Source organism: Rhinolophus sinicus, linkage group LG12 (genome assembly GCF_036562045.2).
Source record: "Rhinolophus sinicus isolate RSC01 linkage group LG12, ASM3656204v1, whole genome shotgun sequence".
Taxonomy (NCBI): domain Eukaryota; kingdom Metazoa; phylum Chordata; class Mammalia; order Chiroptera; family Rhinolophidae; genus Rhinolophus; species Rhinolophus sinicus.
In genome coordinates, this window is record NC_133761.1 from 63,293,133 (window position 1) to 63,365,221 (window position 72,089).

The 72,089-nt window shown below is 37.0% G+C and overlaps 1 protein-coding gene across 1 annotated transcript; it reads left to right on the forward strand.

Moving 5' to 3' along the window:
* Positions 1–13,286: 13,286 nt before the first annotated feature.
* Positions 13,287–32,762, forward strand: RGS21 (regulator of G protein signaling 21). The gene is made up of 4 exons (XM_019740169.1): positions 13,287–13,297; positions 17,625–17,701; positions 21,315–21,481; positions 32,559–32,762. The coding sequence occupies exons 1-4, from the start codon at positions 13,287–13,289 to the stop codon at positions 32,760–32,762; spliced, it is 459 nt and encodes a 152-aa protein (XP_019595728.1).
* Positions 32,763–72,089: the final 39,327 nt, after the last annotated feature.

The following is a 72,089-nucleotide window of genomic DNA, read 5'->3' on the forward strand; positions in this document are numbered from 1 at the left end:
GCACAAGTTAGTTGTAGACAGATTAATAGCCTTATGCTAAGGAATTCATACCAAACAAGTAGCTTTCAGGGAAAAAATTGAGTTTTACAAACTAATTTCGCCTCATGTAAATGTTTATATTATGTTTTATTAGTCATGCCTAAGAAATACGATTGATAAAGGAAAGCAAATATATAGCTGAAAACAGATAGAAATGACATATGTAAGAGATATTAACTATTTTCACAGACGTATGTGTATTTCTCTACAGTCATAATGCCAGGAAATCAGCATAAAGAATTTTCTTGAATATTAAAAGATCAATGAGTCTTCTAACCAACGATATCTATAGTTAACATTTTTATTAAAATGAAGTTGGTAAAGCCTTATGATGATGACTGATTCTACCAGAATAATTCTACAATTATTCTACTTACCTAATTTTCCCACCAGGAAAGCTTTCACTTGAGTTTGGTTATTGATCTACGTTGGTATAATGTTTCCCGTGTTTAGGTTTCTCTCTGAAAGAGATCTATTTCACAGAAGGATAAGGCATTAGTAGTTGTATTAACAGGGATTTCATGTTGCCCTGGTTGCAAAATTGAACTAAAAGTCAAAAACGTGATTTGCTGTTCCCTTTGGAATCGTATTTCTCCTCAATGTGAATTTCACATTTGGAAAGTAGAAATAATGATTATGTTGCACTTGGAAATCTGCACATTGAAAAAAAACAACAAAAGTATTATCGGAGAGATGGAGAGAGAGAGAGAGAGAGAGATAAAGATGGATGGATGGACAGACAGACGGGTGGAAAGGTAGGTAGATAGGTAGGTAGGTAGGTAGATAGATAGATAGATAGATAGATGGATGGATGGATGGATGGATGGATGGATGGATGGATGGATAGATAGATGATAGATAGATAAACATGGATGGATGGATGGATGGATGGATGGATGGATGGATGGATGGATGGATGGATGGATGGATGGATGGATGGATGGACGGGTGGATAGGTAGACAGATAGACAGACAGACAGACAGACAGATTTAACATTTAAAAATCTGCACACACTGAATAAAATTATATCAGCTTTATCGATGTTTATTAAACACCATGTATCTTTTCTAACGTTTATGTTGAAAACTAAGTTGTATTGAATGCCATCAAAGGTAAGTAAGCCCACAAGTCTATCCCATACCAACAAATGTCTTAGGCACAAGGAAATCATTCAGAAGCTGAATGGAAATAATAGGAAACTGATGTTTCTAAGAGTAGACTGGGAAAGTAAGACTACTTCAGCTATGAAAAACTATTTCCCAAGAGAATGAGAAGACAGGTTACAAACTGGGAGAAAATATTTGCCAAAGACACATCTGATAAAGGACTGCTATGCAAAATACAAAAAGAACTCTTAAAATGCAATAATAAGAAAACAAAGCACCTGACAAATAAATGGTACAAAGATCTTAACAGACTCCTCACCAAAAAAGATGTGTAGATGGCAAATAAGCACGGGAAAAGATGCCCCACATCATATGACATCAAAAAATGCAAATTAACATGAGATACCGCTTCTTAGAATGGTCAGAATCCAAAACATTGATAACCCCAACAGCTGGTGAGAATGTGAAGTAACAGGAACTCCCATTCATTTCTGGGGGGAATGCAAAATGGTGCAGTCACTGCGGAAGACAGTTGGGTGGCTTCTTACAACACTGAACATACTCTTACCACACAATCCAGCAATTTGGCTCCTTAGATTTACCAAAAGCAAGTTAAAAACTTATATCCATGTAAAAACCTTCACATAGACATCAGCTTTCTCCATAATTGCCAAACCTTGGAAGTAACCAGTGCCCTCCAGGAGGTGAATGAATGGATAAACAGTGGCACAACCAAACAATAGAACATTAGTCAGCACTAAAAAGAAGTGAGTTACTAAGCCATGAAAAGACATGACTGAATAATAGTCCAAATATCACATTTTCTTATTTTATATATTTATTGACAGACACTTAGGTCATTTCCATGTCTTGGTTATTATGAATAATGTTGCGATTAACATGGGAGTGCAGATATCACTTTTACATCAGTATTTCATGCCCTTTGAATATATATCCAGATCATATGATACTTATATTTTTAATTTTTTGAGGCAACTCCATGCTGTTTTCCATAATGGCTGCACCAATTTACATCTCCACAAAGAGTGTACAAGGCTCCCTTTTCTTCACATCTTCACCAACACCTGTTATCATTTTTTATAACAGCCATCCTAAGAAGTGTGCAGCGATAGCTCACTGCGGTTCTGACTTACATTTCCCTGATGATTACTGATTTTAAGCACCTTATCATGTATCTGTTGGCCATTTATATCTTTTCTTTTAATAAATGTCTATTCAGGTCATTTGCTCATATTTTTAATCATATTATTTATTTTTGCTATTGAGTTTTATGAGTTCTTTATATATTTTGGATATTAACCCCTTATAAGATAAATAAATCTTCAAGTATTTTCTCCCATTCTGTAAGCTGCTTTTTTTATTCTGTTAATTATTGTCTTTGATTGCAGGAGCTTTTAAGTTTGATGCAATCCCATTTGTCTATTTTTCATTTTGTTGCCTGTGGCTTTGGTGACAAATTAAAAAAAAAAAAGTAGGCATTGCCAAGATCAATTGTCAACAAGCTTTTCTCTGTTTTTTCTAGTTTTGTAGTTTAGTTTCAGGTTTTACGTTTAATTCTTTAATCCATTTTGAGTTGATTTTTTTACATGGTATGAAATAATGGTCCAATTTCATTCTACCACATGTTAATATACACTGCTCAGAAAATTAGACATATGTAAATACCTAGTAAGTGGCATAAACAAGAGTAAGTATTAATAATGAAGGTACAAGTATTTGATACATACGTGACATCAATAATTTGGAGGTTAATTATTAAATTCCCTGAAATAATCCAATTCATGGGATAAAAAAATTATAATGGTAGGAACAAAAATGAAAATAATAATTTAAGATATTCGCTATTTTAGAGAATTTTTTAAATTACATACAAAAGTGTCTCTTTTTTGTATAAAAATAATAGATTAAAACACACTTATTTCCCATCCCTCGAGATCATTCCGAAATAATATTAAAGGAATAAATATTGCATATATACACAATAACAAAGATATATGGAGAAGGGTCTTGAATAAAATGCAATTTTTTCTCATTTGAAAAACTTATCACCCCAATGCATTTTTTTAAAGAGAAAAGCTTATATGATGCAAAAAAGGTATCATGCAGCAAGGCAGATGAAGCAGATTCTTAGACTAAAGGCACACAATGGAGAAAAAAAGACCAAAAATGGAAGTAAATCTCAAGAGGTTCATAATCTAATTGATAAATTGAAGGTGCAGAAAAACAGAATTGAAAAGATTATTGAAAAAAACAATGAAAGATAACTTCCCATATCTGAGGAAGGTAAAGCTCCATATTAAAAGGATCAACCCAGTACGTCCAGTTTAGAGAATGAAAGGCACAGAGCCAACTATTTCATAATGGCAGCAATGAAAATATTAAAAATGAGAATTATCTAGATCAGTCATAAGCAATACTGGACGGAAGCAGACAATGGAGCAATATTATCAAAATTATAGGGGGAAATGGTTTTCAGCCTAAAATTATATTCCAGCCAACCTATCAATTGTATGTCTACAGGGAAAAAAAAAGAAAAAAGAACCTAGATCTAAACTTTCATCTTATGTAAAAATGAACTCTAAATGGAATGTAGGTTTAAATGTAAAATATAAGATTCTAAATTTATTTTTAATATAACAAGAGGAAATTTTGAGATCTAGGACTTGGGAAAGTGTTCTTAAAAATAATACAAAAAAAATATCCATAAAAGAAAACAATCACAACATTATATTGGACTTCACAAAAATTAAAAACTGTCACTCTGTGAAAGACCCTGGTACGAGAATGAAACATTATTAAGACATAATGTTTGTAAGCCGCATATATAACAAAGGACTCCTATCTGCTATATATTAAGAATTCTAAAAACTCAACAGTTTTAAAAAAATAACTAGTGGACCAATTAGAAAATAATGGGCAAAGCATGTGAAGAGATACGACACCAGAAGAAATGGATAGCAAATAAATACATGAAAAGATGTTCAACATCAGTAGCCATTAGGGAATTAAAATTAAGACCACAGAATGGCTTATCTTTACATACCTATTAGAACAGAGACAGTGAGAGAAAAAAAAAGAAAAAGAAAACTCAATGCTGGCTAGAATGTAGAAATACTAAATCTCTCATACATTTCAAATGAGAATGTAAAATGGTAGCCTCTGTGGAAATATTTGGCAGTTTCTTAAATATGCTGGGGGTGCCAAAAAATGTATACAAGTGGACACTTTGGTTAAAGTTATTTGAGCAGTAGTTCACTGTCATCAGAAGTGTCTGGACGCTGATGGGAACCACTTTGACACCTCTTGTCATGGCAGAAGTCAAACGTGACTTGTATTTATCTTTTGTTATTGGTATATATCGAGTATTACATATTTAATAAACTTTTCCTTTCTTATAATGTATATGCATTTTTGGCACCCTCTGTATACGTGTGTAAATGTACATACACATATATATGTATGTAATACACATATACACAGATGCACATGCATTTACCATATGAACCAGCAAATGCAATCCACAGCATTTATTCTACATAAAGTGTGTGTCCACACAGAAATCTACCAACACTTGTTCATAAAAGCTCTATTTATAACAAACAAAACAACCAAACGTCCCTCAATAGGTGCATGGTTAGACACAGAGTGGTACAGCCATACTACAGAATAGTCTCAGCAATTAAAAAGGAATGGACTGTTCACAAACAACTAGGATGGATCTTCAGGACTTCCCGCTGGGTGGAAACAGCCAATCTCAAAAGGGCACACACTGTATGATTTTATTTATATTATATTATCAAAACGACAAGAAAAGTGAAGAGACGAGTGATTTCCAGGCATTAGAAATAATGCAGAGGAAGTGACGATAAAGGAAAAGAATGAGGAAGATCACTGAAGTGATGGAGCAGTTCTGTACTTTGATTATATGAATCTCCACCTGTGATGAAATGACAGAACTAAACACACACATACCAATGTCAATTGGCTGCTTTGGTATTTTGATACAATTATGTAAGACGCAACCGCAAGGAAGACGGAGAGAAGTGTATATGGGACCGCTCTATCTTGTTTTCATACTTCCCTGTGGATTAATAATTATGTCAAAAGAAAAGTTTTAAAAAGTAAAGTACAATATACTGTATGGCCTAAAAAAAGGAGAACGCAAAATCACATCAGTAATCCTGTGGGAGAAGTGAAGCACTTTGATATATGGTTCCCTAAACATACTGTGCTCATAAGAAGATGGACATCTGCAGCCATACTGTTGTCTCTGGCTCTGCATGTCCTGTACTAATCTAGGCTGTATTTTTACGAAGTAACTTACTAAGAAAACCCCTGTAATAAAGTAGGTAAAATCGCAGAGTCAAATTAGTGCAAGAATATGTGTTATAGATCCACACCCACACACACCACCACCACCATCCCCTTCTCTTCCGTTTCTTTTCTTTCTCCCACCAAGGTTACGTTGACACTAAGGTAACACTTCTTTTAAAATAAATTGATCTGTTTTCCACTTATATCATTACAGGGATTGAAAGCCTGCCTAATGAGTTTGCACAAATCCTATTTTTAAGTTGGATTTCACAGACTCTTCCAATTCCATGCTTATTACCATGTCTGGACCCACAAATAACAGTATTAAGATGTGATCCTGAACAAACCTCTGCATTATATTATTCTCACAGACGTAAGTCTTCTATTAAAAAAAAATTCATAATGCCCAATACTTTTGTTCTTTCAAACTTATGACAAATACCTTCACATCAAAGGATGAACATAATTTGAAATTTTAAATTATTTGCAAGGAAAGAACATAGGTTTTGGAATTGGTTGAACTGTGTTTAAATTTTTGCTTCACTTGAAGTGACTGTTAGGCAGAGGGAACTGACATTGTTAGCTTCTTTCCACACATATATAATGAGAATCTCAGAATGTGTGTAAGAATGAAATTAAACCCTATGCCCAGATATACACAGTGTTTGGCATAAAAGAGGGGCTTCCTCATGACAATCACTATCATGGATGGTTTTATTTATTAACATCCTCTTTAACGTTGTTTTGTCAATATTTCCAGTATTCCCTTAGTTCTTCATATTGCTTTCCGACCGTATTCATCTCCTTTCATTTTTTTTTTTTTTGGTACATATTCACTGGGCATTCTTAGAATGTAAGGTACTGTGCCCTGTGCTACTAGCGTGAGATGTACAAGCCTCTGCCTGCCTCGGACAAGAAGATCACGCCGGACAGAGTGCTGTAGTAGGAAAGACCAAGGGGATTGGCAGATGAGGGTAAACGGGGTCAAATCCATGGTGATGGAAGGAGAACTGACTCTGGGTGGTGAACATACACTGTGATAGATAGATGGTGGATTACAGAATTGTACACCAGAAATCTATATAACTTTACTAACAATTGTCACCCCAATAAACTTTAATTAAAAAAGAAAAAGCTGGTGAGTAGCAGCTTCACAGTGCTACCAACTAAAGGGGACTGGCAGGGGTTCTTTGGACAACATCGATGCTTCTAAAGAAGAGGCAACTTTTAAGCTATGCTTTGGAGGTGTTTAGAAGTAGAAAAAATTCCACGAACTAGGGTGGTTACAGGACAGAGGTACCTACCTTCAAGGAATACCATGCAACCAATTCATCTGAGGTGGAAAAAACATAACCTGTGTTTTAGAGAAATAGTTCACATACTGTCATGCTAAGCATTCAGGCCTTACTAGGTAAGCAACAGGAAACCGGGGAAGATTTCTGTTGCTGTTTAGACAAGTATACTCATTATAAGTGTATCTACACTGAACAACTTTGTATAATATCCTTCTGGGTAAAATATATTGTCTAAAATCGATTGATAGCAAATTAATGCATGTATGACATTCCTAAATTTCCTGTAGCCAGTCTATTAGTCAACCCTAAGCACCCCTGATCAGATGATTAAAAGTCTCAAGTAGTCACGGAATGATCAATTCCACGGAAGACATTGCCACTCGGATTCCGGGCAGCGCACATATTTGATGACTTCCTGCCTTCTTTATAATGTTGAAAAGAGAGTTCTTCCAGCAATGATCTACCAATTAAGAGAAGCTCATTGAGCCTGTCAAAAAGTTAAAGGATTGACTAGCCTGTGAATCCAGCCAGATATTTTACTAACACTTGCTAAAAAAGAGTGAATAGCTTTTCACTGCCTAGTTCCCCTCCATATTCAGGAAAAATAAATTTCACAAGTTTAAAAGTTAAATATGTACATATATATTAATATAGTATGGTTTATATTTCTCACACATATATGACAGCAAAATTATTATCATACCTTGTTATGAAGAAAAGACATGAAAATCATCTTGCCATGTTTTGAGAAAGAAAGGTGATTGGCTTGGTGAGAATTTGATGTGCCTTTCACCCTTCCCATTCTGGATAACTAATAAGTAGAAAGGGCCAAGTTATCTCTAGTTAGAATTTGGATCTGGCTGAAATAACAGAATAAAATAAACTTTATATCATAGCTTAGACAACTGATTCTAGTAATACATAATAAAATAAAGGAAGCCATCGCCTTAGAAAACAGTGAAGAATATTGCATGCTATGTTTGAAATGTATTTGGATGTAAAAGAGAATTTTAATGTACCTGGATTTGTGTTCCATATATATATATATATATATATATATATATATATATATATATATATATATATATATATATATATATATTTAGGGATTAGCTCTCCCAAATATAAGGAGGACCTTAGCATCTTTGCTCTATTGTATATTTTTAAAAGCTACAATGTACAGAGAATAATTCTTCTCAATATGTCAAAATCCCACTACCCAGACTGTGGTTATTTATTTTTTACTAAAAGATCTTGAATATTCTGTTGGGCAACAAAAAATGTACAGAATATTTTTAGTCAAAGACGTACAGAGATTCCAGTTGAAATATCCTTTTAAAAATGATTTTACTTAGTTATATAAATATCTCCCATGACTGCTACCCTTCCTTACATATTTTTGCATTGACTAATGAGCTCTTTACCAGATATAAAGAAAGGAAAGCTTAGCTCAGGAGAAAATCAAATAGAGCCTGTGTGTACAGGATGGTAAGAGACAAATTTGAAACATGGGGGAGAAAAGTCAATTAAATGGTTATTTGTCTCTAGGTTGTTAAAATACTCATCTACATTAAAGAAAAACTATGAGGAATCAGTTAACAACAGATCGTGAAGACTATGAGATTATAATGTGGAGTTAAATATTCTTTACCAAAGAAAGAGAGAATCTGAACTTTTTATTTGATAAATACTTTTAGCTTCACTCATTTCTATCATGCTAGTCTAATCTAATTCTAATTAATAGGTATATGAATCTATGAAAATGTAAAATGGTATTTAACTTTTAGAACATAAGGAAAGGTTTTCACTTGCATCAGAAAGCTTGTTAAAGTTCTAAATAGTACACTCCACTGAGGCAGATGTCTCTTTTACTGTCAGTGATTTAGTGTTCTGAGATAATGCAGAGAAAGTAATACAGTCAGCCATGAGGTGTGCCCAGCAAGTAATGTGACTGATTTGTCAATAAGCATGCGAAGAAGTAAACATCGAAATGAGCATTCTATTTCTAAGCAGCCACTTTGGGGGATTAGACACATGTCACTGATGTTGCATTGCTCAAAACATTTCAAACTTCTTTCTTAGAATGTTCTCAGAAATAATTCGTGAACCACACAACACTCGGGCTCACCGCTTTATAAATGGCACCTCCTATGGCAGTCACCTGAGGCAAAGCCGATCTGAAAAACACAATTTTCTCTTCTCCTTTGTTTATTAAAAAAAAACCTTAAGTGTTAAGTTACTTGGTCCCTAAGTAACTACTTCTATAAGCCTGCTATACAGATCGAGAAAGACAAAGGTAAAAATGAAAAAGGATAACGGTTCTTCCTTCTCCCTTATAATTTGAGTAGGGACAAAATAGGGACTAATAATCAGTGCAACTTTGGGGTGAACTGTCTCTCCACCTCATCTCATTCTTGCTGGCCCTGTTTGTTTTTCCAGTGACCACCTCGGCCAACTCTGCAGTATGTCATCTGTCCTCATTCTCTTTAACCCCTTCGCCATCTGACATTCTCTGTCATCGTTTCTTTTCCCCAAAAAGCTATGAATAGTTAGTTATCTTAAGGGCGACTCCACACCACTCGATATCATAAGTCTTCTTAGGCCTTGTTATGCTATCTTCTTCCCAAGGTCATACAAGTGGCGCTCTACCGACTGAAGTTACTCAAGTATTTAAATACTTCTGAAGTAAAGAGTTTGCGCCCGTGGTTCTCTGCTCCTTTTTTCTGGGCTGTTTCCCTTGTTAAACACAATTTCACAGGTTTCACTCTCTCCACGAGTCAGTTTCCAAATCTCGCTCCATCCCTACCCCTTTCTAGCTCTGCAGCCTGTAAGCAAGTTACTTAACCTCGCTGAGTCTTAGTTTCCTCACACGTAAAAATGGGGATAAAATGATTGTCTCTCTCATAGACTCACGACCAGGGAGATAATGCTAAGTTTCTGATACATTTTAAGCATTGATTATTTTAACTATTATATTTTTTCCAACAAATCCTCACTTGGGTGCCATACAATCAATTCAACATGTTTTCTTTTAATTATGAACATTATCTAGAACTTGCACCGAGATCAAATGTTATACTGTCACTTAGATTAAATTCTGCAAGTCCAGAATTTAATTCTCATTTAATTATTCCTCGCCCATCTTAAGTAGTAAAGTGTAGTCAGCGATGGTTGTCTTAGGATCATAGAGAAGCATTATATAGATTGAAAAGCAATGTATTGTTTTTAAGTAAGCTGTCAAAATGCTGTGACCTCTGCGACAGGAAAGTAATCAAACTGTCTAGTCCACGTTTCTGTGCATCTCAACTTTCTTTTACCTATTGCTTCCCCAAAGCTGCTTTTCTGTTCTTCCTACCATGCTCACCAGTGGGGACACCATTCTTCAAGTCATCCGCTTTGAGATCTGCTCCTGGGACCTCTCTAGGCTATCCCTTCTTCACAAGCACCACACTGCAGTGTGTCCTTTCCATCCCTCTGCCATTGCGAACCCTGTGCAGCTCATGCGTAGGCCACTACACTGTGCTTTTAACTCTTCTACCTGCCTGTATTCTCACATTCTCCCACTTCATGCTCACGTAGCCTCGTCATGTTGATTTTCCAGAATTACCAATTTCATACTGTCTGATTCAAGTTTGATATTCCTGTACCACCTACCACGAGTCCTGACACAATGTAAACACCAAAAAAAAAAAAAAAACTATAGGATAAATCTTTACCAGAAACCCTCACTGATTCTATGAGGGTGGTATGGTCCATTAGAGTCCAACATTTCATCTTAAATATGGTTCTGTGAATGTCAAATTAGGGGAAAAGAAGTAAAAACCAAGCACATATAAATAGCACTACGTAAGGTGCTTTGGCTTAGGTATTTCCATGTAGCCTCACACGATACCCTGGGAGAGAGGTACTGTCTCCATTTCAGTAGCAAATAGGCCCAGAGAGGTCAAGGTTACTGTTGAGCAAAAAGGGTCCACACTTACACATGAACCCACAGCTCTGCTCTCAAAATGTATGCCTATTGCCTTCCATCCCTACTTTCTTTTAAACAGGGTTTTAGAGACTGGAGTTCCTTGGATGTCTTTGTTTTCTAATGCTGCTGTAACAAACCACCACACGTTTAGTGATTTAGAACAATACAAATTCCTACCTTAGAGTCCAGGAGGTCAGAATCCAAAATCAGTCTTGCTGGGCTAAAATTAAGGTGTTGGCAAAGCTGGTTGCTTCTGGAGGCTGTGAGGGGAGAATCTGTTTCTCTGCTTTAGCAGCATCTAGAGGCCACCTGCATTACTTGCCTTTCTCCCCTTCCTCATTTCAACCTCTTGCTTTTGTCCTCGCATATTCTATTACAGGCTTTGACCCTCCTGCCCTCCTCTTGTAAGGACACTTGTAACTACACTGGGCCCATGTGGATAATCAAAACAGCGTTGCCATGTTGGGTAACATATCCACAAGTTCCAGGTAGTAAGACCCAGACAGTTTTGTGGGCTATGATTTAGCCCATCACACTAGACATGAGCTCTGAGAACGGAACCTGAATCCCCTGGGACTAAGAGCTGGCGATATGTAGATGTCTCAACAATACATATACATGTTTGATAGGTATTGTCAAGATATACTGAACACAGTAATCATTCAGCCTAAAAAGGCAGTTTATTTACTCACCTGCTCGTTTATTATGAACCTTCATTTTCATAAATAAAATCTACTTCTTAGTTTTTCCCTGAAAAATTAAACGAAGCATGTAAGGAATGGGAAGGGTACATTAAACAAATAATAATTGTGTGTCTTGTGGAAGGATGTGTGAGAAAGAGCATGCTGGCCACTGCACTGAACTCAGAAAAGAAATTTCCATTTTTGTTTCAAATTTTTCATGTAAAATAAGCCCACTCCTGGCTTACGTTTCTTACAGACGTAGTATGGTTTTTATCAAGAGGGTCTTTCAATTCTGACAGTTTATTTTTCCAAGAAGTTCAAGCATGTATTATAAAGTCAGTACTTCAGTATTCCCCCTTCAGCAAAACAAAGTCTACCATGTTTCCCCAAAAATAAGACCTAGCCGAACCATCAGCTCTAACGCGTCTTTGTGAGCAAAAATTAATTTAAGACCCGGTATTATATCATATCATATCATATCATATCATATCATATCATATCATATCATATTATATTATAAGACCGGTCTTATATAAAACCAGGTCTTATAGAATAAAATAGAATGGAAGAGAATAGAAGACTGGATATAATATAATATAATACCAGGTCTTTAATATAATACCAGGTCTTATATTAATTTTTGCTCCAAAAGACACATTAGAGCTGATTATCCAGCTCGGTCTTATTTTCGGGGAAACACGGTAAATATATTTAATGATTCAGTTGTTGCATATCATAAGAACATTACTTATTGGTGCTTGAATTAACACAATGAATTGAGCTAATTGATGATATCCCTTCTTAATGATACACTGACTTTTTAGGTCATCTCTCCTACTTCCATCAGGCCCATTAGCCCAGGGCCACTCGCATATGAGGGACCCTCTCACATTTCTATACATCAACAAAACAGGATGCTTCAATCCTAAATCAGGGAGAAGCAGATTTTCTGCTGTCTTCTGACTCCTTTGTTTCTTCCACCTGGGAAAATCATCAATCTTTCAGGAGTGATTGATTTACACTGAGGGCCATAAATATCTCCAAGTAGGATTTTACTCCCAAAGAACTCTGTTATAGTGAGATAAAAGCTTGATGAAGCATGGGGTTATATGTATAAAACTTGGACTACAAATAAAAAATACCAATAGATGGCCTATATTTCGATGACTATATTCAAGCATTATTACCTTAAATATCAGCATTTCATAAGGAAATATTGGCATAAAATTCCATGACATTCATGCATAAAAGAAAGAGAGAAATATTTACTACTAAGTTGTAAAAAAAAGTACATAAATTTCAAAAAAAATATAATGCCTTGTACTAGAACATTTTGGTCCATGCATAAAACCATAAAAATACTTCAACATATATATTTGTTTAAGATGAGTGTATTAAAAATAGAGTCTCCCTCACACTTTCTGAAAATCAAAGAAAAACAAAATGATTGGCAGATTAAAGACCTAAAGGTGAATATTACGTTTTATATGTATTTTTTCCGGAGTTGATTTGACCTCATGTGAGCAATAGCTGTCTTGTAAATGGATGTATATGAACTTTAGAAAGCAAACCTTCCAATGAAATTTATTTCATTTATGCCACAGACTCTGAGAAATGTCGCATTTATTCAGAGAGTTATTTGTTACTTCGAAGTTTAAGTGTTTTGATCAGTGAAAATTAACAACAAAAAGCAAAAGGCTGAGAATGGAGTGATTTAAAGAATGCTGATTTGTGGCCCTGGGGATGGTATTTGCATACTAATGGGAATGTTCCTGCTGTCACATTACCTTCAGCTTGAAGATCAGTCAGAAAGAGAAATTCTGCATCATCTGTGACAGTCAGACAGTGGAACGAAAAATGCCAGTGAAGTGAGTTGCTGTTTAAAGCTATTTTTATCTCAGAAGAGGTACAAATGAAACACTTGAGTCTCCATTACTCTCCATGTTTTGTTTCCTTCCTTTGTGATAAATATGCTAATTGTTGTCTTTCTTCCTGATCTATTTCTTTCTCCTTTCTCCATTGGTTTCTTCATTTCTAACATACGTGGACAACTCGTTGCTTGCATTTACAGTTAATGCTATCTACGTGCTAAGATAAAGAAAGGTTATAAAGTAGAGAAAAACCAGGGAGCTCTCTTTATGTGAAGCTCTTGAAAATTATTAAATGTGAGACATAAGATATATATATATGATCCCTGCAAAAATGATTCATTATCGCGATGTCTATTTAGAAATTTAAACATGGAAATTAAATGCTGGGTAAAGAAGCAGCTGTCGCTTCTCAGGGCACATGGACTCCATGCTTGAACACCCCATTCTCCAGCACGCTGCTAATTGAGTGTGAACACATAAGTTGTTGGATACCACATTTCTAATGCAATACAACTGGTTCTAGCTGGCACAATTAGCAAGATAACTGGTAGCTTTCACGCAGTTCCCATCTGGCCTGGCTCTTCTCCGGACACAAAATATGGGGACTGCTAGCCTTGATGGCTCTGGCTTAATGAAGGAAACAGAAAGGAAATCAGCCAAAACCCCATGAACTACTAAGTGCGATTTTGGCTCCAGATACGTCGTGAATTTTCATGGCAAATCATAGACACACGAAAAGTTTCTCGGATTAAACATACAAATTATATAGGAAATACATACACAATGAGATGAGCTAGACACAAGCTCTGTCAAAGTCACAACTAAACTCCAAATAAAAGGACGAAAGAGAGATAAAAATGACAGAGTGGCACAATGTCCACTTATTCAAAGTAATACATGTCCAGTAAAATTCAACCAAATCAGTACATTTTTAAACCATCATTTTCCCCAATTTTAATTCAACAGATTTCTTTCTTAACATTTATATAGTTGCATCTTCTTACACATAAAACATACTTCTCACTCACCTCTAACATAAGAGATGTTCCATTTTCATTTGATAATATACAACATTTAAGAACCTGTGTCTTCTGAAAACTTTTTATTGAGTAGTCAATTTCCATAATTTAATTATAATAGAGGAAATATGTGTGTGAAGTGCAATTAAATTTTATTTTAGAAGAAGCACTCTCAAAGTATTTATAATAAATGTTCTAAACCATAAACAAAGTACAAGAATAGATGTATTGATTAAACCATTCTAGGAAGAATTATAAAAAGTATTCAGGTTGCAAACAGATACACCTATGTTTGAATTCTAACTGCCCATTAATATATGTGAGATATTATACCAGTTATTAGCATCTCTGAGTGTCTTGACGGGTAACATGGGATTAAAACAGACTCTGTTATGTTCAAGATTAAGTAAGGTAAACTATATGACATGCTTAGCACAATGTGGTATAAATTGCAAACAATCCATATATGGTTGTTCATTGAAATATTATTATAAATACTATCTTTTAGTTTACTTATATACAGCAAGAATTTATTCTTCCACAGAATTGTAAATATACAATCAATCCAAAATTCAAACATCAAATTAACATTTTGCTTTAAAATAGTTGCATTTGTCTACCTTCTAAAAAGTAAGTACTGCACTACCACCAACCCAATCATGTTGGGTAATCAAAATCAAACCTTTCCGGTCAAACTTGAAATCCGTTAGAAAATGATGATCTGAAGGCATTTCAGGCATTGGCACACACCAGCAGGGGTATCACTTCAGCGGTGAAGGGCAACTTTTTCCTGTATAATGTGAGCATTACGGGGACCTTAAATAATACTAAAATATCCTAGTATCTCTAATTCCATTATCGATAATGTTCTACATGTATAGACTCTCTGTGAAATGTTAGTATATCTTCCAATTCAAAACATTAGGATTTTTCTTTTGTCCTTGGTTTTACATCATCTCCCAGACGTTGCTTCTTTCTGTTTTTTGTGTTTTTTGTGTGTGTGTTTTTTTGGTTTGCTTGTTTGTTTTCCTACATTGGTGAACATACCACGTAAGAATAGCTACCATTTACTTGAACACTTCCATTCCAAAAAGACTCCCTTACATCCAATAAGCTCTTCACTGAATATTTATTTTGCTTCTGGCTTAGCAGAGCCTGGCTCTCCCAAAAGGACAGGACCTGCCTCGATGCCTTCCACAATGGAGGTTGTCCGTTGCCTCCAATTTCACACACCTCAGAGCTGACAGGGAGGTCTGTGGTCTGTCGCTCCTCAAGGATGCATTCACACAATTTCTCCTCTTTCCTCACCAAGAACATGTTTTGAAGCTAATACAAGTCAACTAACACCTTGCAATAGCCTTATCACTGTCATCTACCAACATCTTGAAAGCCACTGCATGGCTTTCAGTGAAGGCTTTAATACCGGCCACTATTGGGGGATCGGTCATTCATTCATCATTCGGTTATATGTTCCACAAATATTTCTTGGACCAGACACACTGGTCTTGGAGCTGGAAAATAACATTTATTCCTGTAATGAGAGAACTTACATACCAAATGCTGAATATATGTTCATGCTTGAACGATGCCCAGATTCTTTTCTCAGGGTTTTTCCTTGATGGTTGTTCCTCAGAATTGGTGTACGGTGTGGCCAGGCTTGGGCTGCAAACATCTCTCTACCCTATTCATGACCATACATTCCACAGTAGCTTTTAACTCAAATGCCCCTCTAACCACCAAATTTCAATCTACAAATATGACATTTTTCTACAGATGCTTTATAAGTGACTATGTGATCATTTTAGTACTATCTATAGAATTTCTACAAGTCATAGGACTTATACCATAAGCTTATTAAGAGTAACAGTTTTTACAGTGCACAAAAGCCCTTCGATGTAAAATTAAATCTAGACTTGGGTCCCATCCTCCATTTATGAATGATGGACATAGAACAACCCAATTCGTTTAAAATACCCATTTGAATATATAAAACTACAGGTTCAAATGGCGTCATGGGAAATCTTGTGTCCCCAAGATTTAGTCAATCAAGGGAGAAAGGAAAATCGGTCCACCATCAGGGAAGAAAATTTGAGGCGGGAAATGTAATGAACGGAAGATAGCGATATGAATACCTGTCACACAGCCCCTTCTATGCATCCTCTACGACAGACACTATTATCTGAAAATACAACTGAAACAGCCACAGGAGAAGGGAGCACAATTAACATTAACACAAACAATAAAAAACAAATTACAAGAAGTAGTAGACCATACAAGCTTTGAGATGCTTCACACTAACACATTTAAGATTGGTCACCTTGATATGCAAATGTAAGATTTTGTTGGAATGACTAGATATGAGACTATTTTATTATCAATCATTTTAAAGGAAACTTTTAATAAGATCATGCCTTTGCATAATGAAGTCATTTGCATATCATGGCTACATATCCAAGGTTTTTTGTTTGTGTTGATTTCCTTTTCCCCCTGAGCAGCAGATACTTTCTATGGATGGGGCTTATTTCATCACAATCTTTATTAAGAGGAATAATGCATGATATATTTGTATCTCAAAAGTTTATATTTTAAATCTGATTTATTATTTGTACATCATATCCCCCCAAAGAATACTTCCTTCAGATAACTTATGTCTATAAATTTTTTGACTGCTTTGGAAAAGATATTGCTCTATCCTGACAGATTCCTAAATTTAAATAAATCAGCCCAGAACTAGAAGCATACCAGTCTAAGGAGAAATAAAAAAAAACTGTCTCAGAGTGGGATAAAGATTTCTCACAATACACTAACATTTTCAAGATCATTACATGTTAGAAATTTTTAATAAAAACTTTTTAAAAACTTTTTTGATATACATAATTATGAAATGAATAATTTCATATGTTGTGAAAACCTGGCAAATAGTTCATTCCTCACTACTGTTATCATGACAACTTTTCAGGAATAGACTAGTAATGCTACATGAATTAACTAACAGAGTCATAGTTGAGAAGACATTCACTACACTCCATCTCTCTCTCTTTCATGCCTTTATTAGAATTCAAGAATTTTCAAATACTATTAACACTGTCAGCTGGATTAATAATTTGCTGATGTCAAATTACATTCAAATTTGGTGTTGCATGGCTGTCCACTGTGGGGAAAAAATATATAATACTTATGGATCTTTTGCAGTTTGATTAATGGTGCAAAGCTCATTTAAATGAAGCAATGCAACAAATACATGTAACTTGAATATTACTATAGGGTATAAAAGAAAAAGATCACAATGCTATCGTCAAGGGTAGATGTTGTTTCCACAGGTCATCAGCGACAGATACAGTGGCGTGGTCTGAAAATATGGACACTCTTTTAACCAACCAAGGTAAGAACCAAGTAAGAATAGGTTTAAAAATACAATACTTAACAGTAAATTGTTAACTCCTGCAAGTTAGAGACACAGTATAGAGTATGACTTGGATCGATTTTTGAAGTAGAAGATTCTCCACAGTCATACGAATTTATACCGGCCCAAAGTCTAAATGGAATTAGGTTGAGTCTAAAATAAAACAAGATTATAGAAACTGCAAATATTAAAATAGAAGGAAAATTCCAAACAGCAAGTGGGAAATTTATCATTTCCTTAGACCCACTATCATTTGATGTGTATAATAACTATCTTTGTCACAAGTTGAAAGAAACATACAAACTTGAAAAGATAAAAATTTAAATGAATCAAGAATGTCCTGTAGGCTAAAATAAAAAGTTTTAAGTATTTATTTTAACTGAACCATTCTCATGTTTAGTAAATGCAAAACCATGTTTATATGTATGTGCCTATATTAATATATACATATGTTAATACATCTTTATATCTGATATGATGGCTCAATAAGGTAATTTGGCCAATTATACATAAAAGATACCAGAGTTTGATATAAAATAGTCATTTACAAAAAGGTATCTAGAACTTTGGTTCTTATGAAAAACAATCCTTTTTTTGCTGCAGCTCTATCTCATATGGGAAATGTGACACCACACAGATATATGTAGACCAAATTTTAAATGTCATATGTTTGTACTAATACAGCCATATTTCCATTTTAAATCCATAAAGTAAATATCAGAATATTAGAAAAGTTAAAAACATGAAGCTGATTCTATTCTCCATGGTTGTTCATTCATATATAACGTTAGCTTGAACTAGATGAAATTATACTCCGATTTTATGATTCTTAAATAAGTAAATGCTAACGCATAGGGTCAAATAATTCACATTACTCCTAGAAGTCAACTAAGGAAAGACATGAAAGACACCAGGATATGGAACTACATTTTGTAAAGTTTGAATGGCATTTTCATTTTCCTTAAATACAGAAGCAGTGGAAGAGGTCAGGTTAGCTAAGGAGAGTATCTCTGCCTTATTCACTGGCTCCAGAGCGGGGCACGTCTACATGACCGCCCCACAGAACGGAGACATGGAAGGCTTGGAGATGAAGCCTGGGGTTTCTATTTCATGCCCATGGAGTGTGGGAAAGCTGTACATTCCTCTGCTCAGCGGCTTACTTCTTGCATTTGATAACACCAGAGAAAGAGCGTCTATGCTTTGCAATGCTCTTGACAATTCAGGGACTCACCACAGTATCTAATTGTTTTGTTGACTTGAGGATATGCCTTGCGTGTACTGGGCACAGGTATTAGAACAGATTTCACCCACTACTGCTGACTCCTTCCTTTGTCAGCCCAAGCGTGATCTACCCAACAGCTATTCCATCCCGCAAAGAGGGACCTCGGATAATAGGATTTTAATTGTAGGTAGCATATTATTCCAAAGTCTCTTGACGTCTTTCAAACATTCAGACTGTATGTATAGAATAGTAGCTCCGGAAATAGTGTGTCCAAGACAGAGATAACTACCTCCAGTGTTAGTTGTTCCCTCTGTTCCATTGTGTTCTACAATAACTGGTAGTTCAGGTAAGTCACTGAAATTGCAGGATGGGAGAAAACAGTAATTGTTTCTTCATCTCTTCTTCCCATCTCTCTAAGATGTATTTAGTAATCCTCATGGGAGTAAGTTTCATATGCCTTAATGAATCCATAATATTTTCAGTATTATTAAAGTATTGTTTTATCTTCTATATAAAATATATTTTATCATAGATCCTGTTTAGAACCCTCAAATTCATCATTGTTTGGGCCAAAGTCATAGAAGAATTTAACTGTTACTAAGAAGACTTTTACTACCTAAATTTGTGTCACAGAAGCTTCATGGGTGTATTTGTAAATTCCAGAAGCATGCAGTTAATTAAATTTTATAGTGCTCACATAGTAACTACATCCATAGTCTCCAATATTTCTACTGAGAATTTTAATTGGTACCCAATAACCTTTTGCCTTGATTTGTTATTTCCATTCGTTTTCAAAAAAAATGTTAAATCTATTTTAATCCAGTATTTTTAGCGCTTTGATCTTCCTCCGTGGCCCTTGTCTAGTTTCTCTTACTAATCTTCTCTGTACTTCCTACCTACCCGAACCGACAAACACCTGACTTAAGCCCTTTTCCGTCAATGTTTCTCTCGCATTTTTTTCCTCTAGTCAGTTTTTCTTTCCCCTAGTTCTCCATAAACTTACATCTCCCGCTTTTGAAATGTGAAGAATCTATGCTCCACGCCTGGAGTCAGGGAAGAGCTGCTTTGAGCACATACAAGGGGGCCGTCCTGGCAAGTGGAGTTGGAAACCACCCACGTTCTAGAAGGGAGGGCCCTCTGAGAGGCACAGAGCTGATGTGTTGTCATCCTCAGAGAGCCAAAGGGGCTCACTTATGAACAGATACATTGCTGTTGACAGGGGACCAAAGGGACCAATGCCATGAACTGAGAGCGCTGGCTGAGTTCAGTCAACAATGCGAATCTAACCGTCATCTTTCTAACCAATCTACCTAGAGGCACACTCTTAACATGCTCTGCCCTCAAAGATTTAGCAAATATTCCCTTCTCAAACGAGCTCTAGGTATACCAAAGATGAGTATTTCGGGGCACATTTTACTGAGGAAAGTAGAGAAAAGAAGGCTCTAAACAGGTTATCACCCATTCAAACATGTAGGAGAGAAAGGAACCGTAAATGTATAAATTTGGCTGAAAGTAAGATAATGGGGAGAAGTGGGACCGATGGGAATCTCACTACAACAAGCATTGCCTGTTGCTATTAAGTCTAACAGAAATGCATACACTCATACTAGGCGAGGAAACATCATTGAGCCTAGAAGTAAATGAGCCCATTTGCAGTTCCTGGTCTGAAGTTTCTGGAGAAATGCATGCTCAGGGGGATACTAAAAGCAGGAAGAAAACACTGTACACCAGCTAACCTAGAGCAGCTCCCACGAGGGCAAAGGGCGGGGGACATTTGCCTTAGTGAATTAAAGTTGACCATCACCACAAAAAGAGAAGAAGCGTTCACACCAAATGCTTTGCCAGTTACTTTCTTTGCTTAGAGTTGGCCAATATATTTACCCAATACTGATATAGGCCAGCCCTTCCTCAACTGTTTTAAACTCAAGCAAATACAATCTAACTCCTTCCCATCAAATTGTGTTTTCTCACCTAGTCATGGCAACAAGAATATTTTTTCCCTACATTAGTAACATCATTAACTTCGTGCATTAGGTTCTAAAAAGCAAAGTCCATCGGGTTTTTTACAAAGTAACTGCCATTAAGACTTTCCCCTAAACATAACTCCTAGACTTTGCAGATCTAGAAAGAAAAAGTACAGGTCTTCTTGGTTAATGGAGTTAATTATAGAAATATAGATAAGCTATGTGAGGTTTATGATAGCCAAGCCAAACAGTTTCTAAAGTTAACAACTAAAATGCATAAGTGTTCTATTTAGAGGGACAATAAATATTTGCTACGGCTGAGGAAATGCTCACACCATACAATGTACTTACTTTGATCATATTACTGAGCTATGCGATGTAAAATTTTGTCTTATATATTTTATAGCTGGTCTAGATGCCTTTCGAACATTTCTAAAATCAGAGTATAGTGAAGAAAACGTTGAGTTCTGGCTGGCCTGTGAAGACTTCAAGAAAACAGAAAGTGCAGAAAAAATTGTTTCCAAAGCCAGGAAGATTTATTCTGAATTCATTGAAGCTGATGCCCCTAAAGAGGTGAGTAAAATATTCCAGGATAACGAATACTCATCTGCTAGCAAATCTGCCCCCGGTAAAAAGACACTAAATCCACCTAACGAGAAATCAAATTGTTGTTGTGTATTCAAATAGAAAATGCTCGTAAACTTCAGTAGAGGTTCTTGGGCTCTTGGATTTCAAGTTCACTTCTGTTTTTCCTTTTGTAAGCCATGGAACTCAATATGGAACAGAATACTTGAACAAATTTTTAATTTTTTAAAACAGTGTGTGTGTGGGGGGGGGGGGGACTCCTAACCAACAGGAGGCAGTCTTTATTTTTAATATTTTGGAGGTCCACAGTATGACATGTAATGTCTTACTTTCCAAAAGCAGGGTTTGCTTACCTTTATTTCTTTGACAGTGAAAATGACCCAAAGCTGTGAGGCTTTGTCTCAAGGGATCAGGACCCACCTGTACTGCTTTAAGATCAGAAAAATAGAAAAAAAAAAGACCTTAGAGAGAAACCTGGGATAACAGCCCCCAAAACGTGTTGTATATGTGTAATATCTTATTTGCATTTAACTTTCAGAACCAAACCCATGATCCTGTCCATGTAGCGCTTTAATGTTTGACAGTAAAATGTACATTTTAAAACCACCTTGATTACTCAGTGAATATATCATATAAGCAAAGGGTTTTAGTGCAGAAGTAGCAAACAGGAAGTTACATTCAACTACTAGTACGGAACATAAACTACTAGCACAAGTCCTCTTTCCTTCAGAGGTGCCGTACTGATATCCTCAGTCACCATACTTGCTAATCAAAAGTTAGGATTCTTGGCACAAGAAGGGCTGGTGTCCTTATGGGGACAAAGGACAGGATGGAGGAAATACAAACACTTTCAGCATATCTAGGGCATAAATTTGCCCCATCAGTAGTTCAAGTTTCAATGGACATAAATTACTGCTGCATATATTGGCCTAGTATGTCATTCCAGAAATATGAACCACTGAAGCATTGCCTGGAATTTCTAGGGGGAAAACGAAAAGAACTTTAACTCCTATGGAACTATTTGAACATTCATTTCCAAGTCACCATCTAAGAATCAATAAATAATTCTAAAAAATTAAAAATAGCATATAAGATTTATCAAGTTGATTAATGTGTCATTCTATAAAAAGTCTTTGAAACCAACTCCAAAAATGTTTTATTTATTGTGATATTGATTTCAAAGCCAGATTTTTTTTACTTCTTTATGAATCCATCTAATCAACAGTGATTGCGCTAACATTTGTAAACATTATGTATGAAAAATCTTCTAAACAGAAATGTAATCTTTTAATTATAGCTGAATTCAAACTTACATAAAAAATTATCAATTTTGACAAAATAGTTTTATTTTCTTAATCTTTCTTTACAAAATAAATTTATACAGTAATAATTTAAATAAATATTATTTTAGGATATGAACTTTTACAGCTTTTTTATAATTTGTCCATCTAAAAATTTGGATAAAATAAAATATCATTAAATTTATGGCTGCTTTTCAAGTAATAGATTATATGGTCACCTTGAGTATCTAAACATGTTAGCATTGGTTTTGACAAACTTCACTGAAAGTAAAGAAGTTTATGTACATTTGAAATGGTCATTATCCTTCCTATTATTTGTTATTGTTTCCAATTCAAATAATTAAAGGATATTTGCCTCGTTTATTATATACCAATTGCACTCTTCAAGGTATTTCTCTATAGACCACCAGTTATAAGTTAAATATAATACAACTGTTATTATGTTGATTCATTAAACCAATTTTTAATGGTGTGGCTGTCCACACAATGAAGTCACAGAGTAAAAGGAGAGACTGAACTGTAATAAAGGCCATTAAATATACACTAGGCAACATATAATAAAACCACATTTAAAGTTTGTTATTAGCACAGTGGAACAGTGATTAAATCTCTCTGGAGAGTTAAGGGATGAATTTGCAGAGTGGTTCATACTCGAAAAGGTATTTAATGAAACATAAGTAATATTTATAAAAAGAACAAATGAAAAATATTTCAGAATGTGACTATAGATAGCATGGACTGACAAAGCCCCCTAGTGTTTTCCAGAAATTATAAGCGTTTTGGTATTGCTAATGAGGAATGGGAGGATGAGGTTGGATAGGCAGCAGTAACGATAAGAAAGTGTGACAAGTATTCTAGATTTATCTAGTAGGCAGACTTAGCAAGAAAAGGTGATACATTTGATATGGAGGTTGGAAAATAGGATTTTCATAAGTAGAAAACTAATTGGAGAATGAGATCCATAGAGATATTCTCCATTTTCCATATTCAATTATTGCTGCATAACTGACTCTTATAAAGAATCAAAATATAACCAATTTCCTTAGGAGAAAATCCTAAAGAACCATCACAAGACCATGTTATCCAGATGTCTATTAAGTCCTATTTCCTTTCTTCTCAACTTCTCGTGTCTTTATTTCCTCATCTATAAAATGTCTAGCGTGACTTAGTTTTCATTGATGCAATTAGACAATTTACAACTGGACTGTACTGAACTTACTAAATGATCCCTGTCTATAAATTGACATTACCAATGGTTCTGTTTCCTGTTCTAGCAGCCAACGACTGCACATAAAAATTGAACTTTCAGCTCTGAGAGGATAATAATTGCAACTGGACTTTTAGCCCTTTCCTTTACAATGTTGTCTTCCCTCTGGTTTCTACACTAATAGAAAGTTAGCGTGATGTAGGAAACCTAAAGTTGGGAGCTACCTAGACGTAAATTCCAATCTTGAAATCTTGTGGTAAGCTTTTTACTCTCTCTGAGCCTCAGTTTTCTCACCTAGAAATGAATCTCTAACAGGACCAACCACAAAGGACAGGTGAGAAGGGTGAATGATGCCACGTATCTGGGGTTTACATCCAGCAGAACAGCTTTTAAGAAGTTTTAATCCCTTTCTTTCTTTCAGGAGCACTTAGTCCTTCTAAGTGCCACTGAATCCACTGAAAACAACCATTAAGTAGCTTCTAAGTACATCTGAAGACATGATAAGTGTATATACATAAACATATAAAAACATGTCAGTGCATCTCTAGTTTCAGATACAAAGAGCTACTCATTGAATGAACTGTATCTAGAAAGATTCAGAAGAAAATACTGCAGGGAAAATAATAGGTGTGAGTCAGGTATTTTGACTAAGTGATTTTCTGAAAAGGAGAAAATTATTAGACAAGCAATATATAATATTTGTTAATGCCTCTACTCCGCACACAGTAAGAACCTGTGGGTAGCAAAGAAAAAAATTACTAAGCTTGTATTTATTATTCCTTCAATTTGGACCACTCATTTCATAACATGTGAAAATTTCCAAGAAAATAATATTACTTCATTTCAAGAATATGTGCATCTTCAAACAATTTAAAGCACTATGTTTATATTCGACTTAGACACTGACATGCTTCAAATAACATTATATTTATATAATTTATATATCATATTTATTTCATTTTTCCCTTATATTGAAAAGAAAATGTGACCAAAGAGAAAATTATTTATGTTGATTGTCATTCTGCGGGATTATAAAGTTTTCCAAATCTTACCACCGTTTAAGGTTTGAAAATTATATAAATTGAACTTCATGTTATCACCAATCAAGGAACAAAGACACTGGCAGTCAAAAATCTTTGTACAAAATATTAAATTCTTAAATGTATTTATTAAATGTGAGGACTCCTTAACTCATAAAACAAAGAAGAAACTACAGTCATAAAGGAGAAGACATTTTAATGGGTCTGTTCAGGACACTATTTGAATCTCAGAGGCAGTGGGGGTAACAGTACTTCCGTAACCCCAATGATTTCTGCACCCTTATTTATTTCATCCTAAAATACAGGTATCTCTTAAATGGGGTGATGAGGAGAGAGAGAGAGAGAGAGAGAGAGAGAGAGAGAGAGAAGAAAAGGAAGAAAGAGGAGGGAGGGAGGAGGAAAAGGAAAGCGGAGCTGATGAAACTATAAGCAACGTCTGCATAGTGTTTTCACAGGGACCATCTCATTCGATCGTCTTGGTAGCTGTCTCAGGAAGGTATGACAACCATCGTCATTGCACAGGTGAAAAATGAACTGAGCCTTAGAGATAAAATAGCATGCCCTGCAGTCCTTAAGATGCAAAGATCATGGGGAGGGAGGTCTACAGCCATGCTGTTGGGTTTCAAATTCCTTTCGCTGAATTTACTACTCATTTAAATGTTCATGATCCAGACTGGGCCCCTTGATGTTTATACTAAACATGAAATTTTTATTTAAGCAAAAGCATGAAATTATCTCGTCCCCGAGAGTCTACCTTCCTTTCAAAAGCTTTCTCTTCATATACTCTCTCTGATTGGTATAACTTCATAAACTTTGAAGCCCTGATTCGAAAATGGCACGTGGCGGGGGTAAAAAGTGGCAGGAGTATTTCTTCGAATAATTTGCAGTATCATTTTGGCCCTGTGAAAACATGGTTGCTACATTTTAGCTCAAAACCAAAGCACTCAGGTGTTTCTAAAACGTCCACACATCCCTGGGCCACGTAAATGAATGGTTGGATGCGCGTGTTGGGTTGGGGAAGGAACCCAGTCAATCCCACTTCCTTTCATCGTTTGCTTATGTACACGTATTTTTAGCAGTCCTTACGGTTGTATACGTTATGATTGTACACGTATTTATCTTGCCCAATTTAATGTGCTGCCTCCCAACTCGTGTCATTTATTTCTGTCTCCAAAACCAATGACAACAAACGGATGCAGTCCTGTGCATGGGTGGATTCCTTCCAGATGTTACAAACTTTGCCGTTCTCAGCTTTCATGGATACCCTTGGGAATATGTTTCAGGAATCCATTCCCCTTAAATGAGGTCAAAAATGAAGTAAGCCTAGAGGTGCTGGTGGTGACGAAATAAAATTATGTCACCAAGAATGTGACTGTAGGTGGCTTTCATTTGAAGGGTCATCTTTAAATTGTGGTGACTGAGGGCTGAGGTGCTGCCCACCCAATTTCAGTGGGGCGTTTGACACACGCTTACACCCTTTGCATAATAGCAGTCTCCTGCTATACTGTGTATTCTAAGTGAGGAAAGTCTATCTAATTTGAATGTGGGAGCACAGTGGAAATCTTTTCATTCAAATTATGTAAAAATATATAAAGCACAGTTTCGGGTCACAAAAAAAGTCCAAAGGGACACTTTAAAATGCATTCTTCCTGCTAAAACAATGTGTGGAAAGCCAGAAGAATTTAAAACCACTGATGGAGAAAAGAGGAATTTGGCATGCGTAACCAGTAGTTAACAAAATCACATAAGTATTCAAATATCCTGGATCTTTATAATAAAATTGTTTTTAAACAACTACCACAAACACCATTCTGAAGGCAGTCATTTTAATGCAATGGACTGTTGTCAGTGTCAGTTATGTCATAGCCTTTTCAAAGCTGACAGGATTTAAAAGCCTCTAAGCAGTCGTGGTGACATTTCAGCTGCCATTCTGTAAGAATCACAGTCCTGCATCTTGTTTTCTGAGGTTGGCAGCTCAGTGGTCTGATACCTACGACAACTTGTGACCTTTTGAAAAAATAAGCAATTAAAATACTGTATTTCTTTAGTCTTTGAAACTAAAGAGTATCCATGTAAACAAAATGCTGAATCAGTAAATGAAATAAATTGGTAAACTGTTTATTTCATCAACTGATGAACTTTTCAGTGCAAGCACTGGACCTACTAGTTTGAGAGGCTAAGCAGAGTCTAAGCTCAGTAGTTCCCCAAGATTACACAGGAGGGACATCTGTCTCTCTAGGTCCCCTCCTAATAGGGCCCCGCCTTCAGTGTACTTCAAGCTCAGCACCGCCTCTGCCTTACTTTTTGAGATGGAAATGTATCCATGTATCTTCTCATAGAACCCAACCAAAATCAAATTTGGAATGAGTGCAAAGTCATGGGTGCAGTCTGCCGACATACCCCGAGAAGTGATTCTATTGAAGGAATTCATGTGTCAAAATACCAATCAGGCCTAATGTTTTCACTTTTTTCCTGATACTGATTTCAGAGGAGTCAAGAAGGAAAGACAGGCATTTTTGGTAGCCTAGTCTCACACCTCACTCAGATTGACTTCTCAGGAGCATTTAACAAAACCGATCACTCTCTCTTAGCTGAATACTGTCCGCAGTAGGTTTTAATACTTGATTTCCTCATCTCTTACTGACAGCTCTGTAGCAGTTTCTTTTATTATTCTGACTCATAATCCAAGACACACTATAATGAGGGAGGCGGTCCTCGTTTATTTTCTGCTTGGGCCTAACTCTCCCGGTGATGTCTTCCAGTCCCAAGGCTTTGAAATGGCATATCAAAGGTAACAAATTCAAATCTGGGTCCTGATTTCCTACTCACGACTTTCTTTTACCTGAGTCTCTCCATCTCAGTGAAGGGCAACTTCGCTTTTCTATTTGCTCTGGAGAAATCATTGGTAGTCATCCCTGATTCTCCCCTTCTGCTTACAGCCCACATCCAATCCATCAGCACTTCCCGCCATCGCATGCTTTAGAATCTTCCTAAAATTCAGTCATTCTTAAAGATTTTGTTCCTCGTCCCAGCTTATCACTGTTCAATAGTTCCATCCAGTCCGCTCACTCAATATCCTTGAAATTGATGGACTCCCCTTTACCACCCATCTGAACTTGTGGCACATGCTCCTAATTCTCTTCCTTTTCTCCACACTTAGCTCCCACTCCACTGGTCATCCAGCGATATGTCCTTTTAGACATGTGTTTGCATCAGTCCCTTACTTAAAATCCTCCTGACCGCTTTCAGGCTAAGTGAAAATTCCTTAACAAGACCTACCAGGTCCTACATGATTTGCATCTTTACACCTCTCCAGGCTCTGGTCTTTCTTCCCCCTCCAAACCCACTGGGTTTCTTCCAGTTTCCCCTCCCACGCACAAGTCCCTTCCTTAATCTTCCTTATTTGTAAGAATGCTTCGAAGATCAGCGTCAAATCTCCTTTCCTTCAGAAAGAATTTTTCCTTTGGATCACTTTTTCCAAATCTGTCGTTTCAGTTGACTTTTCATCTTAATCACCCTTATCTCTTCAGGTGCATACAAAATTCCTAAACTCCCACTCAAGAATATTTTAAATGAATAAATTCTAGGAATAACTTCAAGCGAAATAGCTACCTTTTCATATATATGTATTTTTTCCAGAAAAACGGGGGGTAATAATACTGTTCATTTTAGAGTTCTACATATGATGTAAAGTAACCATCTAAAGACTTGGCACATCAGGACTAATATTTAATAAATATTAACTATACTTTTTTACAGTTAAAATAATCATCTTTAAATACCCTTATGATTATTTTAGAGATAATACCATTGCTCAGATATGTGTCATAGAAAGAGTCACCAGGAAAAAAATCTAGGGAGAAGAGAGGGGACAGAACTTGGAGAATACATACCTTCTCTGCTCACAATTTGAGGGATATGTAGAGATAAAAGGAATTGGTGAAAGAAATAGGAAAAAAGGGCAGATAATTCCAGGCCATAACCTATTGAATTCCCTTTGCAGTGACAAAATTTTTTCTCTGATAATCAGATTGAATACTTAACTTTAAAAGAAGCCTTTGTATTCAAATGTGTGTAAGCAACAAATCAAAGCTCTTAAAATTTTTAAATGAAAATAGTGTCTAATAATAAGGAAATTATCCTCTGGGATCAAGGAAGGGTTCTGGGAGGATTTCAACTTAAGCTGAATCATAGGAGATGAGGGAAATCTGTGCAGAATAAAACTGTGGGCGTAAGAGGGATTTCAGATGGTGAAACAGCACAAACGAGGGCCTTAGGTGCAAGATTCACTCTGGGAAATGAGGGCGGATGGGCTGTGTGGTCACCACGCTGGGCCAGTAGGAGATGGTTTTCACACAACACACTGAAGTCCAGGTGTGAGGAAGCTCAAAGGCCAGAGTAAGTAGTTTCAATGTTGTTATAGAAAATAATGGGTTTTCAGCTGGATACTTGTACGATGAATGTGGTATTTTGGTGAAACTGATAAAGCAATGCTGTCTATGGTGTTCGGAGGGAAACGCATCCTGAGAAGTCTGATAAGAGGTAAATTACGTGGTTTAGGCAAGAGATGAGGGTATAAAAGACTAAACTGGAGAGAGAAAAGTGAGAATGAAAATGCTCATTGTGAAATTACAAAATAAAAGACGAATGAGGAAAAATATATATACAGTGGGTGCCAAAAATACATATATATATATACATATTTTAAGAAAAGAGAAGTACAAACTTACTATATTTCAGTAAATGATAGTAACTAGCACTATTACTATGTTGAAATGGTTCTCTTTAAAATTTAAACAGGATTTTTAACAATTATACAAATATTTTTAAATTTTATTTGTACATGTATTTATTGAGTCTATACTGTGCAAAGCATAGTGAGGGCAGAGCAAACTGCACATATTGTCTAAGTAACACAAAATCCTTGGAGAGGTCAAAAAAGGAGGGGAAAAAATCCACAGGTAAACTTCACACGGCAGATGTCATTTAAATGTAGCCTTAAAGCCATAAAAGATTGTGAAAGACTTGGAAAAAGGAATGACGTTCAGCTCGACTGGGATGGTACAGAAACATGGTCAGAGGTGGGAAAAGAGAAGGACTTGGAGGGGAATTGTCTAGCTTGGTGGAGATACAGGGCACACAGAAGAGAAAAAAAATTGGGGACCATAATGTAAAGACCATGACTTCCAAGATAAGGGCTTTGGGCTAAGACAGGGAATGAGGACTTATTGCAGGTGTTCAGTTCTGCTTAAAATAACAACCAGGTAACACTGCATCTTGGGAAAACACTGGCCCCGCTGTCAGTGAAAGTCACTCAATGAATGAATGCTTCAACGGGCTAAGTTGCTATAGTTACCATTACGGGGGATATAAAGTTAAACAAATTGCAGATCATGTTGTTAAATAAATAACAGCATAAAGGAGGAAAACAGGAAATATATATTCATTCTCATGTGCCCTCAACACAAACAGATTCTCCTAGATGTTTAAAAACCTCTACAAGATCTTGGTAACAGCCACCATTCACTGATATCCACTATGAGGCCAGCACGATATTAAGTTAATAACATGTTCTCATGCCATTTTCCTGCTGGAAACCCTCAATGTCTTCCTATTGCTTCTGGTAGAAAAATACGACCTCCTTACCTAGCACATAAGTGCTACAAAACTTGGCCTGCATCTCCTCTCCCAAATTCATCACAGGAACTTATTTTCTCACACCCTGTATCCCATCCATCCAGACATAGTGGCTTTTCAGAACATAACACGTTATTTCTTGCATCAGGGACTCTGCATGGGTTGTTTTACTGCCAGAAACGATTTTCCCCAAGTTCTTAGAGGACTGGCTTGACTTCTTTCCATCCTTCAAGTTCAAATCTAAAAGAATACTATTTATTTAGCTGTTGGTTGTCTTTCCCCAAATACAGAAATCTTCAGGCACATAACAGACACTCATAAATATTTGTAGAATCAGCGAGTATATGGATCATCTCACTTTAATTCTTATAAAAACTCAGTCAAAAATTACCCACCTTAAAGACGAGAAAGCAGAGCTCAGAAATATTAACATCACTCGCCTTTGGTCACCAAGATCATAGGTGTCAGAGCACAGATTTGAAAATTCTCTCTAAGTCTTTCCAGTATCCTGCACCATCTTCCTGTGTGAAGATTTAGACATTGATTCCAGACTTTGAGGCCTTCCCGAGAACTGGAGCGTTTGATCTGGAACTTTGATGGAGGACTTAAGAAAGAAAAACTCTGTGAGCAAATAGTGGCCTTTTGATGATTTTTCTTAAGTTAAATTTTTTCTCCTCTTCTCTTCTTCCTAGAATAATAATGTTGAAATAGTTTGATATTCCTTATTTCATTTAGTCCTTAAAACTCTTTAAGATAGATGCCATGAAAATGGCATTTTACACCCTGAAAATTGAAGATAAAAGGAAATCACAGAACTTGCATCGCTCATACGAACAGCAAGTAAGTAGCTGAGGATGGATTTGACTGCAGGTCTGTCTGTCTATCTTGTAACTTCAATTCACTAAACATAAATTGTCCTTTATAGTCTTTCTTTTACCAGACTCCAAAACTCTGGCATTTTTACAATCGCCCTCATTTTTCCAAGAGACATTTTAATTCGATTCAACAAACAACTATTCATTGCCGATTATATGTTAGATATTCTGCTAAGTGCCGAGAAATAGAATGGTGAATAAGATATACAGCACCTGCCTTTAATGAGCTCTCAATTTTAAGATTCTAATCTCTTTTGCACTTCATGAATATTTTCATTTTAAATGAAACAACTTGAACATATCCTGGGTTATGTGTACAGTTGGACAAGTCTCCCCACAAGAAGGTTTGGGGCATTTTACATATTGGCAGGTGAATGGTGTGTTTCCATATGATGGTGATGTGTGATGTGTGGTGATGGTAATGGGACAGGTTACACACACACACACACACACACACACACACACACATATTCTGTGGGAGGCATGGGGTCAGTGTAGAGGGGGTGATATTTGGTCCATTTTGGCAAACAAAAAAAGTACAAATGAGAATGAAAAGCAACATTGTGGCAAACGCACAGGAAGTATAGAGAATGGGAATGGGTTAGTGGAGGCCAGCCTGGTTATTGTTCTAGCCATTGTTCTGCCTCTGGAAAGTACATTTTAGGTATGAAGGCCAAAGCACTAGACAAAAATAAAGGATGGGTGGGAAAATAAATTTAAAATCATACAATATTTGGTTTGCCTTTTCACTTTTCCAGTTTTTATCATCTCACAGGAAGGCTTCACCTGTGTTCCCTGTCCAATCCAACCCTCTCGACCTGACATAAACACACCAAACATGTGTTGTGCCTCTGACAATGAATGCTTCACCTTTCTGCTGCTTTGCATCTGATTATCGTTGTGTTTAGGGGAAAGAAAATCAAATAACATGCGAATCTACCACCTGCATAAACCGTGTATTCTTTGATTAAACTAATCTAATGATATGCAAACTTACTTCCACAGATTAACATTGATTTCAGCACGAGGGATCTCATCTCAAAGAATATTGCAGAACCAACTCTCAAATGCTTCGACGAGGCTCAGAAGCTGATCTACAGTCTCATGGCCAAGGATTCGTTTCCTCGATTTCTCAAGTCAGAGATTTATAAGACACTGGTAAATAGCAAACAGGTTGGAAATCATAAAAAATGGCTCCCTTTCTTGTAAAGAGGGTAAATGAGAAACTAATAATCAGCTTCTGACTTGGGGGGAAACAAGCAATAGGACAGATCAACCCTTACTTCAAGGCAAAAAAATATTTTAATGTTTTACATCTACAAACACAATCTTACGTCTTTTAGGGTTTAGAAAACATTGTTTTACTCCAACAGAAAAATAATAGTTTATATACGAAGCCTGAATTTCTAAGTCATTTGTTTAAAATTTATTCATTTTACCAGGTCCTTAAAAAATCATCTACTGGGAAAATACAAAGGGAATTTAGAGAGAGATGATATACTCTGAAACCATAAGTGGATATTTTTATGATATTATAAATCCAAGGAACTTTATATTTTCATGTTGCTGAGTGGGAGACTGTTTAGCATCATAGACATGATTCTAAATACCATCTGCATTATTCAAAATCTCACTTCTGTAAAAAGAGAAATTCGGAACCAAACACAACCCCTCGTTTAGTGTATTTAACTATTTCTTTCCAATCAGGGTCTGCTGCATAGTGATGGGACGGTTATCTCAACTGTTGTGGCCGCCCTCAGATTAATTAGAAAAATAGCAAGAATGTATGAGACATTTGTAATCTGTCTAATAATACCACTGACCGAACTTTGTCAAAATATATCACTTGGTTTAATCCAGTGGCATCACATGGCCATGTATGGAAAGGACCTTGGGGGTAGAGAAGATCGATTTTCTTAGATTAATAAGAAGATAAAGAGAAGAGAATGAATAAGGAGTATGGATAAGCTGTTATATGATGAACGGCATAGCAGCAATTGTCCCATAAAGTAAAAATTATTGCAACATTATCTACTCAAATAAATATAGAGCTAAGTATCTGTTACTCATTTAGCACAGGAACTTGTTTATAAAACTCAAAGAAAATTTTTGAATGCATTTATTTTGAGATGTTCCTAAAACCATTTCTATCTGTATACAAATGCCTTGTGATAAGTGTGAATAATTTCATGTCAATAAGAAAATCTATGAAGATTCAACACACCTTCTATCTTTCCATTTTGCTCACACAGATTTATTTATCTTTGTTGACATCTCTATTTTGCAGATTATATGAACATTAAAAAATTTAAAGAAAAAAACAGCATGGCATTTTATATTTCCATAAAGTATTCATTTGATAGACAAAATTTTATCTGCCCTTTGTCACCAAAAATAAACATTTAAACACATGCAAATGGAATATTCCCTGTACACTTGCAAATTTTTTTTAAAGGAAGACATAATACAAACTGATTGTGAAGTGTTCACTGCACCTTAAAATACACTTGGTGGAAAATAGATACATACTTTTGAACATTTATTCTTAAGTCTCCACCCTTAATTTTGTCTCTATTGAAATAGGAAACTTAAAAATCATTTCCATAGATGAAAAAGACTTTGGAAGATAGGACACTTAGAAATTAAAATCATATCCCATCTTTTAGACGTGAACAAAATGGGAACTCAGGTATTCCCGGAGGTCACACAGCTGGCAAGATGCAGAGCTGGTAAGAACAGTGCTTTCTTTCCCAAGGTGCCACCCGAGTAACTGACTCCCGAGCAGCACTGGATTCTCTTTCCCAGTGAGAACTGTGCTGCAGCCTGGAATCTAGTTCCTACCAATCCTCAAATATCCAGGCACTGCTCCTTTTACCGAATATTCCAAATGTCCTTTTACAGCTAGTTTGTAACGCTGCATTTTTAATGACTGCCTCTCAGGTTTGCCCTAATGGTGCCCTGGGAACCTCGGAGCAGGAGATGGTTCATAGTGGGTAGAAACGCAGCAGGTGTCACAATGGTTTGCTAAACAAGCAGCTGCTGAATGACGTTTTATAGACGCCAACCAAAGACCCTCAATAGCAATACTTTCCCCATCCCAATTCATTCCCATTTCAAGCTGTAATTACAGGCTTTCTGACTTAACAGGACACGAAAGGAAACAATTTCAGGTTTAGGGAATTAAATTTTTTTTCCAGGTTTTTGGGATAAAAACAAATTTCAAGGTTTTGGAATACTTGGAAATGAGAATGTGTACCTTTCTCATGTGGTTCTATTTATGTCACTTTCACTCCATATGTTACTTTATTTCATCACTGATCATTGATGAGTGAGTCTATGGATGGGATTTTGAAATAAAAAGGGCTACTTTGCAAAAAATGAATAACAATATTAACATTCCTGGTAAAATACTTAAATATTTCATGATCCCATAATGTTGTTTTCTAAAAATATTTGCATCGGCTTTAAGAAATGAAGTGCGTACATTAAAAAGTAAGCTGTGCAGTAAAACAGTAATAAAGTTATAAGATATTGACATATATATGTCAAATTATGAGTTTGCCCAAACACAGTGTTTTCCACTTTCTGACAGTTCCTACAGAATATATTTTAAAGCAATTTCTGTTTGCCCTCCATTGGACAGACCTAAAAAAATCAAATGGCATATTCCTAAAAGAATCTTAGCTTCCTTAACAATCCAAAGTAGAGCTATGACATGAATTTACCTAAAATTATTTTGAATTTATTTGCATATCAAATAGCAGTAATTCATCAATAATGAATACTGATTCCTGTGAGTTTACGCAAATAGAGTTTCTTTTATTTGCCCAGCAAGGATCTATTTCAGTCTCAAACTGCAATCAACAGATTTTTTAAAATATAATATTGCAAAAATCTGAAAGCTTTAGGGCATTACAAACATGAGCTAGTGTCAAACTTTACTTTCCCAAACTTTCTTTCAGTCTGTCTATATATAGGATTCATTTTACTCAGCTTCATTGTTTTACTTTTCTCTAGAGTTTTCTAATAGTTTCATGTGGCATAGTAACCATGTGCATCCATTGTATTCTTCCTGATGAGAGCACATGTTGATATAATAAAAGCACAGAAAAACGTTTTCCGTTTCCTTTCCAATATCCTTTGTCATAAGCTTAACATCATCTTGGCTTTTATACAATCGTAGCATTCTAGCCTATAACTTTGGAGAACAGTCTAGATTTCTTTCCTGGAATTTCAAGAAAAGTTTAATTCTATTAATCCTGATTGGAAATTTAGATTGAATAGATCTTCCCTTTGTTTAAATGGAAGCTGATAAGCTAATCTTCCCAATCATATAGGCTATGTTGTAATATAAGCAATCAATAGCAATCATTGTTGGAAAACTAAAAAAATCCATTATAAACAAAGAAAATCTCTTTACAAACAAAACAGACAATTGGTCTCAGTATCGCTAGCCTTCACACTTTTATTTCCTGTGAACAAATTCTGTCACTAGGCTTCACCCACACAGCCCTAACAGTTTTATCCCAATGATATTTAATGCGGGCCTAATTGGCTTTCCAACCACATACTCATGTAATTTATTTCATGGTGACGCCAATTAATGTAAAGTGAACTTTGTTCACAACTGTGTGAAAAAGGTGGGATGATGTTAAAGCAGTAATCAATTATTATACGGATAGAGTCACTTGCTCAATGTACCTCTTATGTTTTGTCACATTTGCCATTGCATTTTAATGGCAAAGCATCAGGAGTGAATATTAATTGACAACTATTTACTTCAGCTATGCCATTCCAGAGGAATTTTTTTGTTTTATACAATTACTATTTATAGTGTGTGTTTCACTATAAAATATGTATGCCTAATTAATTCAAATAATAAGTGAACAGATATTGGTGTGTTTCCCAGGATACAGAAGATGGAAAAACAATATTTTCAAAAGTACCCATTTCTTTAAGAAGCCAAATCATTTTTTTTTTCTCCTTATTTTGTTTAAAATGCAAAAACAGGATTGGATGTCTAGCAGAGAAAAAAAAATGAAGTTTAATCACGTTATTATTTAGCCACTGAATATTTATGCCTTGTGCCATATGTAAAGTCAGCTATGCATATTTCTGAGAAAAGAAAACTGTCTTGTTCGATTCGCATTTTTTTCTTGGATGGCAATTGTTTAATTAACTATTCCTGGATATCTCACATAAAACATTATTTTATTGACATATTTTTACAACTAAGAATTTTGAAGCAGTTAATTCCTTACATATATGATATGGTGTCCTTATTCTGATACTTTTTTTCCTTTTGTGCATTTAGAAAAATAAGTTGTAATATTTGAACCATTAAGTTTGTGAATGATGATGGATGCCTTAGATGTAAAATTTAATAAGTGATGGCACTTTTTAAAAATTGATAAGAAAAAAATTGAATGTTTTATAATGTAGGTGCATTAAATATTCTTGCATTTATTTTACATAGATTTTAATTGAAATGTCTTATTTTAAAAGCATTTGTTCAGGCCTTTAAAAAAGTAAATATTTTTCTGAATGATGACTGTGAATTATTGTTTTTGTCCTACTTGCCAAATATGTCATGTTTACCACAAAGACACATAATGATGAATTCAAAATAATAAGACTGGTTTTCCTGACTTACTATAAACAGAAAAGGTATGGGAAATTCCTATCATTTAGTAGGAAATAATAGATTTTAAAATTAATCATTCAAGGTGATGTTTGTTTAATATATGAACATGAATCTTTTATGAGATCATTCCAAAATCTATTATTAAAAATGAGAACACTTCTAGAGAGATTTAAATGTTGAATTGATAATTGATCTACTCAAAGTTTGCTTTTAAAGTATTGTCTATTGTCCAACAATTCCACAGACTCTTTTAGAGGATTCCCTTTTTCCTAGAAGCAGTTTTCTAAAATAGCAAATAAACCCTAACTCCGGATGTCCCCATTTTACAGAAGGGCTTTCCACACAGGACTGGTGTCGTCAGAAGGAAGGGCTTCCAAGCAAAGGCTTGGTCATGGCCAAGTGCACCAACCTCCTGTGGAAGCTTCACTCACACTTAATTGCACGGCGATTATTTATTTAGCAAAAGATGTTAAAAAAAAAAAAAAGAAAACTACAAAATATACATAAGTCACTAACTTCAAACACATTTATCATTATTAACATCATAATTATTAGACAATATTCTTAAAATCTACTAAATTTGCTTAATGAAAAAGAACTTGCACTTTTTAGGTAACTCTAAAACCTAAAGAACAAAATTGTTATGCTAAATTACTTTTATTAAATCTACAGTATGAAATAAAAAGGTATTTGATTTCTTATGGAAGTGCTTAATGAAAATTTTTATCTAAGGAAATGCCTATATTATAAAACTATACTTTAGTAACACCAAACTGTTGTTCGTATTAGGTTTCTTGAAGATTTTAAGAAAATCCTACCTAACTTATAAATAATCACAATGTTCTATGAATTGAAAACAATATTTCATAGTAATTAAACCATACCAGTTTTTAAATATAACCGTATTGGACTGTGAACAAAGAGATTTTTGTTAGCATGACTATTTCAGAAACATGTCTTGGGCAAAACACAATTTCTTAGGGGATATAAAATATGAGAAGATAATTGAGGAACTTTATGGTAGAAAGTACCTGAAAAACTTTTAACTGTAAAACTCTTTCCATTTAAGATTATCTTCCTCTTGAGATTAAAATGTTAAGCTTAGGAAAGTAGCAACTTTGGGACAAAGCACACAGTATACTGGCTGTCAAGAGCTATGTAATACATTATGCAAATATAATTCTACCTTCATTATAACACTGAACCAATGCACGTCCTGGATCATAATGAAACATTTCTTGTTAGTACTATTCGAAAGTTACCATACAACAACTCACCATCAGTAAAATGTTAGTAAATGTATGGTGGGAGTACGTGTTAAAACCAAAGCTTTCATTAATTAATTCTCTATCACAATGCTTTAAATAATGTATCTTACCTTACTATTTTCACTTCCTGCGAAGGATATGAGATGTAACCCTATTTTCAAGCCAACAAGTTAGATGACCACAATTCTGTTGTTTTTAGCAGAAGACCCAGGACTCTGAAATCAGAGACAAAAGATGTTGTTACTCGTAGCAATAGCAGATTATCGGGATGCTTGAGTCCCACCTTGAGCAGGTAAAGTCCCAGGGCGATGGGACCTGCATACTCGATGGTTTGTGTTACAAGAGAGAAAGCCTGAGCTTAGGGAACCTGAAACTTTCATAATGGGCAGATATCACGTTTATCTTTTCACCTGGAGGGAGTCACTCTATTTTCCAAGCCTGTTTGCGATACAACAACTGTGAAAATGTAAACTGGAACAAAAGTATCAGTGCCTCTGCGTGCAAGATGGGCAGAAATGTGAGCGACCCGTGGAGCACCGTCTCCCAAACACCCCCCAACGACTAGACAATAACTAGTCTTGTTACAGAGAACATAGGGAAAAGGCTCAGACATCTTTGCTCTGTGGATGGTGAACTCAGAGAGGCACTTGAACTTGCGGGAAGCCATTCCCTGAGCAGGAGGAAATAATCACTAGAGAAAGATAATAGTCATCTTTTATCAGAGAAGATACTCTCCATAAAAATATGCCAAAGTATATGACTTTGTGAGATGGGCTTTTCTCTTTGGAAGCTCTTCAACAAGCTGCATGCAAATGAATAAGAGAAATCCTTGGGTGGGGGGCGGGGGGAGAGGCCTATATATGCTACAAATGGCAATACTGAGATAAACAGACTGCATGTAAAATAAGTGTGACGAGTGAGATGACTCAACGGAAACTTCAGGGCTCCCGGATCTGCTGTTTGCTATCTTTTGAAAGGAAGTCATGGTTTCCAATCCTGTGTTCCCACAGACGGTGTTAGTTGTGTCACACCACTTGTGGCCCCACATGGTATTCTGCAATATGGCAAAACAACACTGCCCACTTGCAAGTCGGCTCCATGTTCCGTGTTGCCTCAGCCCTGAAAGCGCTGTGCAGTAGGCATCTAAGCCTTCCTTCCAGTCCCCTTTAAACCCACTGGCATATGTAGGCAGTGATACTGTATTCTGGTGTTATCCAAATCTTCAAAATAATTAAACAGTTTTCCACTGTGAGGGGCACGGGACAGCTCCTTGTCAATCCAGAGATATCCTCGTAATACACGCTTGAACTAAATAAACTCTAAGTTTTGAGGAAAACCATAATCAAAACAATGCATCGAAATTACTTACTTTCCTTTTTTTGGTCTCATTTTTAAAATTATGCTATCTCTACTCCAACCCTAATGAAAATCTCCACAGAATGGGAAAATATGTTAGGTAATTTGACCCATTATTGTGTAATACAAATGTCTAAGACACGGCACCAGACTGCTTTCAGTAAGTTTTTTTATGTGAGTATTTTATTTTGCTTATTATTCTGCTATTAATTTCTTTCTGCAGAGTTTTCAGTCTGGTCTGCTTAATCTTTTGTTGGAACAAAAGGATAATACAAGTTGACAAAAATGCAGTTACTGCCAAGATGTGAGTAAAATTCTGTAACCAGTTCCTTAAAAACATCAGCTAGCCACTCTCTTGCCCATTTCCTTGGCCTACGGTCTAGAAGGGTAATGAGAAAACAGCCACCACTTTTCACAGACTAAACTCTGATGTAAATCTCCAGCTTATCTCCAGATGAGTTTCCCAGTGGGACCCACATATGTATTGTAGAAGGAAAGCACCTTCTGCTTGATTAGTCCACATCAAAATTCATTCCATTAGGGAAAACAGCTCTTCTCTAAATTTGCATCCGGCTCAAAGTCTAAATATACAAGGAAATGACAAGGGAAAGTGCTCACAGCTCATTCGGCTTTTCCACAATCCCCAAGGAAGGGTGGCTAGCCAACTAAGTTTAACTGCTGAGCGCCAGAGCCTTGGGGATCTGGCCCCACAGAAGTCACAGCTGTAGCTGCATGGACTGCTTCACCCAGAGAAGGGTTTCTCAAACTAATCTCAGTGACAGTTAGGATCTAGTGCCACACATCTGAGAGGGAGGGCCTATGTTACCTTTAGCAAGTTGCCCTAATACTCATGCTATACTTTAAGAGTTTTCTCTAATAGTCAATTGGCCCTAAGGTTTTTGATTCTCTAAAATTGTGAGGCGAGGTCTCTCCCTGTTAAAGATTTGCTTGGTTCAATCATCAATTCAAATGGAGACTACAGCCAAGAAGTTAAGAGAAGGCTGAGACTCGGAAGGGCAGTGATGGAAAAACTAGGAAAGGTCACCAAGAGCACAGATGTGTCATTAGGGATCAAGGCTGAGACCATCACACCCTCGTGTTCCCACTTACTACATATGGACGCAAAGGTTGGACCGGGAAGAAGGCGGATGGGAAAGAAAATGGTTCATTTGCACTATCATGTTGGGAGGAGTTCTGTGGAGACCCTGGACAGCCAGGAAGACGAACGAGGGGGTCCTAGAGCAAGTTAAGTCTGAACATCGCTGGAGGCAAAACACCAAAGCTGCAGCTGTCCTACTGTGGGACATCGTGGGAGGGCAGGGTTCTCTGGAAAAGAATGTTAGGAAAATAGCAGGGAGCAGGAAAAGAGAGAGACCAAATAGGAGATGGACTGACTCCATAAAAGGGGCCACAGGCTGAGTCTCCAGGAGCTGAGCAGGGCTGTGAGGACGGCACATACAGACACCAGTTATTCTGACTCAACAGCGCGTGTACACACGTACACGTACACACACACACACACACACACACACACACACACTTAACCAGAATTTCTCATTCCCTAGTTTACTGGAAAGCCTTTTGGTAACATAAACTATTAATATTCTGCCCATTAGTCCACTTATCCAGGACTTATCACCACTGCTTTTCATATTAAACACAGAAAATGTAGCTGAATAAATCGTACAGACATTGTAAAGGCAAGATTGCAAGTTTAGCACATTAAAGTTTGAAAACACTGCAAAGTAACTTTCGAACACAAGAGTTTCTTTGAAAACTAAAGCAAGTTTTTAAACTGAAGTCCTACTTGTGATGAGACTTTACAAGAAAAGAACAAATTGCTCTACTTTCCTTCGGAATAAGAAAACCCGCTTTCTATAAGGAACATTCCACAGAGTTCTATTTAACCACAGGCATTTGACTGTGTCTGAAGTGCTTCAGCATCTCCTGGTATGTCATCCTTCCGAACTCGTTCAGAATTCACTGAAACATCACAGAGCATAATATATTCATTTGGTAACCATCTGGATGTCACATTTATTTCTATAGGGGTTCAATTGTAATTCAGCATTACTGGGCACTCAGGAAAAGCGTTAGCCTTAATTTCTACAGTTGCCCCACTGTTAGAATTCCTCCTCTGCATCTAAATCAGCACATTTGCATATAAAATTTGTTCTTTATCTGAGCTTTATATTGTAAAGAATCTCCTTTTCCTGATTATCACGTTTAAATGCAAATTGTTCAATACACTGCTAGTCTGTTACAGTCATGAAGAAACCTTAAATATCTCTATCTTTAATAGCAAGAGAGTCCATGCTTTAGGTAAAGCTGCGAGGATAATATGCACCTGTGTTATTATTCTTTTAAAAAGTACATTGTGCCTAAATAATATACGCATACTTTTGCCACGTTTTCCTGAGCTAAACACAACAAGGCTATGTTAAAATGTAAATACCCTATGGGAAAATAGTCTTAAATTGTGTGCGTTTTGAGGCATGCTATTCCTCTTTTTATTTTAGTAAAGGGAGCTGAGCAATAATACAAGGGATTGGAAAATGGTTCTGGATGTGGGTAGAATGTCCCTGTGCTCTGACTCTCAGAGGCTTACGTGTCAGCGCAAGAACTGAAAAGTGAGAATGAGAAAGACGTAGGCAAAAAAATGTTCTAGTTTGAAAGACCAATATAAGATGGAGATATGAAATCAAAGTTACAATTGCAATGTGTTGAACTAATTCTACAGGGTCATGGTAAAATTTAAATATGTGTGTATGTGATAAAAAAATATTTTTTCCATGTTTCATCATGTAGCAATATTAAACAAAATCGTAATAATTACAACTATATGAACTAAACTCAAAAATATGATATGTAAATATGAATAGAAACATATATTATTTTATATAGGTAGATTAGTATTAGTTATGTAGCAGTATTATTCTCAATTATTACATAATTAACCATAGCTAAGATCTAAAATACTTTCAAAAAGAAAATCTCAGACAGCACCCCAATACAATACCATATCAAAGATGTAAGAGGAAGTTTAAACCCCACTTTACAGAACATGATGTAGAAGTTGACTTAGGGATTTATAATATAGTGAGCTCATCATGAATAAAAATGGGCTCACTCTCACCAAACATTTTTCAGAGGGTTTTAAGTAGGTTCAGTTGTCTTCAATTCTCAAAGTCAATATATTCCCTACTGAGAAAACAAGGGGAAAGGCAGTAAATCCTTCCCAAATTAATTAATTCATATTTCTTGTTGGCCTTGTAAAAGCTGAATTGTAACTGAATGAATGAATTGTAAACAGATACACAGGTAAGCACAAATATCCAGTTTTAGCTTCTGGCGAAGCCATCAACCAGTCTTTAGAAACACCCCCAGTGCCCTGCACAGACGCGTGGCTGTTTCCTGGGAGGTAACGCCATCTTTCCTAAATTGACCCACACTTTAAAACTGAGATGCTGGATCCCTGGCAACACTTAAAAGGTCTTAACTGAAAAGTGAATTGTCCCTTTTAAATAGCATACCACATCTTTGTGTTCACATCACAAAGAGAAAAACAGTGTGATCATTTTGCATGTATAATGATTCCAGCTGAGACAAAATATTTTTTAAAAGAAAGATTTAAGAGGAATGGAAAGCTTGAACTTTTAAGGAATCATGGATTCTTCTTTCCACGTAATATTCCTCACCAAAATGTCTGTGTTTACCATCAGTTTGCAGATCTGACGTTTAAATCTTTTAGAATTTAAATCCACCAAATGGTATATAGCTATCACAAGCTCACATCATTTAATACAGGAAAGAAATTTTTGGTTTTAAAAAAGCATTTTCTGTTTTAAATTTCTCAATTATAGCGACTCAAAATTTTGCAAGGCAGTTTTTCACTGGGAATTTTTCTTGAGAGACATTATCCGTCAGTGTTCCTAAATCTCAGAAAAAGAAAGACATTTCAATAAATTGCTATGCCATTAAAAAGAGCTAGAATTTGTTATGACACTTAAATGTCTCTGAATAACTAAATAAGTCAACTGTATCAAACAAAACAGCCTTTCTTGTCTTTCAAGAATGGATTTTCTTCTTTGACCTTGAGGTGATGGCCATAACACACGAAAATTTCTAACTTTATCAAATGCAATGCTATTGGCCTTCGATACTATTTAAACCACTACAACTCTCCCCCAGATGAGAGAGCAAATAGCATTTCTAGGTAACAGATATTAACCTCTTGCCTAATGAGATTAATTTGTTGTCCTGTGTGTTACAGATCTCTATCCAGAACAATTTCTTTTCTGCTTTATCAGAGATTTCTGCTTTATCAGAGATAGCAGACAAACATTTAATCACCCCCTCATCTCTTTTCCTTCCCTGCCACACCTGTTTCCTAAGAGGGAAGGCCGGTTGCTGAGCAACAGACTCTCTGAAAAGCACACAGGTCTCCACCTCCCTTAGTCAGGGAAAGGCAGGCAGGAGAAGCTAACTTACCTGAGGCTGGGAGACCAGAAAAGGCTTCTAGCCTGGCCACCTTTCCCAGGCTGCAACAGCACTGCAATCGGTCATGGAGTTTGGCAGCCATATAATTGCACAGTTCCAAAATATCAAATGCCTTTGCAATCACAGTTACTAAATTAGAGTCAACTAAATGTTTAAGAAAACTGAAAATAATCAGCTTAAGTCTCAGGACATTCCATAAATCAAAAAATGATTGCTTAGTTCGAAGACAATAACTTTTGTGTTCTTATGTATGTGGGGTAGACTGGAAAACATAACAACACCTCATTTATGCATTTTTTGACTTATTTATCTTTATGTCTATTTATCTATTATTTATCCATTTAGATTGGGGGATAGTTTGTTAGTAAACACATGCAATGAATTTCATCTGAAGGTTATTCATCAGATTTTCCAAGGCTTCAATTGTTCTGTCCTGCAGTTTACATAATTGATTTTAAATTCAAAATTCACTTAGTGTTCCAGGAAGTAAGACAGTTCTTCTTGCTTCTATGAACAAAACAGTAATTATGGCTACCTAATCCCAAAATTATTTAAAATTCTAGCATCTTTTGGTCATCAAAAATGCATTCCCAAGTCTTACTTCTTCAGTTAAGTTGCTGCTCTGCCCACACTTTTAAACAAATCAACAAGACTCCATAGACTATTTCTTGCTCTAGTTCAGGACTTTATTGAGTCAAGATGTTATAAAAGATAGCTTTAGTCTCTTTGTTTAAAGTAAAAGATACGAGAAGCATGCAGAAGTAGTATATTAAAGTAACTAAAGGAATGAATTCTTTCCACCAATATTTACTGAGGTGCGAAGTATTTCTCTGAATCACTGGAATGAACCGTGATAGAAGCGGGCAGTCTTGCCTTCATGGTGCATATAGTCGAGCAAAACTGACGGACATTTATTTTTTAAAAGATTATTCTATGCGTATTATGCTTCCTGCTGAGGATACAGCCGTAAAGAAAACAGAGTGGCATAATCCTAGCTCTCGGGACATCACAACGGCAGCTGGAAGATGCAAACAATAAACAGAGTCACAGTTATATGTCAGACTGTGACCGGTTCCATGAAAATAAGAAAAAAAGGAAGGAAGGAAGGAAGGAAGGAAGGAAGGAAGGAAGGAAGGAAGGAAGGAAGGAAGGGAGGGAAAGAGAGAGACAGACAGATTACAACGCCTGTAGAGAGGAGAAACATTATCAAGGGTCTGATTTAAAGAGGTCATTTTTACTGCTGTTGTAATAAAGAGTTGGACTCCACTTTCGACATGTGACCACTGACAGCCCCATCTCTTCCACTTTCCCTCTTGCCCCACATCTGGGCAACCAATAAGAAGGGCCAGCTTGCTCCTTCCCTTAGTGCCAAGTCCCCTTAGTGGAAAGTTCAAATGAGGCAAGTCTCTACTCCTCCCGAGAACCCTCCCCGCACCACCCCTCTCACCCCAGGAAAACCCAAACTCTTTGTCTGTCCTACCCAGCCGTTTTCAGAGCCCTGTGGGAGCCTGCCCTGCTTTCCCCAGAATCCTCTGCCTGTGAGTCATACATCCTTCATACTCTCCTACTGTACGTGTGGTGCCATCGTGTGGACGTCCAGACCAAATCTGGGGTGGGGAAGGCATCCCACCTTCCAAGGGGCAACAGTGGAATAACTACCTAGATTTTTCAATTAGCTATAGGAATTTAAAACAATTAGAGAAGTGATTTGAACACTGTACATGAAATGACACAGGCATTCATGGTTTAGTAGTTACTAGCTAGGCTTTTTAGTAGCTACCAAAATATTAACATTAAACAACAAACAAAAGAAAAAACAGACATAGAAAGGTCTAGAATTTCAACGGAGAACAGTTGTCCTAACATCTACCTGCACGTCTTCGTAACTGTGTACTAATACCTTAGGAGCCACTTGAAATTTTCGTGAAACGACACTAAGTAAATAAATAATTACACTGCCATATTCCGACCAAACAGCCCTGTGGAATACAAAGACCGGTGACAGGAGATGCCTCAGAATACAAAGTTGCAAATGTTTATTCCAGATGCAGAACATTTCAGACAAGTGCCCACTGTTCATATTCTGTTTTTCCCTCCAAAGTTTTATCTTTGGGATTTTTAATTCTTCTGCTTCTACAAAGAAGAAAGCTTAATGTAGGTGCTAAACCACATTTAGCATCACTCCATAAAGGGTGTGAGTTTCCATGACCACAAAGAAGGCAACCACCCAACCCACGTGGAAGTCAAGAGTGGCCTGCAGGACGAGCGGAAATTTTGGGAAGAAGATGGAAGTGCTGGGAGAAATGGTGAGCATGGACGCAGAGCGGCTGTGGCTCAGGATGAAAGTGAAATCCATGGGGCGCCTTTAGGTAGAGAGCAAATATGTGACACCTCAAGTCCTGAATCTAAACATCAAGGCTATTTCCTGAATAATATCACATGATAGAAAATAAACTGTCCTCTTTATCTGTAGCCTCTGTAAATTGCAGCTATTTCAATAGAAATCACATGGATGGAGATAGTTTGCCGTGAGGTCGGCATGTCATGCTTTTTTTTTTTTAAAGCAAAAGCAAAGTTCTAAAATAAGAACAATAATGGAAGAGAAATGTGGCCAGGCCACTGGGAATCTCTGATGATCCCTCATGGAACTGAGCAGCATGAATAAAAAACCAATCGCACAAAAGCTGTGCTGACGTGACTGTTTTGGCACCTTCCAAAACACGACGAAAATCCCCTATTACAACTTCACCTTTTTCTGCCAGTGAAATCTGATCTAGCACTTTCACAGTATTTTTTTTTTCCCAGAAATCTGACCTGTATCCAGAGCTTTCTTAACTTCAAAGCAAGCTCTAAACACCAGAGTGCTCTGAAGAGGTCTGAACATTGAAAAGAATTATATCCCAAACCATAATTATTTCATGGATGACAATTATAAAATCAAGGAGTTAATATGAAAACCATGCTTTTCTGCTTGGCTTCACAAGTTTGGGGTGAATTTATTTGCTTCCCCGCCCCCCTTATTCATGAGCAAAAATAACCCCACATTGTATCAATTCCAACAGAGTCTTACAGAAGCTGGAAACAGGACAGGTTCTTGTGCTCTCATTCTATCACTTGAAACTCCATTCATTTTCCTTTTTTTTTTTTTTTTTTTTGTGCAATCAAGAAAAAAGAAGCACAGTAAAAATAATTAGTTTAAAATATGAAATCATACCAAGCAAAAAAGTACATGAAGCTTCTCTCTCTTCTCCCAGAGCTGGGAGTACAAGGAAAACCTAAATTCGGGTGGTGACATCGTGAGGGATTCCCCTTCACAGTAAAGCCCTAAGAGGCTTTACTAAGAGGCTTTTGTCTCTGGTTAGTTTTTTTGTTGTTGTTTTTTAACTCTGAAAATCCTGATGCAGGCCCCTCCTTTTCACAGTGCCTTTTTCATGGAATGATATTGTGCTTTTCGAGAAAAGGGTTAAAACGTTATGTGGAAACTTGAATATGTCGCTCTTATTTAACCTCAAGGACTAACCTAAATTATTTTGCTTTCGTCATTCCATGTAAATGTGCTTCTCAACATATATTCTCACGATACAGTATGATTCCTAGACTATTCTGTCAACTAGAACAAACCATAGGCATTCACCCTCAGACATTCTAAAACTTCACACTTGCATATACAAAAAAAAAAAAAAGAAATCTGATATTTCTGATGGAATATCTATCTACCCATTCTTCAGTTATTTTTCATTCTGTCCCACACCTACACACACGCACACACACACCCCACATAAATACATAAATTAGGATTTAAGAAAAGGAATCTTTTTTTCATGTGAAAAACTGGCAGCCTTGCTAATACCAAAACTACTTCCCCAGACCTTTTAGAATTCCTCCAGGACAATTTTGACAGAGTTTTCATCTTAATGACAGAAAGTTGCTGCTCAAGAAGTCATTTCATGAAACCAAAGGGAAAGACAGACAGCTACTTCAGGCACAAATCAGTCCCTGGCTCTTTCTTACCTGCTACTCACAGTGGCCATTCTTTATAAGCGTGAGGTTCCCTAAGAGAGACACAAATCTTAATTTTACCAACCTGCCTATTCTTTCCTCATAAATCTGCAGGTTCCTTGGAAAGATACAAATTTCTCTTCCATACATTCCATAATCAAAACTCAGAAAGACTTTAATATTAGCTAAGAATCATTAATAGTCAAGTCAGCTGTTTATATCCATATGAATGGATCCTGCGACAATGTTTAAAGCTTCCTAAAATCTGAAGTGTATATTTATATATAGTTATATGCATCTATAATAAACAAGTTTCCTACAGTTTTGTCCAGTTATATTTTATATAATATTAAAAAGCATAAGTAGGATACACAGTTTTAACAATATTTTATTGACAATATTTAGCCAATTGTGAAGCAATATTTTAGTGAATTTTTCTTGCAGTGCTTAATGATATCAAATCGTGTTTTGTTTAATATTTATTTAAATTAATTCTACCTCTGCATATTCTAAAATCTGGTTCTGTTGAACTTAACTCCATCTATTTCAATGATTCCTTCAAATGATCCAAACAGGAATTGTTACATTTAGCTCCCTTGTGGATTTTAAATGTATTTGCATGTAGGACCCTAAAAGTAACCCTGTAGGATCTCGTGCTGTCCATCAAAACCAATGCCAGACATTGTAATAACTTACACGAGGCTCTTTGAGTAAAAGAAAACAATCTATAACCCTTCTTATTAAACTGTATTCTCTATAACTAGTAACCTTTAGTTTCCTTAAATTCTGTTATTCATTTATCAAGTAAAAGTTTCTTTTTTTTCCACTAAGGTTTTGAAATATGTGCATTTATTCTATCACTTCAAAATTTTTGTAGGAAAAAAAAGGTTTCCCTTATCCAGGTTGCTCATGATTTTGTACATCTAGATTCGATTTCTATGCAATTCGTTCTTTAAGATTTTTAAGCCTAAAAGTTTCTACCCACCTCTGTCCATTTCATAGCATTTTTTGTTGCTGCATCACTGTAAATTAACCCTTTCGGATACCATCTCTGTATCTAAAATGCTTTTCCACTACCTACATCAATACCTATTAAATATTTAACTGCTTTAAAATAATCTGTAGCTTTACCATTTTTGCAAACATGACACTAACCTGACACCTTTCCACTGGGATAACTGTTGGCATGTCTCTTTAGCACAGAATAACTACGTCCTCGTCCTTGGTTTTCTAGCTCTAAGCCATTGTCATGAAAAAAATAACTATGTTACACTGATACAATATGTTAAACCCTAGTTCTCTGTGGGACCTCAAAGATACTCTTCAGAAATTCAAGTAGATTGTATAAAGTGGGTTTTTTTTTTCTTTATATAATTTAAATTAGCATGATGTGCCACTGGAAGAGTGAAAAATCACAAACTATGTTTTGTATTTGTCATTTTGTTAAATATTCAAGGTTCTTTTTTCCTTCTGTCTATAAACATCTGCAGTCTATCCACTGTAGAGGTGAGGCTCAGTACTTTTTATGTTAATTTACATTGATGATCAACACTTCATAAATTATATAAATGCCGAACCACTACACTGTACACCTGAAACTAATATAAACTAATATCGAATGTCAACTATAAATACACATACACACACACACACTCATATATATTCACGAGATGTAAAGTATAGCACACGTGCCCATAATATCAGTACTTCCACTGACATGGTAAAATAAAATGGATAAGTGAATAAGAAATGAACTATCACAAATGTGTTCGCCTCGTCCTCACATATAAATTGCGATGGGACAACAAAAGTCCCATTATGAACTCAAATAACTAAACATCAGCGTTAGGAGGAAAAAAAAAAAGATGACTGCTGTAAAGGACTACTAGAAATGCAAGGCTGATTTCAGACCAGCAGCTGTAGAGAATCACTGATTGATTTTACCCATGACTATACTGACACAAAGGGATTTTTGTGTATAATACCTGATATATTTTTCAGTCATTTGGAGCGGTAACTTCTACTTCTAATAACGTTTGAACACTTGGTAGCCACAATGTTTGGATACCAGAAGCAGAAGAATAAAAAAGTGACTTCAAGTCTCAAAGGATCACAGAAGAGTTGTCTTAGTGTGGAAGCAGACGCTGAATACGTTTCAAAATGACAAGGAGCATTATCATATCGATGACATTGCTTCTGATTGTGCTTTGCCAAGCATGTAGCAGGCCACACAGTAGGTGCTTTCATTCGTATCTCATGTACTCTTTGCAGTAACTGTATAAATAGGCATAGTGATACTTACTTTACAAAATAAAGAAACTGAGAATCCATGAGATTAAGTAACTCCATGCACACAACACAACTAGTAAGAGTAGAAGTGTTTTCTTAAAGAATTCCCCTCTATTATTTCTTTGCTCTACAGCAAAGGTAATAGTGTTTGAAATTCCACTGTCATGAATTCAGTCTTTGCAAAACTTGAATTTTTACTATTCTACAACTGAATGGAATTTGGCTCACACTTTTTCCTTTCACCAAAAGAATTTATCTTGCCAGTTCAAGGTAATATAGACCTTTACAATATAAAATTGAATCAAATCAAGTTCTCTCTCTCTCTCTCTCACTCACTCTCTCTCCCCCCCTTCCCTTCTCTTCCCTCCCTCCCTCTCCTCTCTTCTACCTCTCTTATCTAGTTCCACACCTTTCTTAGAGATCCAGTAAACTTATAAATCTTGCCTCCACCTGTCGGGCCTGGATGTGTAGAACTCTATGATATCACGGTGATGCAGGCTGGTCCATAGGGTACTTCACTCAAACACTGATAACCCACAACTCTGATATTCCGAGGCACTTACCATCTTGCTTAGCTGTGCCCTGATACTCATAAGTCATGAGCTCTGCAATTCCTCTAAACTTAACTGCTACCTCCAGAGTTGAGCATTCAATTGCAAGAACTTTTCTTCCAGTCTCTTTTCTGCCCCGTGGTTGAACCCATTGTCTTCAAGAATGGCTCCTAGTGGGAGGAGGGATATAGGGAAGTCACTCTGGGAAACAAAGAAGCTAGTCTAGCCAAACCTTGTAAACATAATGACAGTTCTTCTGGTACACAAACTAATGGTATTCCCTCCCAGGAGAGTCCTCATCCATGAAAATGTTTTAGCAGAAAACACTTGGTTTGTCTAGGATTGTTTGTATGAAACAAACCCGGAATCTATAAATTTATAGCACATGGCTCCCTGGAAAATGTCACATAAGCTATACAACCATCTGGAAATAAAATGGCAATATGTCAGAGTAAAATGGCCCTCTTTTGTGTCATTTATGTAGCCATAAATATCACAGAGAGACTCAAATATCACCTGAACCAGAGCACATCCTGTCTGGCACGGTGCAACCTGAGGAAGTGCCCTGAAGATCTTGGATCGTCCCCTGGTTGCCTTTCATATGACTATATGTCTTCCCGAAATGATTAGTAAAGCTTGTTATTGGGTAAGAGCTCTCCTGCGAGCGGGTCTGACTTGACAATCCAGACTTCTGTGTTACCTCAACTCATCGTCAATTTTCTCTCATTGGTACAAACCCCCTGAGTTCCAGGTTTGGGCTGTTGATATTTTTAAACAAGATTATGAAATTCACTGCATGCATTTCCCTTTAAAGCACCTGACTTTGACAACTGAAAGGAGGGATCTTTCTGTCTATCCTCTGCTTGAATCACCGAGAATAGTAAGGATGATGACAATATTAAAATACATATTCCAATACCAAAATATGAACTGTTACTTTGTCATTCCTACGTCATCATATATTTTCAAGTATTGTTTAAAAGCAAACATGGATTATTAGCAATCTATCTGCAATCTTGCCTGGACGTGTACAGAAAGAGTGAGTGAAATATTCAATTACAACAAATTGTGAGAATTAGATTTGTTGAATTCTTATAAAGAAATTTCTATGCAAGTCCATCAGACATAGTTTGAAAAACAGAAGTCACATCCACAGCTATCCTGCTAAATATGACCTAAAATGATTTACCATTTTATAAAGTATGTCAGTCAATGATCTAGACCCAATAAACATAAAATTTTAAAGTCTACCACAGAACAAAATTTAATACAGAATACCCCTAAGCAATCTTTACAAATTAGCCATTTACCCTATGATATGAATATTTTCAACTTTAATTCAAACTATAAGCAAATAAAAAACATTATTATTACAGAAGAAAAAAAAAAACATTCTGCATTTTCCAAATGAATCTACCATTGTGGACCAAACTGTATGCCACATACTTAAGAACCGAATCATTTTCCTATTAAAATTAACTATATTTCAATTGTGAACTATTAAATATTCTATTTATCACATTTATCTTTTGGTATTTTTTTGTCAGTGATGCAAAAGAGCTGACACCATTTTGTGAATGTGGAAAGGGAGACAGAGTCCAAAGGCCTTAAAAAGAAAGTTTCAAACCCCTTTTAGGCAATTTCTTTTAAAGTAAGAAAGAATGAAGATAGTTATAACATTTTCTATTATCACAAATTTTTCAAATTTAAAAATTAGAATTCCTGTGAAGTTATGCAAATGTGCGCTGCTCATAAGAAATTCAGATTTATATAATATATACATATATACATTATATATACATATATATGTTATATATATAACACATATACATGTTATATATATACATATATAACACATATATGTTATATATATATATATGTGTGTGTGTGTGTGTGTGTGTGTATATACGTCAGAATATAAAATTTCTAAATCCAGAACATTCTACAGGAACTTGGAGAGAGGTACTGTGATTGTGTTTCTCAAGGGAATATATTTTCCTAAGTAGAAGTGACAACGTGGCTATCAGGCACATCCACACATTTAAACAAAAAGCACAGTAACACTGCTTGTATACATAAACTTTCTTGTACCAGTGCTGTTATTAGCATATGGTGCCAAGTGGACCTCAGCTAACATAGATCTGCAAAGCTCAGAACTAAATGCAATAAAATCAAACCAGCAACTGTTTAAATGTATATTACTTTGTGTCACCTTGCTATAGAACACAAAGTACTCCAATCAATACTTAGATAAGGTGTTTCACCACATAGAACCTATCGTACTTTTAAGTCATAGCTGCTGAGGCAAAACCGTCCTTCCCAAGTGAAATACTAAAGCAAATGCATGTTACTAGAATGGTAGTTTGTGGAAAAAATGTCACCCAGAGCACTCTACCATTTAGAATAACTTTAGTATATTATTATCTGCCATAATTATCATATTTATTAGAGTATGGGCTCTCTTACACATGATCTTATTTACCCAGTCTTTTATGGTGTATGCATGACTATCAATAACTCAGAAAAATTTCTGCTCTTCAGTACACTTAAGCATATAGTCCAAAAGTAGCATCGTCAGGCTGTAGCACAGAAAACTGACTTTACAGCAATTTGTTATGTGCCTGCTGTATTCAGGAACTGTTCCATATACTTTACATGTATTAGATAGCTCACCCTTGCAGCAAAGCTATGAGATTAGTATTCTTCATTGTATAGACAAAGAGATTCGTGCACAGAGAGAAGAGGAAGCTTTTCCCAAGGTCATTCAGTTAGTAACGGGCTGCATCAACATTCGACCCCAAGCAACCGAGATATTTTGGTCACTATTCATTTCCGGAGAGTCATGGGCAGCATGTAGCTATTTTCCATTCCAAACTGTCTTAGACACATTGTACATGTATCTATTTTACACGCTCTAAATAAAACATTGCTGCATGGACTTTGATCACATTATGTCCATTCAACGTGGTAACACTAATTGGTTACAAATTACGATCAGAAGTCTGTAGACATCTTGTGACATAGGAAGATCGTGACTTACCCATCTTGTCTCACAACCAGTAGGTAGGAAAGTTAACACAAGGAAACCTAGTTTTCTTGGTTTCTTTCCAGTGTGGCCCTGAACTGTCATCTACTTTTCTCCATTTAATAGGGCATCAGAATTTCCTTCACACTCTGTTCTGTATTTTTCTCTGCACTTTCTAACCTTAGCACATTTAAAATATCTGGAGCTAATGCTTTAAAGACTTGAAAAGTTTTAAAGTGGCTTCTATGCTCAAAAAATATGAAACAAGGTAAAACCCGCTTTTTATCTAGTAACATATGCTGTTTCTTCCATTTAATGTTAAGGTGCCCGGTTGCAATGGTGTATAACAACCTGATACGGTTTCATTGCAAAATTCAGTCACAAGATAGGTCAATCGGAAAAAAAATAATGTTCCCTTAAATCCGACTTGGATCAAAATTTTTATTGCAGACATGAAAGTATGCTAGGGTTGGGGTATAAATGAAAGCGCTGTAGAAATGTAACGCAGCCATAATCTTTCATTTCTGCCCTGGAGAGGGTTGAAACAGGAAATAGAATGTGATCAAATAGCCCTGCTTGTATGTGACCAAAGTGGTAAAAGCCATGAAAACCTAAATCTAAATTATAAAGCACATTTACGAAGTCCTATCAAACTGAATTGTTACCTTTTGGTGTTTTAAGCAAAAATCCTGAACACTGAATAAAGGGCCAAGAAATGAGTAATGAGGGAAGGAATATATGGTTCTACCAAGCTACACTTTATCTTTTGAGATCCTTTCTTTCACATCTCAAAACATCCACATGAAGCCAAGACTTGCAACCTATTTTGAGTGATTGATAGGAGAAGGGACAGGTGCTGTATTAATCATGGTTGAAATCCTATGCATTTTGACTATAGAAAAGTTCTTTTCAAATGTGAATAGGGATGCAATCTGTGCCGTAAGATTATTTGTTTGTGCCAGTAAATTATCACACCATTCCACAAATTATTCACCAATCTCAACTGGTAAAACAAAATATTTAAATGGTGACAGATTTGACATGTAAGCCATTTAGTCCATTTTAAACTGTCAATTAATAGGTTAAAAAAATTTAGATACAAATTCAAAACTGAATGGCCAGTGTGTATAATTATTTTAAGCTTAAGTGCTTAATGTGAGAGACATGATACGACACAGAAAAGCACCCAATAGTTCAGATTTAAGAAGGTGAAAGTTCTACCACATGTAGATAAAGACAGAAGAAAGAACAGAATCTCATTTTACATACTTAAAATTTCATATCTGGTATTGTTTGAAGACTGGACCTGCTGGAAATATATCCACAATAACAGTTTTAAATTGTCCTTGTTAGACGGAATATGTTTCCCGGTCCTTGGTGAAAGAAGGAGCTTGTAACAGAATAGAAGCCAACTCCATCATTATTAAGCAATGCTGAGTTCAACTGACACGTGTTTCCTAACAACTGTTCCTCAATGGAGAAAGCTCTGTGGTGACTGACATTCAACACAGTCAACAGCTCATTATCTCATTCTAGACTGGTCAGCTATGAGTAACAATGAGCTGGAGCAGGGGTCAGCAAATTGAGGCTGTTGAGCCAAATCTGACCCACCACCTGTTTTGTGTAAATAAAGTTTTATTGGAACGCAGTCGTGCCCATTTTGTCATCAGCAGCAGCATCATTATCTATGGCTGCTTTCCCACTACAAACTTAACCTTGAGCACTTGCAGCAGAGTTCCTGGGGTCCACACAGCCTAAAATATTTATACTTAACATCTTGCCCTGGAAAGGAAAGGTATGCTGACCCCTGAGCTGGATGGTATCTTGAAAGCATTTGAAAAGGGAAGTTGGGAAACAAAACCAATAATCATGGTAGAGACATGAATGATATTAGAAAAAACTGCCTCTCTGAATGCGTGTGCTGAGGCATGTTTGATTATGGTGTCGCTTTGTGGGCAATGGCATGGCCTTCAGAATTCCCAACGACGGAAGCCAAGGTACAACCTGGGAAGGGCAACATATTCGAACCAGACCCTCTGACTGGAATATCACGAGGAACTAAATATTCCCAGAGAAATTCTGATGACTGTTAGGCTGTAACTGATGAGCGGGCCACCTGGGATGGTTTAGACGGGAGGGACTCTGATACCCTATTCCAAGAGTGATGAATGAATTCTACAGTCAGAAGATACCTTTACTCCTTTTCAGGAAGGCAGAGAACATACTTCAACACTAACCTTGACGGCTTTTAAAAAAAATTAAAGTTAAGGCCTAGATACAGAACATTATACTTCAGAAAAGGTAAATTTACAAAGACATAAATAAAATGAAAAAACTAAAAACACCTTTCCCCCATTAATATGAAATGTATACTTCAAATATTAGACATTTTTAATTTCTCTCAAGCCATAATAGAATATGTGGTTCTCTCTATATATATATTCTTTACCTACAAGGAAAAAGGTGCCATGAGAGAAGTTCATTCAATATTATACTTCATTTGAAGCAATAATTATTTATGTACATAAAAATCTACATGGGTATACATATAAATGTAGGAAGATAGGAAAGAAAAGAAAAAGATTTTTCAAATCTTGATTAGTCAAGAGAAATGGAAATAACATTTGGATATGATTTATCACATGAAGAATAGTTAACTATGTTAAACGAGTACCAATTTACACATAGTATCTACTAAATGCTTAGACAATGTGAAACAGTTAGATTGTATTCATAGGTGTGACTCTTACGATATATAGGCCAAAGCAGTGATAGCCAGGTTGGAGGATACAAGGTCAACAAGCCAAAGTTCAATCGCTTCCCTACAAAACAGCAACAAACAAGTGCAATTTGCAATTCAAAACAATACAATTTACAGTAGCATCAAGAAAATTTAAATACTTTACTATACGTCTAATAAAATTTCTATGAGATCAAGATGACGAAAGCTACAATAATTTGCAGAATAGTGGAGAATAGCCTGAATGTATCCTACACACATTCTCCCTCTCATCTGGAAAAAAGATATAACCCAAAATGCTAACAGTTTCTATTGAATGAAATAAAAGTAGGGGAACGATGGTTTGCTGGATTTTTGTGTTTTTTTTACGTTCTTCAGTGGTGTGGAAATCTATACGTATGCATGTATGTAAGTATATATGTATGTATTTGACAAACACTACTTCTGTAATTTAAAAGCAAACTAAAATTACTATGAAAAAGACTTAGAATCATATATTGCTACTGAGGACAAAAAAAATGAGGGGCCTGCATCCTAGTTTGGGGTGTGTGTGTGTGTGTGTGTGTGTGTGTTCTTTGGATGTGTTTTTTTCCTGTTTTCCCACTTTTCCATTATGAGTATCTATTACTTCTGTAATAGAAACATAAACAAATACAACAAAAAAAGAACAAAGTAAGCCTGTATAATGTAAAGTGTTGGGTGCTTTTCTTGGTTTGTATCTTCTGAAAAATGGAGAGGTGTGCTGAGAGGGATGGATTGCTTCCTAGTTTTTAACACGCTCTGACCTTCACTACCTGGTCATAACCTCCAACAACTTATCTGATTGTCAGGCAGAACGTGGGGGCTGGAAAGACAGTTTATCTTTAAACAATGGTGAGCCCTCTCTAGAAATTTCCCTCCCTGGAGAGAGAGCAGCCTTCCCCAAGCCTTCACACCCTTTCCAGGAACAGGTTTCACTCAATACTTGTTAAAGCTGAGGAATGAAGTCCTGGCTCCCTGGGCCCCATGCAGACAGCACCCCAGTTCCCATCGGGGCCACCCGAGACTGTGTTAAAGCTCAGCTTCTCTCTGTGCTGAATCTCACTTTCCTCCCTTACACAGAGATGCTCCTGGGAGCATCCTATTTCCACCCCAGACTCTGTGTCCTGGGAAACTAAACCTGCATCGCCAGCTATGGCGTGATGAGAGAGACTGATGAACATTCCAGGAAGAGGGGATTGCTGGTGCTAAGGCTTTCCCAACAGGAAGGAACAAGTCACTGAGGGCAGAGTGAATGGTTCAAAAGAATGGTTCAAGTTGAGATCAGAAGACGTTTCAGCCCGGAGGGAGAGGTCAGTGTTAGATCACGTAGAGATGTGTAAGCCAGGGAACGGAGGTTAGATTTTTGAGGGCGATGGAAAACCGTTCTATTGTGCTTTTCAATTAAAAATGTTTAAGTCAGTAAAAAGCAAGCCAAAGTCAAGATGAAAACATGCAAATGAGGGTTTACCCAACTAGAGAGTAAGAAACTCTGGAGAGGAAAAATACAGCAGTTATTCTTCCCAAAGCCATAGAGAAACAAGAGGGTGCATTTAGTTATTTATTATCAGTTCTTCATCCCTGATTTGGTTTTAATGACAGAATAACTGAGGCAATGATTGTGGTGAAACTGTGTTTGAAAATTTTTATTGAGGTGTCCACCTGCTTTCAGATTCTGCTGTTTCAAATGGACATATCCTTTCCAAACAGCACGAAGACTGCCGACCCACTCACTAGATCTGGCACCCCAACAGGAAATAATACTTAAATGGAACTTAAAATCCAAACGGTTCCATCCTTCAAGCTGTGCGATGTGTGCCTGCAAAGCCTAAGTCTCCGCCATGCCCAGACGAGAACGCTGGGCCTCAGGAGGCTCAGGTGCCTTTGTGAACAATGGGTTCCGTTCAAAAGCAGGGGAATCTGACAGAAAAGAGGCTTGAGAAGTGGGATTTGAAGAATTTCATCAATTCCCTTTTCCATTTCTTTTCACTCAAAGACAATTCGAACAGCTCGCTTCTACCTTATAAGACAAGAGAGCTTTGGGCTTTCAACCTTGGCCGAGAGTGAAACTGGGACGCCATTGTGCAGGAGATTTCCCACAGAGTGTCCCCCACGATTCCAAATTCTTTCTCCAGTGGAAACATGAAAGCTCTCGGCCAATTTCATCAGGAAGAGTCAAACATTAGATTTCTGGGACTTCAAGATAAAATGATATGAACATTTCAATAAAGTCTCAACATGCACTACTAATAATTAAGATTTCAGTCAACCAAGTGATACAAAAGTATAATTCAAATGGATACTAATTACTTTCAACCCATGAACCTCATGAACCACGGAATCTATAAAAACAGATGATACATACTTTTCTTTATTTACTCAATTTTGGAGCTTTGGTAAAATGAATGAACGGGGACACAGTTGGTCTAACTTTATGAATCTCAAGGGAGAAAAACTAAGCTACGTGTAGGACTTTTCTATTTACAAGGTGCTTTCACAGACATTTCCTTCCTTGTTGTAATGACCCCATGCATCAATAAAAGAAAAATAAGTATTACTCTCATTTTTTACCAATGAGAAAACAATCCCCGTGACAGCACCTAGCTAAACAAGTATCACACAGTCAGTAAGTGACAAAGGAGGGCTCAAACCCACCCCCTTCTGTCTGACACAAACACAATGCCCTCTGAGCAATCCACACAGGTATTGCTACCATGCAGGTCACTTCCTCCGCAGCACCTCGTAATACCATCTCTCAGGCAGAGAGCTAAAGGGACCTGTTAGCTCTCATCAGGAAAAGTCAGACATTAGACGCTTGGAGCTAGAGTACCGTGGAAACATTTAAAAAATTTTACGTTGTCACGATGCTGATTTCAGCCTCTTTGGTTAACGGTCATTTATTCATCAATATGTCTCCTCTTTAATATCTGGAATTCTTTAAGAACAGGAGAAATGTAATTATCGATAAGAGATGCTATGAGCTTCAATGTATATTGCTGAGTGGGAACAGGGATTAACTCCAAATAGGCACGCAGGAACTTTTGGGGACAAATGGAAATGTTTTAAAATTGGATTTTGATGAAGGTTGCACAACTCTGTAAATTTAGTAAAATCATTGAACTGCACACTTACCACGTGAGTTTCATGGTATGTAAATTATACCGTGACAAAGCTGTTTCAGAAAGAGAAAGGAAGAATGGGGCCAATGTATATTACTGATAAATATGAATAAATATGAATATGTTAACATAAATAAAATAATACTGGATCTGGAGGAAAGGGGGATAGAAAGTCATTGAGCACCTGAATTTAAGGGAATGGGCACTCGGCACCTAAAGAAAGAACACAAAGAAGAAAGGACAAAGCATCGAGCATTGTGTAGCATTTTTTTTCCTATCACCTTGCACTGTGGCAAACTTACTGGCTAAGAGGATCCTGACAAAGCTTCCATTTCAAACTCCCATGGTGAACAGTATCCATGGAGATGGGGAGGGACTTGGTCAAGGTCACAGAACTCGTCCCGAGCTAGACTTCCCACTCTACCCCTAGAACATAAACTCTGCCTTCCAAAGAAGTTGGATTTTTTCTGCACGCTAGTCCTGTTCTGCTATTTCTAAATGTTCATTCATTCAGTCAACTTGTGTTGAGCAACTAGTATCTGCCAGACGTGGCTAGCTATTTAACCCTCGTGTATAATCTCAGACATTGTCATTGTGATTTTAGTGTTTGGTGAATCTCAGTAGCCTAACCAACCTCTGGGGACAAACAGGGTCATATGAAAACATCGACTCAGATTCTCCTGGTATTTACTAATACTAACCCCAGACACTTCAAAGGGCTGTGTTTTCAAAATAGTTCCGAGAATCCCAAGGATTGTGCTCAAGGAGGAGCCCTGAGATGCTGCTTTGCTCTTTCTCATGGGGAAGCTATGTCCCCACTGGGCTCGCCCAATGCCAGACTGAGATGTGGAGTGGTCTCTGACAAATGATGCAATGCCTCTTGCCCCCTTTGCATAAGAAATCCCAAGGCAATGTTCCAACAATATTTTAAAATAGTTTCAGTAAAACAAGTGGTTCAGTTTTTGTTCATTCTTCTTCTAGTCCCAGACACAAGCCATTGGCCTTGAATAAATTCATGTGCCAGCCACCTCTCTGAGCTCAGGACCACCACCTCCCAAGGTAACCGAGCTGTGTCACTGAGTGCAGCCCAACGTGCCTGGCTTTGTCTTTGCTTATAGCCAGTCACCTCCCAGTAGCTCTCCCAGTTCCCCAGTGACCCACTCACCTCCATCACCTCTCCAAGCGTGTTTTAGACAACCTGAAACCCAGTTGAGATGGTGTTGGAGCCCAGCTACATTACATATTCTGCTATGAGCCCATAATGTGCCTTAAAAACAACTTCCAACAGGGCATAATCCCTTCTGAACTAGGATTGTTTTTTTCTTACATTCACCCAATCTCTTTAACAACACAGAAAATTTGCTATATGGTTATGACTATATATGCATATGGAATTCTGTAATGTAAGCGTTGTGATTATAAATAAACCAGCCCATAAATGTTTACTCAGTTCTCAATATTCTTAATGAGTTTAACCAGTCATGTCAAACAACTCAAATTTAAAGTCAGCTTTTTCAAATCGTATCACAACATTGACAACTGATTTAAAAGTCAAGCAAGAGCGACAGAACAAAACCTATGTCTTAAATGTAGCATGAACAGTTCACCTTTGAAAGCAAAACACATTTTTTTCCATCTTTTCTCTGGATTTTAAGAGAAATGTACAGAGATAAAGTAGATCATTTGTTGGGGAGCTCAGTAGTGTTTAAACAGGTTTTCATATAAGCTTTGAAAAAATGGAGCACGTGGCCAAACTATGCACCTAAATTTTATAATGCACATAATTTACATTGTTTCCAGCCTAGATTCAGAAGACAAATTATGTTCTTGATCTTATGTGTACACATGAGAATCAATTTCTACTTGGCCGTATACTTCTGCACTAAACATATTTATTTGTAAGACCAGAACATTTATCATTTGGTAATAGGTGACTCAAACTTTGACTTGACTTGTTCTGCATTTGTCTTATAGTTGAAATCACTAATCATTTCTGTATTTGTTGGACAAAAATAACTTATAAAATAGTATTTTTAAGAAGACATGACAATATCTCCCAAAATGATACAGGGAAATCTTTTAATGGTAATATATTCAAAATGAATGAAGCCAGATTGTCCTGGGACCTAAAGTGACTCTTAACGTGTAAGTTATTTCACAAGGTAGGCTGCACTGTAGTGCACAAAGCAGTGAAAAAGGGTTCTGCAGCCTGGTGGGGTTCTGTGGGAAGCAAAGTAGCATGAGACAAACTAAGATACCTGGAAAACCTAGCCTATGCAAAAAATACATATTCAGGGTTTTCATGGGTATTTATTCTTGATAAATATCTTACAGATAGTAATTGTAAGTATATTTCATTTGAATATAAACATATTGCAATATTGTATACATTATTAATGTATTCATCAATTCAGCAAACATTTCCTGAGTGCACAGACAGACATTGTGCCAGGAGCTGGGAGAAAAATAAGGAAAACAAAGCAAAGAAATATCCCTACCCTCACAGCACTTCTGAGTGAAGGAATGGAGAGTCAACAAAAGAAGTGAATAAATAGTATGGCTGATGGTAAATAACTGCTGTCAGAAAAAATAAAGCTGAGAGGGATGATGGGGACAGTTGGGGTGGTTGTGATTTCAATAGGATGGTCAGAAAGGCCTCGTTTAAAAGGTGAAATTTGTACAATGGTCTGAAGATGAGAAAGCCGGTCTCCTGGCTCTCTGGAAAGAGAAATATAGGATGAGGGAACAGCATCTGCAAAGGCCCTGAGGCAGCAGCAAGTTTGGAAGGAGGACAGTGCAGGTGTGAAGAGAACAGGGGGAGAAAACAAGAGCGGTCAGGGGTATGGGTGGGTGTATGTGTGTGTATGTGTGTTTATGCATTTTAGGTCATAATAAGAACTTAGACTTTCCTCTAAGTAAGATAGGAAGACATTGAGTAAAATAGGAGGGTTTTTGAACAAAGAAGTAACATGAACTAGCTCGTATTTTTAAAAGAATTATTCTGATGGTTGTGTTGAAAATATAATAGCCTTGGAGGGAGGCAAACACACGAGCACTGAGGTCAGCGAGGAGGCAACGAGAATATAAAGCAGAAGGGAGGTGGCGATGGAATGGCTCGGGGTCACAGCCATGGATGTGAGAAATGGTAACAAGGTATGTCAAAGGGAGCGCTCTTCCCACAGATGGCAGGAGAAAGAGGGGAGACAAACGATGAGATGGCTTTAACCTGAGCAACTGAAAGGATGGGGAAGACCGAAGAGGCAGGAGACCGAAGAGGCAGGAGGTTTCTGGGTGCAGGTTGGCAGGTCTGAAGGCTGATGGGATGTCAGAAATACAGTTTTGGACATGTTAAGTTTGAAACTGCTATTCAGTAGCCAAGTGGAGATGTAGCGTAGATGGCTTGGACCAGAAATTATGTGTGTGTGAAAGCTTTGGAAGGATGGATGGATGGATAGATGGATAGAGTTTTTTTAAGCCATGGCACTAGATGAGATCACTAAGGCAGGAAGTTTAGAGGAAGAACAACAGAAGTGCAAGGACTGAGTCCTGGGCACTTTGGTTAGAAACTGAGAAGATGAGGAACCAGCAAAGGAGACCAAGATAGAGCTGCCATACATACTCATATACATTAAAATTCGCCTAAACAAGGACAACCGCCCTTCCCAGCCCCAAGGAGCTGAGGCATATGGTTATGGTGCTATGAGAAGAAGGGACGACACACAGCCTGGATCTGGGGACTCTTCGTTGTCGTGTTCTATGAAAACCATGAATCTACAGGCGCTAGTCATCACAGTGCACAAACCCTCGTGGCTCATTCCAGGAAAAGGTATCAGGCGGTAATGGAGATCAAGAACCTGAAAGTGTGATCAGAGGCTAGAACCAGTTCAGTCACCAAATCAGTCATATTTAGTCAACTAATCATGACTGAGAGCCAACGAAGTGGGTCGCTGTCCCAGGTGCTGAACTGAGACTGCTCACTAAATTCAGAGCCGATTACTAATCCTACAAATGCAAAAACACTCATAAGTATAAATTATACTGATACAGCCCCCTTCACAATAATGGCAAAAATGTGTTGGATCACTTAGTGTATGTCAAGCATTATTTCGACAGATTGCATTAAACAAAGACGACAGCAATACCTTCCACCTGTGAGTTCTCCTGCCCGTTATTAGACAGAATCTAATTCATCACTTTTCCATGGGATCTAGGTTGGACTTAGTGACCAGTTTGTAACCAAACCAACATAAGAAAGTGGCGTTGTGTGACATTTGAGGTTATGTCAGAAAACTATGCATCTTCCACCCGGTCCTCTGGGAACACTTGCTTTCCAGACATCCCCTCTGAGGACACTCCTGGAACCCAGCCATCATGCTGTAAGAAGCACAGGCCACATAGAGAGGCTATGTGTAGGCAGCCACAGGGAGCCTGCTCTTCAAGTTATTGAGATCCGGCGTGTAAGGAGACAGCCCTCCATATGATTCCAGCATTTGATGAATCCCAAACTCTTTGAGTCAAGCTGAAGCCCCAGAATTCAATGTCCTCTATCTGAATTTGTGAGCATAATAAAAGTTTCTATTTTGCACCAGTAAATTTTAAGGGGCGGTTTATTAAGCAGCCATGGATGCCAGGAAAGATGATGCTAAATGTTTTTGTTGTGTTATCTCATTTAATCTTCACAAGAAATCTACAAGCTGGGTAGTGTTATTCTCTACATTTTACAGTGGGAATTAAGCTGTAGGAATCATTAATACAGCTAATAAATGGTAGAACCACAGAATTTCTAGTTACAGAACCAGAAATTGTAAAGACAGCATTATGACACATACTATGGGTAACAAACTCTGCTAGCGGCTGAGTAAATATGAAATAAATATACTAAAGAACCCCTGACTTTGGGACTTCCAAAAGCGAAATAATGAGTCAAGACACGTATTTGTGACAACTGCTCTCTTCTCAAAAATCTTTAATTCAGCAACCTGGCCAATTGCATTGGAAGGTGCATTCCTTCATTAATCAAGTATTCAATAAGTGGTTACTGAGGACCTAGCATTGTATTAATCAGAAAACCATCCAATGGTAGAGGCAGCAAAAACAATAAGTAATGGAATGAGAGAAAGGACACCTTGTAAATTCTAGGAGTAAGACAGCTAAGACACCTTGCTAATAAAAGAAAAACAGTAGGATTGAAGGTTTGGGAAAATGGTTCATCAAAGTGATACATGACTCATGTGCAGGAAAACAGATTCTAAGAGATTACATAAAGCAGGGAAGAAATGACGAAAGTAGGTCTGTATGTTCCCTTATAGGAGAGGGAAGAGGGGACAGCTGAGGGTGGGGAGACCATGCCCACGATTGTTTCCGGGAAGAAAAATAATGACATTTATGTGAAATATGTGGCACTCAAAGTTATGCACGCTTAGGGGGATGGTTTACTTGCATAGATGTAAGATTGTGCTGTTTTGTTTTTTTTAATTATGCACAAAAGCTACATAACAGGCTCTGAGCAATAAAATGAGGTTTTGTCCATAGTGCTGGAGAAAACAAGTGTGGCTCCTTAAGAGACAGGAAATGTTTATATCTCTTCTAGATTTTCTTGTCAAATAGGTCATATTTACTTTTTTAAAAATCTGAGAAAAGTATCAAAATAGTGTCAGAATTACAGCTCTAGAACTCAGATTCCACTCTATCTTTCAGTTTCCCCAGTGAACATGAAGAGAGAATTTTGTGTGGGTTCAGACTGCATTATCATCACCTATCTTTAAGCTTATAATTAGTCTCAAGTCATTTAAGATCTTAATTAGTAGAAATAGAGAAGTGGTGTGTGTGTGTGTGTGTGTGTGTGTGTGTGTCTTGCTATGTGTCTTGCTATGTAGCAGAAATGAGATCTTGGTCACCTCCATTTCTCGCCTTTAAAATGGAAATTAAAAGACTTTGTTAGGCTATTGCCTTTGAAAACAGTATTCCAATTTTTTTTAATGCAAACTTCAGTATTTTAAACACGTTTCTTCAAAGAACCGCACTATTCACAATGGTATTCATTAATCCACATATTTCCAAGATGCTGTATCTTTATTTAGTTGAGCATCTGGTTCTTAAAAATTAAGTCTCACTGGCGCTGGATTTTAGCATTGCTGCATTATTCGAAAATAAGCAGAAGGTTTGTAAACAGGGGGTTTTAAAAAAAAATCAGAACTCTAAACTCCTTGCTGATGAAGAAGTGCCAACCAGCATATGGAAGGATCGAGGCTGAGTCCAGTTTTAACTGGTCTGGTTTATAGATGCAGTGAATGGGGAGAGGGGAGAGTTTTACAGTACAAAGTAATGCGTAAAATGACTAAGATAATGGTTATCTATCTTATCTTTATATCTACTAAGATTAGTTTCCTCAATCCCACACCCTAAGAAATAGGATGGATAGTAACCACTTAAGGATAATTTTTATATTAATAAAAATGATGAATTCATAAATTCAGGATCCGTGTTATTGATTATATGTGATATCAACATTAACCAGAAAGTGTTGACATTTTGGACCGAAACTTAAAGTACATTCTCTGTTCTGTGCATCTTTTTTCATACCATTCTCTCAGCATAGAATGCCTGACGTTCTAAAAAAGATTTTTTTTAAAGAACGCAATTCCATCATTGTTTTGTCATAGGTAGAACTAAACGCACATACTCTGGCGCCACCTTGAGGTACGTTTTCACTTGACAGCTTACTGACAAACGGATCCTTTTTTATTTTGTCGCAGAAACTAAAAATACTACACTCATGCATCTGTTCAAAACTATTTCTTAAGCATTATGTTGGAATCATAAATACTGTTAGTACGCCATCCAAAAAAAACAAATAATAAATTGACATTTTCTCGAGGGGTGTAATTTCTGGTGTTTTGAGGGAGGGACTGAAACTGAGATATAAAGGTTCTACTTCAAGGTTGTAGTATCTGTAATAGATGTGGAAACGTGTCTGTATTTTTATCACCCATTGGGTCCGACTGAAAAAAGCAATTCTTGTGCTGTTGAGCAGCTGACATGGATTCAATTCACGTTTGCTACAGCAAAAATATATTTAAATTTTTATTTCAGAAGGAATCAGAACACGCTTAGGAAAACACTTCTCAGGCACCAATCACTATCTTGAAGAAATCAAAAAGCATGTTGGCCACCTCCTCGTGCAACTGTCAAACGATTAAGAATCTAAACAAGTAGCTGGTTATTTTGAAATCTGTAGAACAATCTTTTCCAATGTTCGATCAAATGGTGTCATTTACATTTTCGAGAAAGGAAGAGCATACTGGTTTTATTTAATAACAGTATCAAAGCTGAACTCAACTCACTTGGACCTCGCTTTCCCACCATGCTCATCCATCGCTTGCTCTCTTGCCACGTGGTCCTTTAAAACTCCTTCAAAAGTGTTTCTTCCCCTTCAGTGGGGCTCTATCCCGCTTGTGGTCAGCTAAGGAATCCCTCACCTGCTTCCATCGGCATATGTGATAGCGGCTACTATCTCTATAGCGGTGTTTATATAACAGAAAAGAGATGTAGAATATCTGTATGTAAGACAGGAATATATAATAAATGAATGTTTGTTAAAATCGGGGTTTTCAACGGTAGCCCTTTCAAAAGAAACCACTGCTAACCATCCACAGTGGCCCACACATTGCAGTGTAGTTAGCATTCTGGGGATGTAGGTACCAAGTACAGCAGCACCCTCCGCCTTTATTACAAAGCTTGACATTTCTATGGATTTCCAGATGCTCCTTACAGGTTTAGAGCACATACATGAGGACGGATGTGGACACAAGAGACATACTTATTCAACTCTTCAGCCAGAGTTAATTACGCATCTGTACTTGGAAAACAGTTAACACATAAAGGGAACTCACCATCTAATCCGCGCGAGACACTAAACACAAAAATCACAATTCAACTTATGTGCAAGGTGTTAATAGAAAGCAAAAGACGAAAACGACTGGGAGAATGGAGAAAGCTATAAAGTGGGAGGGGAAAACATTATGTCTGTTGTGAAGAAAGCAGAAGCATGGCCCAGGACAGTGAAAGAACATTCTAGTCTGTGTAAACAATATGCAAAATCTTGAGCATGTGAGAGAGACGAGGAGGCCTAGTGAGTGCCAGTCCCACGTGAATGAAACAATAGGTTTTGGAGAAAGATTGAAAACAGGAGAATTGGTAGTGGGAAAGGAAAGGCAGGATGGGAAAGGGGGTACGAGGGCAAACAATGAGTCACCTCCAGAACCTGGACAGCTGTCTGCTCCTCTGACTTTCCACTTCTCCTCTGGGAGCTCAGGTATTCTCGCACCACAACCATGAACGACTGTCGTGCTCTGTCATCACAGCTGAGCCCTCTCCTGACAGCATATTACATTTTCAACTCTCTGCTCCCCTTTCTAATGGCTCTGCCCTAACCTCGGGTCTATGTAAAAGGTCTATGGCGAACTCAGCTTTTCTTCCAAACTAGGTATTGCCTCCTCTATCACAATTTCAATCTCAAAGTCACTTTGACTTTTTTCACTTTCAGATTTCCCTGCTGCCACAGAAATCAAATCAATGTCTAGTCTCTACTCTAATTTTCCTAAACAATATCCCTTTTACACAGTTCCCTCATAAGTTCCATTAGGAACCTCATTCCTGGGCCCCCGTATACCTCCCCTAACTGGTCCCCCAGCCCCTGCCACACCCCCTCTTCATCATTCCTGCTCATCACCATGACACACATGAAAACACACTCTTTCAGTTGCTCAAAAAAAAAAAAGGAAAAGTCTGCTTATCCTGGCATTTAAGGCTTCCTACAATCGGGGCCACACCGAATTCCTTATTCCATATTGTGGCAGCCCTTAACTGTCAATAATATCTGCGGGTACTACTGATTATGCTATCGGTCAACAAATACTGAGACTTTTCTATAACTTGTCATTGATAGAAGTGCTTTATATGAATTTTCTCATTTTGCCTTTACTAAAACCTCACCAATGGGCCCTCTTGTTTTCCATTTTGCAGATGAAAAAACAGAGAGTCGGAGATTAAACTACTTGGCCACATTTTCACAGGTAGCAAATGATGGAGTTTACTATAATTTGATATATGAAGTTATTTCTGATGCTTAATGCCATATGCTACACTTCTGATTTTCTTCTTCTCCTTCTTTTCTCTCTCTCTCCATCCACCCATTCACCCGTTTCTAGTCTCTGAAACAAATATTGTATCACCTCAAATGCCTCCATTTTTTTGTCATCAAAATTCAGCCTTCTGTCAAATCCTACCCAGAGTCTACTTTCTCCATAAACACTTCCCGACCAAGTTAAGTGAAAGTCACGTCTCCCTCCCGCCAAGCCAGTGGTTTCCAACTTTGGCTGCACGTCGGAATTACCTGTGGAGATTTGAAATAATTGGTGTGGGGAACCACCTGGGCATCAAGATTTTTATATCTCTCAAGGTGACTCCAACGTGCCGCCGGGGTTGAAAACACTGCTCTAAGATCTGAACCTTTTTTGTTTTTTGTCTCTACAGCTCTTTTGTCAATTAAGAGTCACAGACTAGCAATGATTCGGGGATGGATATGGAGAGCACCTATGTTATCTGTAGATGGATGTTAAATAGGATCTGTCATCTCCGAACTTGTTTTGGCAAACTACTGTGAAATCATTTGGAGATGCACCAAAAATATGTAAGAAAGTTGAACTTCTTTCATGCAAACAGAGGAGGAAAACGTCACATTGCACTGACTTCTTCCTTCCCCCTTTACAGCTCTGGGGCCCCTGAGGGGACAACACGAAACCTCTGGGGTACCTGAGACCAAACCCCAGGTGCACTCAGCCATACCAGTCTCTTCATCTATGACAGTCCGTATTCTTCAGCATTGTGGGTAAGTTCAAGATGAATTATCTATATGTTGGCTGTATTAGCAGGCTACTTCTCTCCCAACAATGCATTATGTAATTCATAGAGTTTCTAGTTCTTAGGGAATCATATTTCTCTAATAAAACATAATTGCATTTTCAAATGACCTAGAAATGGCACCATGTACCAAACAGCTGGTATGACTATTTCAAACTCACAACCACTTCTGAGGACAAATACTAGCATAAAGGAAGAAATTGAGGGTTCAGGGGTTAAGTGACTCCTCTCGAGTTGCGGTACAATTTAGTGCCAAATTCCCCAGTCCTAATCCAGTATCCTATTTTTTATGAATATTTTATGAGTCTCTCCTTTACCTGCCACCATGGGCTTAAAAACATTTTCACTAATGAGGAGCACAGAGCTGTCTCTCCACTATTTGGAACCAAATTTAGTCTAATAGACAATTCACAACACATTTCCAGAGATCAGCAGGGGAAAACACACACACACTAGAGTTTTGCATTCAGACAAGGTAAAATGTGCTAGAGATATTTTTTTATTAAATGACAAATAAAATAAAATTATTTGTAACAAAAAAAAGGTGGCATATTGAGTTTGAAATTTAGCTCTCAAGTAAAGATCAAAGAAGAAATAAATCAATGAAGAAAACCCGTTCTTTCATCAACAGATCAGACTGTAACAAAAGGAAGAAAGTTTTAAAGATATTCTGACATGGGTGTCCCTGTTTTCTGAGAAAGCTCAGCTCACCACACTCATTTTTATTCTCATTGGGGTTTCCTCTCTTTTCCCGACATATCATTTTCCTGACTATCTCAGGATCAGAGGAGAGGTCTGCCATATTAAATAGTCATGAGGATACAGGGGATAAAAAAAAAAAAAAAATGCCTGATAGTGAAGGAGGCATAGGTGAGTAATCCATCAGAGAGGTGCCACCACTAGGTCACGGTAATAACACACACAGGGAGACACATACCCGTCCACAGGGACCCAATCCTTTCAGGTTAATATCTTATTACTTGTGCCAACAATCTTTAAAGTTTGAAAGACACATCATGCCCTAGAAATTACAGAGCAATTGCTTTTTTTATTAACAGTCAAATAAAAAGAAACCAATAGCAATGGGACTAAGAAGTCTTATTTGAAGGAATTTACTTGCATATTAACCTTCAATGAAAGACACATCTGCTCTCAATTCTTAAATTTCTGTATGAAAAGAAGTGTAAGGATTAGGAACTGGGCCATATAGATTTAAATGTATATATATATAGTATGATATTGCTTCAAATCTAATACGCAGCTAATCATTTTACCTTAATTGTGTGTTTAGAGAACACTACTTTCATTAATTTTAATAAAAACTTTATGGACTCAAGTTTAATGGAGGAAAGCTTTTAGGCTGACCGGCATTTATATAACTTAGGGGGAAATATATGGAGGTATGCTTTGGACAGAATGTGTTGAATGTCTAAATGTCCTTAGTTATCCTCTATGGAAACTGGCTGGGCATTTTGTCTGCATAGGTTGGCAACCTTGGGCACAGCTGTTTGGAGAAGGGGTGGCTGTTGTACCTTGAGGCCGCCATCCACAGGGGATTGTCACAGGATTCTGTCCAGAAGAAATGCTCTCGTACTGGATGGTGACAATTCAACCAAAACAAATAATCTCTCTTAGGGAGTTTGAATGTGAAACATGCAAAGAGAAGGTCAGGTAACAGCAGCGAAAATAAACGCAGTGAAACAGAGATGGACTGGGGCATAAAATTACAAAGCTCAGCAGGACAGAATGATGAAGCCATATTTCTGGAGGCAACTCAACAGTAGCAGGTTATTACTGGGTGATGCTGCGTGCGGAGCGAAGGTCTGCTTCACCCTACGGCATGACTGCAGAAGGAGTTTTACTCTAAACCGGGAGCCCAAGGATGGAGCTTTGCAGGCTATTTTCTGTTCTTCCTTAATCAAAAGGCCCATTATGCACAGTAACCACACACTTCACTGTTCCTTGCGGCCTCAGAAAACTGTAAGGCCACGGGCATCAATCACCTTTCATTGAGTATGACAGATCGGGTTAAATGTCACTGGATCTCAGCACAAACTGCTCTTTTTAGTAATGACATGGATATTTTTCAAATGTTCCTCTATATTC

Bases quoted from the DNA above. Each gene is read 5' to 3' on its own strand.
- RGS21 (XM_019740169.1), top strand. The intron at 17,702-21,314 runs GTAAGAACCAAG...TATATTTTATAG, and splicing joins CACTCTTTTAACCAACCAAG to CTGGTCTAGATGCCTTTCGA. The intron at 21,482-32,558 runs GTGAGTAAAATA...TTACTTCCACAG, and splicing joins AAGCTGATGCCCCTAAAGAG to ATTAACATTGATTTCAGCAC.